Source organism: Pinus tabuliformis, chromosome 4_2 (assembly GCF_031772625.1).
Source record: "Pinus tabuliformis cultivar Carrire ecotype Pingquan chromosome 4_2, CPIR1, whole genome shotgun sequence".
Lineage (NCBI taxonomy): Eukaryota > Viridiplantae > Streptophyta > Pinopsida > Pinales > Pinaceae > Pinus > Pinus tabuliformis.
The window spans coordinates 1,082,007,519-1,082,079,607 of NC_142304.1; positions in this window are offsets into that span (position 1 = coordinate 1,082,007,519).

The window sequence follows — 72,089 nt, forward strand, 5'->3', positions numbered from 1 at the left end:
GTGAAACAACAATGACTAGGTTTAACGACGCCGGAGCACGTCTCCAGCCTAGACCTCTAAACAGTGAGCATTATGTTCCAATGCATTTTTAAGTTCATTCAGTTCATTTTACGGTTGATCTTTAATTAGGTTTCGATTTCCAGGTCCTACCGTATGTAATCTCTCACAATTCCCTAAATGCAAGCTATATGCCAAAAAGTATCATTTCGTTCGATGAACACTAACTACGAGAGAGTTGAGAACTTTTCAATCAAACAAAATGACCATAAACAATCAAGAACCACTCTAATGCAGTTAATGGCAATAAACGAAACTTTTCTTTGAAGTCACTAATCAATGAAAAGCTCTAATTTCCATTAACTAATTCAACGCAAAAGAGACTGTTTGTTTTCTTTTCAATGGCAAAGTGCACTAAACAAATTTTGAGAGATAATAACGACGAGTAAAAGAGACAAACTTCACTCAATGAGAACACAATCAAGTCCCCGAAATACCAAGGCAGTCCTTCAAAACGAAGAAAAACACCAAAGACTTCAATGAGCCATGTGATCTAGGCCTAAAACAAAGCCGAGCGGAATCCAAGTGAAAAAGAAGTAAATCACTTGAATAACGCAATAAACTACTTAACAACCACTGAACAAGTGCAAGAGAGTAACCAAAAAGTCGACTGGAATGATAGAAGACCAAAAATTCGACACGCAAAGCCACTAGATGTCCTAGGGCTAAAACGTGAAATTGATAGAAAATGGCAAACACCCAAAGTATGCAAATGTAATCTATGCACACTTTTCATTCATAACCTAAAAATGAGAATTCTAATTGTGCAAGTGTGATCTATGCAAGAGAATTCTCAAACATAAGATGATTGTAATCTAAGAAACCAGAGATTCTGGGTTCGATCCCCAGTGGAGTCGCCAAATTGTTGTGGAGGTAAATCCTCTCTGCGGACAGAGACGATCCCTACTAGCCCAGACCGGGTCTAGCAACAATCACACAATGCTATCACGCAAGTTCCTAATTGCAAATAAAAAGTAGATGGTGAGAACCTACTTGGATTCCAACGCTAGTGTTCGTCGAAGAGATGTCGCCCTCGTTCCTTTGCCTTGGCCGGTCACGATCCCCACGATCTCCGTGATTGGACACCTGCACATGCAAAGAACAACACGAAAACAAGCATAAAATCTAGTAGATGCAATTATATATCAGTCAGAAAAGATATAACTCAACATCAAACATAAGACAATGAGAGTGGAACCATAATGATAGTCATCTATTATTAATAAATAACAAAGAAGAATACAACCATTGTTCTGACGTCAAATCCTCCTTTGGCTGGGTAGTCAGCTACACAAGTCTTGCAAAGCTTGTTGGGATAGGAACAAGCCTCTCTCTCTTTGGGTGACAAGAATCTCCTTACTTAGATTTGGCCTTATGGGTGCAAAGAAGGCTCTTGTAGCTTCAAACTCTCTATCACTATACTAGAACTACTGTAACTCTAACTAGCTTGCTCAAGGCATAGAGGCAAGCTTTTATAGGTAGAGAAGAAAGAGATAGGATCAACCACATTATTCATGGGATTGGCTTTATCACTTTGAAACTTCCATGAAAGGTGGCAAACCACTTTCCCTTCTATGGAGATTCGAAGCCAAACCATCCTAGCTCAAAATAGATTCAGTTGGTGAATGGGTTGAAGAGAACCTTCGGAGCTTGTTGGTTAAAAACTTTACTCAATTCGGTTGGCGCGAGTGCGACTCTGAGACAGAGCGCCAATGGCGCACCCTCTTTAGAGGATTTCCCTCATTGGCACGGGCAGTGAACTGGGGACCCGTGCTAATGCAAAAAGCGTTGTTTTCATGGATATTTTGCAGGAGATGTCTTCAGGGCATATGAAGCTCATACTTAGAGGAATGTGATGCAAGTGGTTTCAGGTCATGTCACTTCTCACAGGTCCCGGAATGAGTCCTCCAGTGTGCGGGTGAGGGGTAACAGGGACGGTGACAAACGGTGACAAATTGTTGTGTAACATTCCCCTCCGCCTCCTATGCTGCCTTCCCCTCCACCTCCTCTGCTGCCTTCCCCTCCACCTCCTTTGTTGCCTTCCCCTCTGCCTCTTCTACTGGAGTTTGATCCCAAGATCACAAGAGTGTCTCGTTCACCTTGTCGGAAGACCGGAGGTTCCTCTCCGTCTTCAATAGCTTTAGCTAGACCTTCATGTGTGGCAAGGATTGCTTCTTCCACCGATGATACAACAACCCCTGTAGTAGTGGCTTTTGGCTTTCTTGATGCGTAAGGAAGATGTTGTATGCCTGGGATCAGTCTGAATGATTTCATGAACTGGGGAGTGATGGGATAGATGAAGCGAAGTTCATGATACAGAATCTCATGTTCAGTCTTGGGAGGTGAGGAGTAACCAACTGCAGAGTCGGGCGTAGGTCAGAAGGAGTGTGAGTTACTTCCTTGACTAGATGGTTGATGAATGAGTGTGAGAGAATGTTCAGCCATATACAATTGGTGGCCCTCCTTCTAGTGCCAGAAATGTTGATGGTGTTGGACCCGCCAACATTCAGGGGATCACCTTGGTATGAAGTCCAAACTATACCTCACAATGTTTGGTGTGGGAGTCCCATCCGGTATGATGGCCTGATTGACATTATCTTAAAGGTTTTCCTCAACTCTTGCTTGTCAGCATAAGAGAGTGGTCTTCTTTGTCTTCGATAAGTGAGGTTCGCGTGCTTGGTGATTGTAAGTGTTACTTGTGTGAATGGTTCTTTCACTGCAAAGGGAGAGGGTGGGAGTGAGTCGCAAGTCTGTTGGGAGGAAGCCCCAACTCTGCTAGGAACACATAACACAACAGGGCATGCACAACCTCCGAAGGAGCAGTCCACACGGATGCGACAATCAAAACACACAATAGAAGATAACACGTACAACACTCAATAGATGTGTTTGCATGAGTGCAACGGTTGTTATAGCAAGTTTCATGTGAAAGGTATGTCTCATGTCTAGGGGGATAGCCACCACAGGAAGAACGACGTTAACAACATATAAAACAAATTTTCATTAATAGATTATGTATTACCATATGTGAATTAGTTCAAGTGTGAAACAAATGTTAAAGCAACATGCATAAGAAGTGTTCAAGATTAGTCTTACAACAGTTACAATAAATGTGTGAAAACATGTTGGCCTATTGGCAGGATTATGAATTAAGCAAAAGTTCCAAGACACATCGTTACACCATACATCACTAATCCTGTGGGCGGCGTGTTGGAGCCACTACTTACTCCTCAAAAAAAAATTACAGACTCTCTTGGCTATGTGGGAAGAACTAAGGTGAAAATTCCTTTACATGTACAAATGAGGGGGTATTTATAGCCAAGGGTGAAACTGACCCTTGTGGCTATTCGAATACCCTCATGATTGTTTGACTTCCATGACTCTTCGACTTTACATGACTCTTTGTACAACAAGTGGGTCTCTTGGACTTCCACATTACATTACATTGATAGAAAGTATGGCCCACACTGGGGATGTGGAAGACATGACTTGACATGATAGTGCTGGTACATTCGTACTACTATTGGTGTGCATGTCAAGCTACAGTGTTGCTAGGTGATGGGTGTCCTCATCATGTGTCCCGGCTTCACCTCCGCATGGAAAAGTGCATGGAGTCTTCGATGGTCGTTGGTTCGCTTAATGTTTCTTTTGCACATTGCTCCTTGCTTGTATGTTGGAAGGCTTGACAAGTTCATCTCTTCGCGAAAGGTGCATGTTTGTTCGTTCTTCCGTCCATGAGGACATATTGCATGTTCGCTCATCCGTTCATCCGTGAACACATATTTTCATGATCATCTGTTCACGAGCACATCTCTTTGCATGCATCATTTGTTCGTCCGTTGGTGAACCTGTCCTTCTACATGTGCTCCCTTCGTTCATCCCATTCTTCGTCGTGCCATGTTTGTTTGTGTTCTTGTTCCTGTAATCACTCATGATGAGATCTACCATGACACATGATCATTTCAGATGCAGGTGGCTGGGAGAGAAAATAAGGTTGCGAGGCGGGATGGAGGTTCCAGGCACTTTTGATGAAAACTACACAAGAGTCACTGGGTGATGAAGACGGGAAATCTGGATCGACAATGACTATCTGCGAGGTCTAGCTCAACTGGAGGAAAAAAATGGGCATTTTTTAGGGGAACAGTCCGAGCTGCAGGAAGGTTTGGCATGAAAAAGCTGCGCAATTTCTAGAACGAGTGGACACCAGGGGCTTGGAAGCAAAAACTGCGCAATTTTTTGGAGGAACAAGTCAGGCTGCAGGGAGGCTGGGCAGACAAAAATTGTGCAATTTTTTGGGGGAATAGGCCGGAAGCTTGGAAGCCAAAACTATGCAATTTGTAGAGGGAACTGGCAATTGGTTGCTGGGTCACTAGCAGCAAAAACTGCGCAATTCCTGATGGGAACTAGCAGTCAGCTGCCAGGAGCTTGGCAGCAGAAACTGCGCAATTCTTGGAAGGAACTGGTAGTCTGCTGTTGGGAGCTACTGATGAGAAAAACTGCATTGATGCTAGGAGGCCAGCTTGCTAATCACCTCTGCGCAATTTCTTGGTTGAGAGGACTACTGGGCAGTAGAGGGCTTGCTCATGACAATTACATAATTTTCTGGGTGAGCACCTTGTCGACTGTCGGGAAGGTTGGTTGGAAAATTGTGCAATTTTCTAAGGGAGACAGGGACGGGCACCGGGTGTTTATCTGGATTGTCTCCACAGTTTTCTCATTCAACAGAGTGGGCAATGATCGTAGCCTCTATGCAATTTTTACGAGATCCAGTCATGAGGTGGCTGTCAAGTCAAACTATCAGGTTGACGAGCATGAAGACTGATTGATTTGCTTGTGAGAAGCATAGTTTGAAACGACTTTCTTGGTGCTTCTACGCTGTTCTGGGTGACAGTCAATCAAGTCGATGGCATGGTGATGGTCTGGTTGTTAGAGGGGAGTCAGGTTGTCATAACTTCAACAAAATTACTAAGTGTGTGAATAAGTGAAAGATTCATATGTGATCTTGCAAACATACACTTGCATGACTCGACGATGAGACGACTCAAACCATCAAGACATACATGTCCAACATGACTGACGGACGATACAATTGACAAGAGTGACACTTGTGATTGATCATTAGTCAACCGTGACGACGCTTGTGTGAGAGTGAATGTGACTCCGTGTGTGAGTGCGACAGTCAATGTGACTCCGTGTATGAGTGTGACAGATGTTTTCATAGCGAACACAGCAAGTACACATGAAGCGAAGACTTTGAGCATGACCAGAACATGGTCGCAAGCATGAATTTGACATCAACATGCAAAACTTGGATGAAATGAACAAGCATGGTGGATGCGAAGGCTCACACGAGCTCACGGAGTGAACCTGAGTGTGTGCACTCATCAAGCAAAACTCTCAAGGGAGGCTTTGAAATTGGATGCAGGGAGGCTTTGCCCTGATCTATGGGATCCCAAAGTGTACCCACTCTCGCTCAAAGAAGAGCTTAGCAGTGGTCTCTACTGTGATACTCTTCTTACAAGCCACCATGATGGCCCTCTTAGAGAATCTATCGATGACCATGAAAATGCAGTCATTACCATTCTTAGTAGAAGGAAGGTCCGACATGTAATCCATGGAGATAGATTACCAAGGTTGACTAGGAGTAGGTAGAGGAGTATATAGACCTTGCTTCTTGATGGTTAGTTTGGAAATGGTGCAAGCAGTGTAGGATCTAATGTACTTCCCTACATCCCGACGAAGTTTCGACCAATAAAAATACTTTTTCAATACCGCTACTATTTTCTCTACTCTGAAATGCCCAGCGACCCAACTGTAATGTGCCTCCCAAATCATCTTGGCATGCTTTCTTGAAGGAACACTGATGTGTCCCAGGTGGCATAATTATTGGGAATGGGTCCCTTGGGGGTCAATTTTGGGGTTAAACACCCATGATTTGGGACAGAAGGCCTAAATTTTGTGTAAAGAAATGTAAAGTCTCTGCATTTTGTTGTCGCGAAGCGCAAAGATGTCTAAAGTTAAAAAGGGTTTTCCGCCCTTAGTCTAGATAAGTTGTGTCATTTTTGGAGATCTACCCATGGTCTGCGGACCATGGGATTGTATAAAAAGGGAAGTCTTAGAAGATCTAAGTAGACAAGTATAGTAAGTAAGTTATAAGTCATGAGTCACTGGTAAAGCTTGGGTGAGCTAAAAGCAAGAGTCTTAGTGTAGGAAGAGGCTCTACAACTGAGTGCGTAGAGACCTAGGGTGGAAGTCCATAGCTGAGTGTGTGGACCGTTGCAACTGTGTGTGCAGGATAGATAGATTCTGTACAGGGAACTTGAATTATAAATAAAGAGAAGTTTATTGTGTTTTCTGTCTCTAATTATTGCATCTAATTATGATATTTAAGCTCTGGTTTTACATTATAATGTTAAATTGATGCGTGAATGTATCTATTTCTATCTATTATTTGAACTCAAGTAATAATGTATGTTTACGCGAGGGTAATTGTAATTGTATGATAAAGTTTGCTAACCACTAAGATAATTAGGGAAACGAGATAGTAACATAGTCGCAAAGGCGTGTAAGTGCCTGGATCATTGTTTATGGTTGCGCGAAGGACAACCAAATACCTTCGAGGAGGTTATGAAAGGCAGAAGAGGAAATACATCGGTAAGCCCTAAGGGCTTATCGATTTGCACGAAGGCATGGATTAAGGTAAAAAACCGACATCACAACCATCTTAGGGTGCAGGAACTTGGTTCCTGTATCCCCCAATACTGCTTTAGGTGAGACTTCGGTCCACGCTCCACGGACTAATGCCGAAAGGCCTAGTAGATTTTCTTGGCTGCCTAACGTTGAACCTGGGTCAGGGCCCATCAAGAAAAATTGGTTCCATTGTCGGGACCGAGATCTGCATAACGAGATGTGTGATGTCGTATCATTGGAATCCAACTAAGAAAGAGATGGAAAATTGGTTGGATAGAAAGATCCACGAATTCATGGCACAAGAAAACAAGAACCCGTGATTGACGAAAGATGAACGATTGGACAGATACCTGTACATAGAGATACATGAAAACTTCTTCTGTTCCGTCCCGGTTGAGTTATATGAGTGGATCGCGAAGTTGGAAAACAGCCAAGGAAGGTGGAGGCTTGAAAATTCTATTGTTTGCACACCAGAGTTAGTAAGAATATTGGAAGCTTCTAAAGATAAGATCGTGTGTGCTGTCGACCATTGGATCGACCGCATCATAGGAGGATTTGTGATAGAGTCCGCGGTCGATACCTCTGTCAGTTACAACGAAGCATAATGTTTCTTCTTTAAAGGATCGCGAGGTAAGTATTTAAACTCACTAAATATTTGGATTAAGATGCTCTTGTGTGAACAACAGGTTATGTGGTTACCTTGATGTTTGGACCTATGCGAAGCAAAAAGTCTTTTAGGGATCAAGAAAGAAAAGGCCCTGAGTATAGCCCATTGATCAGGACTCCTTTGAGTGACAACGAAGGAGAAACACTATCTTCTCCACTGATCATTGTGCAGTTGATAAGACAAGGGTTCCCGTGAATACCTACACCACCTCCATCCTCATCCCATCCATCCACACTACCTCCATCCTCACCTCTACCTTTCACACCATCTCCCATACGACCCCCACCTACATCGATGTTCAATATGGCGAACTTCGTAAAACTACCTGTAGTCAAGGGTGTAGGGAATGATTATTCAGACCAATTTTGGTTCATCGTGAAGGATATATGGGAATCACAGGGTATCAAGGATGACCAGATGAAGAAAGCCACACTGCTTAGTGCCTTGCAGGACTGCGCACTAATGTGGTACATTAAGTACAGTACTGATAACCCAACGTCTGCATTGGTAGATATCTAGGTGATAAGCCTCATAAATGGATAATTATATGGGCTCATTTTACCTCCTAACCTAGTCAAATCAATGATTCTCTTAGCTTATTGTATGATTTTCTGATTATATTTATGCTTATGGAGTGAGTTGAGTTAGTTATGATGCCAGGTGGTCTAACATGTGTTTAATGCAGAGTATTGATGAATTTTGAGGTCAAAGTCAAGGATCCAATGGAAAAATGGTAGCAATAACTCGAAATGGATAGAGGATAGGACTTATACGAGGGAATCGCCCTCATTTAGTTCTCCTCACTTCAAATTCCCCTTCATTTAGCTTGGAGTACAAGCAGCCGAATCACGCACTAGAAGGCAAGTGGACGATAATTGAGAGTTATCTCAAGTTTTGGGAGCCAATCCTCCCTGATTTTAAGGAAGCTATTGGTAGCTTCAAATGTATAATTAGAGAGGCCTAGGGCCTCACTAGGGTTGGATTTTTGTTGAATTTTTTCTTATGTAAACTCTGCTCCAACTTCGAGCTCATTATTTTTTAGATAGTATCATGTATTTTGCTATTGTTTTGATAATAAAGATGGAACCCTTTTTGAGCTAGCATTGGGTTACCTCAGAGGGATGAAGCTCTTGGGTTAGGGCCCAATCCAAGTATCCAAGCTCCTATTTACTTTTATTTGTATATTTTATTTCAGTTTGTAGATTAGGTCGTTGTTAGATGTATTTCTTTTATGGTTAAGAATAGGTTGCTTTTGATGATTCAGTGGTTTGCTTCCATTTGTGCTATCTATAGCAGGGTAAGCAGTGATAAAAAGAAGATTCAAAATGCTAGAAACAGTGCCTTGGCCTCTCTTCCTCCCTTTGGGACCACAATTTTAGGCAAAGACCCTCTTGCTACCCCAAAAACACAGATTTTCCTCACTCATAGGACTTCTAGTGTTTGCAGCTTTTTAGTCATTAATAGTCTAGTTTTTCTTTGCTTCAGAACTTCTTCATCATGCTCACTTCTTTAGTTACAATAGTATTCTTCCATGCTTTCCTTTCTTGTAGCAGTTATCAGCATTTCCTTCCATAGATCATAGTTTAGACTATTTTGATGCAAAACTCTGTTTTCCTAGATGCACTTATTTCATTGCTTGCTTGATCTTATTGGTTGATTGTCAGTTTTTTATGCAGAAAATTTCTTCTAGCAGTAGGCCAACCTATCAGCCATCCCATCCTCCATCTGATCCATTCCCTAAAGGTCGCCCAAGTATCCCCTTAATTCTACCTTAGTTTTCTACATTTTCCTAGAAATTCCTCCTCTCTCCTGATGATTCTTGGTGGACCCTAGGTGCCCTAACACCTCATTCCAACCTTCATATATCTTTCCCACCCACTCTCACACCTTCAAAATAGTGAAAACTGCTCTCGGCCTTCTCCTATAGGCCTCCTGTAGAATGTTGTTTTCCTCCTGTAGATTTCCTGTGTCCTCCTGTAGATTTTCCTATAGGCTTTCTTTTGAAGGCCGGGTGTGGGAAAAGCCTCTAGAAGGCCACCTAAGACCTCCTAGGACCCATCCACACCATCCTACATCCTCTCAAGTCCCAAAACCACTCTCCAACACCACCTATTCGCTGCCACATTCACAAACAATAAATTACATGCATGTCAAATCCACATAAAAATACATAAAAATCCAAAAAGATGTATTTTGCTCATTTACTTCTAGAAATAGCTTAGTTAGATGTTGTTTACTTCCTTGAGTAGGTAATAGCATTCTTTTCATGGTTTTCATAGTGCTTTCTGCAAAAGTTGGATTAGTTGGTTAATTTGTGTTTACTAGTTTTGCTTTACATTTTAGACTTTCTCCTTTCTGCAGTTAGAGTAGCATATGTAGAGTAGTCTTTCTCTCCTTTCATCACATATAGAGCTTTGTATGGAATCCATAGAAGTTGGCTTGAGCTCCTAGTGATCTTGCGCCCGCTGACCAAGTGACAACCTGCAGTAAGAACTAGTACTTGTGCATACATAACCGTTGCTTTCAAGTTTGTTACGAACTACTGGGTTGATAAGAGTAAAGAAGTCAGCCCAGGAGTTGCAACATTATTGTTGCAATACTGGTGCTCACCATGTTTTTGGTGCCATTGCTGGGAAAGCGTCAGAGTATTCTGTGATTACTGCTTTCTTCTATTTTCTATTGCAACATTCTGCTAATAGTTTATTTCAGCAAGAGTAGACTAGTCATTTCCTTTCCTTTCAAGTTCTGCATTTCCTTTCTTTCCTTTTCAATTCTGCAAATTTCATTTCAGCAAGTTCATTTTAGTTAGTTGCAATTTGTTTTGTTCAATCAATTTTAGTTTTGCAGGTACTATCAGTGTGGGGAAAAAGAAACAAAAACCAACCAAAAAGATTTATTTTCATGCCTCGTAGGAATAGAGATAACTCAGGAAAAATTTTGTCCAACGCCCCCACTGCTTCACACAGCCAACCTCCTCTCTTCTTCGGTGGCTATGATCAAGAAGAACCCTTAGGTGAATAGCCAGACATATTTGAAGAACCTATAGGGGAATAAGAAGAAGAAAACATTCATTTGGAGCCAATGGCTGAACACAGAAATGCTAGGGGGAATGGAGAGAGAATAGAAGGTACCTTTCCCATTCGGGAGACCAATGGGGACACAAAAATGAAGAATATAAGCCCTTCCGCCGTACCTCATTTCCATGGTCTGACTACAGAAGATATTGACACCTTTTTGTTTGAGTTTGTTGTTATATGTCGAACCTATGACTATGCAGAAGATGAGAAAAAGTTGAAACTGTTCCCTTCTACTCTTAAGGACGCAGCATTGCGCTGGTTCATGGGATTACCTGGTAATAGCATCACAACTTGGGCTCAGATGTAGCAAGCCTTTAACAACAAGTATTGAGACTATTGTAGGTCAAAAGATACTAAAGAATAAATTTTTCGAATGACTATAGGAAGTGATGAGTCCCTGGAAGACTACGAAGAGAGGTTCCAACTCAGTTACAAAAGGGTCGGGTGTACACTTGACCCTGAGTCTATGAAGTTAGTCCTACTTAGGGGAATTGGGGAAGATCTTTTAGACACCCTTCATCTACTGGCTAGGGAAGACATCTACCAACTGTCCTATGAGGACATAAAGACTGTTTTTAGGAACCATTCTAGAGTAGCTAGAAAGAAAGGTAGGGGGAGTCAAACCATAGCCAATACCTCTTCCTCTAACTCATCCATTAAAGGAGAAAGTGGAAACATGTTGGAAGACTTCAAGAGTGAGATGCTGCGGACTCTTGCCATGCAAATGGATACCTTACATATCAAAAGGAAACAAGAGGAAGCAGAGAGGGATTTGGCCATTTTTTTTCCCTAGATGCATGAGGAGGCTTCTTAGGAATGAATGCCCATTGAAATCTATAGAGGTTTGTTCAATCTGTGAAGAAAATCATTATACAGGCAAGTACCCTTCCTTACCCATACTTAAAGCTGTATATCAAGGGGCTGAGGGAGTCACTGAACAACTCTATTACAAAAACGAAAGGAGGTTCATGGACCTAGACCATATCAACAGGGGATGCAAGGGACATCTCAGGCATACTACAACCCCAACCAAGTCACTTCCATACCTTCTTGGGGGCCCCCTGCTCATCCTTCTTGGTCCACACCTCCTCCTTGGTCCTTCACATCTCCATATCATGCCCAACCAACCACCCATTCATTTCAATCCTATGCTCAGTCGTAGCCTCAGTGGAATGCATCTCATCGGGGGTGGAGGCCCCAATACAACTCTCCTCCTGCTTTTTTGCCTCCACCACCTGCACAACCAAAACTGTTACCTTCTACTCCACTAAAGCAACCCCAAATGCCTGCCCAGCCAAATCCAAACGAAAACAACAGATAGGCTCAACAAGTATATAGTGGGGAACCATCATGCCCAACTTATGCTGTGGAGATTTAGGAAATTAACTTGCGATCTGGGAAAGTTCTCCCAGATAGCCATCCTCCACCCAGGGAGGTTGAGGAAGATAAAGAGGAAAGAGAACCTAAAGAAAATCCAACCTTTCCCGAAAGACTATCCGTAATAGTCCAGCCTACCCTAGAAGAAACTGAACTCCTGGGAGAATTGAAACATTTATGTGTGAAGATACCACTTCTCCAAGCCATAAAAGATGTGCCTATCTACAATAGGTTGATCAAAGAGAAGTGCTTTAGGCATCTTGGAAGGCACAAGAGAGATGCCCCAACCATCAATGTCATAGGGCAACTGTCCAACCTGATGTTGGGGCAGGTAATCTATCCAAAATATCTGGACCCTGGAAGTCTAGTAGTTGATTTCCACATCAATGGCACCATTATCCCACACACCTTGATTGATCTGGGAGCTACCATTAATGTGATGACAAAGGACACAATTCTCAAACTCAACCTCCAGGGCTCCTTGAGGAAGACCACAACCGTGCTACAGCTTGCAGACCACACCGTCGTAACCCCTGAGGGGATTGTGGAAGATGGGATGGTCTCCATTGATTCTTGGGAGTACCCTACTGATTTCTTAGTTCTCCAGCCAAAGGCAAAGCTCACTGGGTATCCTCTTATTTTGGGAAGACCCTGGGTGGCTACCGCCGATGCCTACATCAGTTGTTGAGCTGGGAACATGACCATAAAGAATGGGCATATGTCCAAGCAATTAATCCTATATCCTCCTGCCCAACCCTTGCTAGAACATGATCTACCTCTCTGGTTGGAGGAGGAAAATGAGGATGAAGTCTATTATGCACCGCTTTGTGCATTAGAAATCGCCATGGGGGGAAACCGCAAGATGAGGATGATATGATTAAAAATCTAATTCAGAATCAACCTCCCAGTGTATCACCATTAGAGGACATAGTAAGAGAAACCAGAAACAACCCCTCAACTGATCTCTGTGTAGTCACCTCCACTCCTCACCGTGTTAAGAATATAGAGTTAGGCCCAGGAAGAACCTTGAAAATCAATCCATCCCTATCCACTTACCAGAAGAAGGAATTGTGTAGCCTGCTAAGAAAACACCTAGATGCCTTCGCTTGCAGTTATAAGGAGATGAAGGGAGTGCACCCTTCAGTATGCACTCATCATATATACATCAAGGAGGATTGCAAGCCATTCAGGAAGCCACAAAGGAGGATGAATCCAGCACTTAAAGATATTTTAAGGAATAAATGCAGAAATTTCTTGATGCATGATTCATCTATCCCATCTCTGATAGTGAATGGGTCTCTCCTTTGGTGCTAGTGCCTAAGAAAAATGGTAATTGGAGAATCTGTGTCGACTATCGGGAATTGAACAAAGCCACTAAAAAGGACCATTTTCCTTTACCTTTGATAGATCAAGTGTTAGATAGTCTGGCCAGGAAAAAGTTTTTCTCTTTCATAGATGGGTTTAACGGGTACAATTAGATTCATATCAGCCCAGAAGACCAAGATACGACCACTTTCACTTGTCCTTGGGGTACCTTCGCATACCGGGTCCTTCCTTTTGGTTTGTGTAATGCCCCAGCCACTTTCCAAAGAGCGGTATTGAGTATAATTTCTGAATTAGTTCATGATGAAGTAGAGATATACATGGATGAATTTACTCCTTATGGCTCTGACTTTACAAGAAGCTTTATCTAACCTAGGAAAAGTTCTAGACAAGTGTATTAAGATGAACCTATCCCTCAGTCTGGAAAAATGTGAATTCTTGATGACTAAAGGGACCATGCTAGGTCATGCAATATCTCAGCAAGGACTGCAGGTGGACCCCAAAAAAATTGCTATCATCCAAAGGGTCCCAGATTCTCAAAAAGTGAGAGATGTTAGAAGTTTCCTAGGCTTAGCCAGGTGTTACCGAAGATTCATTAAATATTTCAGCAAGCTAGCCTCTCCTTTGTTTGGCCTCTTAGGTAAAGATGTCAAGTTCATATGGTCGGAAAACTATCAAGAAGCCCTAGATACCTTGAAGAGTAAGCTCGTGATTGCCCCAATTCTGAGAGGTCCAAACTGGGCCCTACCTTTCCACATTCACACAGATGCCTCGAACAAAGCAATAGGAGAAGCCTTAGGACAAATTGATGAAAAGTTACCTTATGCCATATACTTCATAAGCAAAAACTTTTCAAAGGAAAAGTTAAACTATACAGTGACCGAGAAGGAACTCCTATCTGTCGTGCATTCCTTAAACAAATTCAGACATTATATCACAGGCTATCAAACTTTTGTGCACAATTATCATGCTGCAATTAGATATTTAATGAACAAACTGGATGTAAATGCTCGCATTATTAGATGGTTTTTTTTACTGCAGCAGTTTGATTTGACCATTATTGATAAGCCTGGTAAATAAAATGTTGTTGCTAACTTTTTGTCTAGAGTAAATTTTCCCGCAAGTGAAGAAGGAATGGTGGATGACCAAATGCCATATGAACATCTGTTTGCTATCTCAGAAATCTCTCCATGGTTTGCTGATATAGAAAACTACTTGGTTTCAGCACAGTTCCCACCACACCTGTCCTTAAAAGAGAAGAGCAAGATAGCAAGGAAAAGCGCCCCTTTCACCTGGATTGAGCGCAATCTCTTCAAACTTGGCCCAGATCAGATCTTGAGAAGATGTGTTAGGGAGCAGGAAGCCTTTGACATCCTCCTAACCTGTCATGACAGGCCTTGTGGAGGTCATTTTGTAGCAAAAAGAACCGCGTTCAAGATACAGCAAGCAGGCTACTACTGGCCCACTCTTCATCAGGATGTGAGGAGATATACCAGCCAGTGTGATCAGTGTTAGAGGATGGGGAAAACTACTCCAAAGGATGAGATGCCCATGCAACCTCAAGTGACCTTTGAGCCATTTGAGAAGTGGGGCATGGACTTTGTGGGGCATATCAGCCATCCTTCAAAGCAGAAACAATACATCATTGTGTGCACCAATTACCTGACAAAGTGGGCAGAGACAAAAGCAATCAAAGCAGTGACAGAGGAAAAAGTAGCTGAATTTTTGAGAGAGAACATATTCTACAAGTTTGGGTATCCAAGAGAGTTGGTCACAGATCAAGGTAGTTAGTTTACTTCCAATTTGATTGAAGACCTGCTCACACATCATAGAATCAAGCACAAGACTTCGACCCCTTACCATCCACAAGCCAATGGGCAGGTGGAGGTCACTAACAAAGCATTGGAAGGGATCCTGACAAAGGTAGTGAGCAGCAGCAGAAAAGACTGGGCGGATAGATTAGTTGAGGCCACTTGGGCCTACAACACAACATGGAAGACCACCACAGGGTTCACACCCTATGAGCTGGTCTATGGGAAGAAGGCTTTGTTGTCAATAGAATTTGAATTCAATACCCTAAGGATGGCAGCTCAGCTAGACCTAGACCTCAGCCATGCACAGAAAGAAAGATTACTTCAGCTCAATGGATTGGATGAACACAGAGGTAGTTTAGCTTCAGAGAAAGATATGGCATGACAAAATATTAAGGAGAAGCAATTCCAAGAGGTAGATTGGGCACTACTCTATTATGCAAGATACAAATATTTCAAGGGCAAGTAAGGACAAGATGGCTAGGACCCTACACTGTGGATAAATGAAATGACAATGGTTCAGTTCTGATCAAAACCATTGATGATGAATCCATCCCCATGCTTGTCAATGTACACTGGTTGAAAGTCTACAAGAAACCCCTCTCCAAGTGAGAGTTCATTGAAGATTTGAATAAGACAGTGATGGTAGTGGAGCATGTCTTAGCCTCCATTTCACCCACTCACTAAAGAAAAAGAAAAAAATAAAAAAATAAGGACTCAAGTGAAAACCTCCATGAGGCACTTGAGTCCCATCATTAGGTTGAAAACCTCTTTTGAGGTGGCCCAGTGATGTCAAAAGAAAAAGAGAGAAAAATAAGATCCCTGGGTGAAAACCTCCCTTGGAGGTGCCCAGGGTAGGCAATTAGGGTGAAAACCTCCCTGAGGTGCCCTAGTTGTTTTCAAAAAAAAAAAAAAAAAGCAAAAGAAGAAAAAAGAAAAAGAAAAATGAATTTTCATTTGCATTGCAGGTTTGCAGGAGGACTACAGGAAGCAGCAAAAGGTGCTAAGGGAGCCCTGAAACCAACACCAGCACCTATCCTACCTTCCCATACCTTTCTCCATCATTCTTGGCATTTCTTTCACCTCACTGTGCTTCTTTTTCAAAAACTGTGTTTTCTACAGGAGGCTCTGTGTTTTCTACAGGAGGCTCCTGTAGGAATTACAGAGAGCCAGAAATGGGTATAAAAGGCAGTTTGAGGGACAGGGAAGCTTCATGAATAAACTATAAACCCTCCTGTAGTCTTCAACCCTCCTTTCCACCATTTCCAAGCTTGCATCACAACCCCAAGAATCATTCTTCCTCCTGTCCAAGAAAAGCACAGAAAAATACAGTTTTTCAAGAGAAAAAAAAAATAAATAAGGAAATAACACAATCCACCTCACCTGAAGCCTAACTATTACCTCTCCATCTCTATTTACATCTTTGGCATCATCCTCATAGCTCCAAGCATAGAAAGAAGTTGAAGTTTCAAGGGGAGAAGCAGCTACAGGAGCTCCTGTAGGAATTCCTGTAGCAGCTGATCCCATTAAAATCCAACATCAGCAGCAAGAGAGTGCAAACATGAAGGTTGAAGAAGACACTTGAAGTTGAGATCTAGCCAGAGAAGAACCTACACAAGACACAACCACACATTAGCAAGCAGACAACATGCATCAAAAGAAACAAAGGCATGCAACAGAGAGAGAGAGAGCCACAACACCTCACAAGCAAATACATTCGGATCTCAGGTAAGTAACTAACTCGCTCCTCTGTTTGGATTTGTGTAATTAGAAGGCATGCAAAAGTAACTAAATGGTTGAGGTTGAACGAGGGAAAGGTGGCTAGTTAACTTGGCCACCTTCATCTAGTTGACTCCACTCATCCGAAGATGTCACGCACACATGCCCACAATCAACTCAAGAAAGATGTCAAGGAAAGGTAGTAGATGAAGTGTGAACTCCGATGCAATCATGAGGGATGATTACGAGGAGGAGCCATGATGAAAAGGAAGGTGGGGACCAATGGTCCAAACATATCCAACGTATACGTTTCCAGCTCACCCTCCATCACCAGAAATATCCATAAAGGGCAATAAGTACTCCTCTCTGAGCACTATCATCGCCTTTTCGTTCATTCTCTCCTTGAAACTCAACTACAACAGTTTCTTTGTGCCCCCACAATGTCTTAACCATCGTTCTCCATTGATCTCTCCCATATTCCTGCTCTCAGCATTTTCTACAGGAGCACTTATAGGTTGTACAGGAGCACCTACAGGAATTCTCCAGGAGGGACAGTGAGTTGTTTGAAGGGAGAAAACATGGGTTTTAGCACGATTTTCGATCTAAGGAGGTAGGTTCCATGCATGTCTCCATTGAATATCAAAATATGCAAGCAGTGGTTTAAATTTGAGGAGGAGATAAAGTATTTAGGAGGAGGAAATACATAAAAAAATTCTGCTTATTTTAAAAAAAAAACACAGTCTCCTCTGTTTCTCTATTTTTCTTCAAAAATTGTTGTCTCCATCTCCACATTTGGTTTCCCAAAAGAATATAAACAAAATAATAGGAGGATTTATGAGGAAGGAGCCCACCAACTCCTCCAGGCTACGTGCACATCCACAAGTGGTGGACATCTTCACAAGGGCAAATTGGATGAACTTTTTTGAGAAATTCTGAGGGTTTGATGAGGAGATTTCCCAAGAATTTAAGAACTCTTTGGTCCCTCACTCAAGAACACATGCCACTGTCACCTTTAAAGGTATTTCCATGGAGATAACCCCTGAATTTATTAGTAGAGTCACTACCCTTCCTCTTGGGCTGCCTTGGAGTAAGGATGAGAAACCAATTGGACAGGCTGCTAAGAAAAACTTCTTCCAAAACAATGAAACCACCGTAGAGGATAAAAATGGCATTATAAGGGCTAGCATACCATATCCTTGGGGTGAGGTTAGCTACCAAATAGGGGAGGTATAGCATTGTCTATGGTTATCACTTTAGAATCCTCCATGAATTAAGGTATGTGATGGACACTCCAGCACCTCAGAAACTTAGCATCCCCTGCTTCCTCCTGCAGTCCCTCATTGACTCCAGCACTAAGGTTCAAGCAGGAAATTTAGAGCAGCTGGCTCACCATGGGTTAATTAAAATTTTAGTGGAAGAAGCCCTCCATACATTTACACTCCCTATAGCATGGGAAATCTTCCGAAACATGACAGCTGAGGATGACATAAAGACCCTAACCTATGATATCAGTCCTACTGGCAGTGAGGAGGAAGAGCAGCAAGGGGGAGAAGGTGAAGCAACTAGTGACTTAGCAGAACAAGAAAGGAAGGAGGAAGAAACTAAGATAGAGGAGGAGAAAGCTGAAGAAACAGAGACAGAAAAAGAGACAGAAGGAGGAGAGAAAGAGGTAGAAAAGACAGAACAAGGAGAAGTGTCCCCTGAGACTCTAGAAAGAGAGGCAGTAGCTGCTCTCACTACCCTCAGTACACCAATCAAGCCAAAACAAAAGAGGAAAAGGCAGGCCTCCATGTATTTCAGGGCTAGGAAGAGCACAAGAATCAAAATAGGGAAACCTCAGCCCGCTTCAAAAGTTCCAATTAAATTTCAAGCTTCACCCTCTGCCCAAGGGAAAGAATCCCCTTCCAAGGCACCTATCACATATGAAAGGGGGACTCCTAGATCTCCCACATGGAAAGAAAAGGTAGAACTGCAGGACCCAAAAACAATCCTACAGGAGGCTTAGACAGTTCTACAGGAGACACTGTCAAAACTACAGGAGACCCAAAAGCTTGAGAAAGAAATGGAAGGATAGCCATAGGTAAAGGAGGAAGAAACAGAGCTACAAGAACCTAATCCCCTGCCCAGCCTTGCCTCCTACTACAACCTTCTGGAGGGAGGAAGGATAATTACACAAAAGTTTGCAATTCCACTATTCTTTGAATTAGAGAAAGAGAGAATAAGAACACATAGGTGGAGGCAAATATCCAAATCCAAAGGAGTTGAGAATATTGGCCATATGGAGAACAAACTCAGAGAAATGGGCAGAGAGTTGAGTGCTATCAGACACAGGGAAGAAATTACAAGAAGCCACCTTGAAATTGAAAATGAATTGCTAAGGAGGCAGCTTCAAGAGAAAGAGACCCAGTTGGCATGCATGGCCAACTTATCCATGGAGGCATTGCAATGTAGAACACCAGAAAAATCCTATTGCCTATATCTCAAGGACCAATGGTTGCAATTTCAAATAAATACTTTGGCACAAAGAGGCACAATTCCTTTCCAAGATTACAAGCAGTTTATGGACTTGTGTGACCAAAGAACATCAGAAGATAAGGCAAATATGGAAGAATTCTACCTACGTAACATGGCCCTCATAGACATAAATGTGTGGGACCCTAATGCCAGGCTTGGGGACCTGCAACTAATGGCCATGGCCTTATGGATGAACCATGAAAAGTTGAGGGTAGCAGAAATAAGAAGGTTGATGATAAAAGAGCAGAAAGAGCCATTAATAATCAGATCTGATCCATCAGATCCCATGGCACTCATCAGCACACATAACCTGCTTGCCAATAATCCTTATATTTCCCCTAGATATATAAGTGATCAGGCACAAGCCATTGCACACTTTGAGGATATGCAAAGGCTACTTGGGGATGACTGTGTGCATGCATGCATGAGGAGATGGAACACCTTACCACACAGTCTGCAGATTAGGGAATATCATTCCCCCATGAGGATGAAGGAGGCATTAAGAAGAGTGCCAATGTACAAGCGCTCCATGCAGAGGCTAAAGGTCAAATGGATTGGCCTCTAAATGAGTCCCCCGCTGCTGTTAGGCATGTTGGAAGGCATAAGAGAAGAAGAAGAGGACGAGTAGTGGGAAGAGATAGAAAGGAAGGTAGGATTCTATGACAAGGAAGAGGAAACCACATCAGAAGCTTGGGATGTTAGGGAGGCCACCAGGGCCATAAAATATGAGGAGATGGACTAAGTTGCTCAGAGGATGAGCAACACTTTCAATAGGGGGGTGATGATGAGCCTCATAAATGGGTAATTATATGGGCTCATTTTACCTCCTAACATAGTCAAATCAACCATTCTCTTAGCTTATTGTATGCTTTTCTGATTATATTTATGCTTATGGAGTGAGTTGAGTTAATTATGATGCCATGTGGTCTAACATGTGTTTAATGCAAATTATTGATGAATTTTGAGGTCAAAGTCAAGGATCCAGTGCACAAATGGTAGCAATAACTCGAAGTGGATAGAGGAGAGGACTTATAGGAGGGAATCTCCCTCATTTATTGCTCCTCACTTCGAATTCCCCTTCATCCAAATTGGAGTACAAGCAGCTGAATCATGCACTAGAAGGCAACCGAGCAAGTGGAAGATGATTGAGAGTTATATCGAGTTTTGGGAGCCAAGCCTCCCTGATTTTAAGGAAGTTGTTGGTAGATTCAAATGTATAAGTAGGGAGGCCTAGGGCCTCACTAGGGTCATATTTTTGTTGTATTTTTATTGAAATTTTGCTTATGTAATCTGTGCTCCAACTTCGAGCTCATTATTTCTGAGACAGTTTCATGTAATCTTGTTATTATTTTGATAATAAAGATGGAATCCTTTTAGAGCTAGCACTGAGTTACCTTAGAGGGATGAAGCTCTGGGTTAGGGCCCAATCCAAGCAGCCAAGCTCCTCTTTACTTTTATTTGTATGTTTTATTTCAGTTTGTAGATTAGGTTGTTGTTAGATGTATTTCTTTTATGGTTAAGAATAGGTTGCTTTTGATGATTCAGTAGTTTGCTTCCATTTGTGCTCTCTATAGAAGGTGAAGTAGTGATAAAAATAAGATTCAAAAGGCTAGCAATAGTGGCTTGGCCTCTCTTCCTCCCTTTGGGACCATGATTTGGGGCAAAGACCTTCTTGCTGCCCCAAAAACATAGATTTTCCTCATTCATAGGACTTCTAGTGTTTGCAGCTTTTTAGTGGTTAATAGTCTAGTTTTTCTTTGATTTAGAACTTATTCATCATGCTCACTTATTTAGTTACAATAGTCTTCTTCCATGCTTTCCTTTCTTGCAGCATTTATCAGCATTTCCTTCCATAGATCATAGTTTATACTATTAGATTTTAGACTTCTGTGGGAGTTTTTTGATTCATGATCCGGATTGACCACAGTTCTTAGTTCATTCTGCCAACGTTTCAAACCCCAAAGGGGGTCCATCATCAGGACAATTATGAAAGAATAAGAATGAGAGATAATTGAGAGAGAAAAGAGAATGCGACCTGGAAATAAATACAAGAACCCTAAACTCATAAATAGAGGCCGACATATAATTTATTATTTTCCAATTTATTAGAACAATTTTTATTAATTAGATTAGGGACACAAATTAAATTAAAATTTTATTATAATTAATATACCAATATAAATTGTATTTAATTTGTATAATTTTCTTAATTCATATTAATTTATACAATCCTTGTGATTTTATATTAAAAGATATACTATAATTCATCTATATAAATTATATTTATTATCATATATAATATAATATAATTAATATAAACACATTATAATTAATTTATATAATTAATAAAATTAAAATAATTTAATTAAAATATTAATATAGTTTGATTATAAATTAATATCATTATAAGATTTTTATAAAATGATATAATTACTGTAAATTAATTAATAAGATTTATATGATTAATATAATTAATTAATATGAATTAATTTATATTAATATTAATAATATTAATATAATAAATATAATTATAAACTTATGAAATAATATAATTTAATAAAGATTAATTAATAAATTAATATAATTTAATAAAGTTAATTAATATAGTAATATAATTTAAAAATTTTCAATTAATTAATATAATTTATAGGATTTAATAAGATTTTAATATAATTCATAATATAATTAATAAGATTATTTAAAATTAATTAGAATGATTAATAGAATTAATTAATATAAATTAATTTTTACTTAATTAATATTAATATAATTATTATATACCTATATAAATTTTTTATTTTTTTATTTTTTATTTTTATTTTTATTTTTTTTCGCTTACCAGTTTTAAGTGAACTCCCGGTACGTAAAGTCCTTTATTTCCGATCCTGAGCTTCCAAGGTTTCGGGGGGGGTTTTTATTTGCTTTATCAAGGGAAGCCAATTTCCACTGATTTCATTCCCATTGTCCCTGTTGAGGTTCCGAGGGTGTTTCATAATTTCAATGGCCTCCCTGATTTTTCTTTTATGATAGTTGTCTTCTCTTGCAATAACCCTGGCGTTTTCCAAGCACACCTGATGTTTGGTTTTGGATGAGTGTTCAGCAAGGGCTGATGTGCGGGATCTTTCCTTCTTTATGTCAGCGGCATGTTCTTTAAGCCTTATTTTCAGAGATCGCCCTGTTTCCCCGATATAACTCTTGCCACAGGAGCAATCGATCTTGTACACACCCTTGAGCTGTTGACGATCAATGTTATCCTTAACCGACCTCATTATTTGCCTTATTGTTCCACATGTTGTAAATTGAGTGTGAATGTTCCTCCTCCTTAAAATTTTTGCAATCTTGTCTGTAATCCCTTGGATGTATGGGAGGTAAACCTTCCCTTGATTATCTTCTTTGTCTCCAGGGGGATGCTCAGAGAGGGCCCTATCCCGTGCCTTTCTTATAGCTTTCGTGATACTCCCCTCTTTGTATCCAATGTTTTTGAAGACAGAGATCAAGTGATGAATCTCATCCTTTATGTGATCAGGGTCAGAGATCCTAAAAGCCCTCACAGCAAGGGTGTTTAAGACGCCGGACTTTTGGGAGGGATGATGATAAGAGTCAGCGTGAAGATAGCTATCAGTATGAGTTTTCTTCCTGTAGACCTGGTGTCCCAAAGTACCATCCTCCTTTCTACTGATCAGGACGTCCAGAAAGGGGATCTTACCATTCTCCTCAAGCTCCATCGTAAATTTGATTTCAGAAGAGATAGAGTTAAGATGATTGAAGAACTTCTCAAGCTCTGCCCTACCATGAGTCCAATTGAGGTTGGTGTCATCAACGAATCTTTTCCACCATGCTGGCTTCAAGTGGAAGGAGTCAAGGGCTTTTCTTTCAAAGTACTCCATGTATAGGTTGGCGACAATAGGTGAGAGCGGGGAACCCATGGCAACTCCAGAAATTTGCTCATAATAGTGATCTTGAAAACTGAAGAATGTGGACCGTAAACAGATCTCTGCAAGCTTTGCTGTTTGAGGATCGGTGGCCATCTTTATGACATGAACAGCTTCATCAAGAGGAATCTTTGTAAACAATGATACGACATCGAAGCTTACAAGAATATCATCCTTATGCACCCTTTTATTCTTAATAAGCTTTACAAAATCACTTGAGTCTTTTATAAAAGAGTCTGTGTTACCAACCAGAGGCTTTAGGATTTTAGCCACATATTTCGCTAATTCATAGGTAGGGGAACCAATGGTGTTAACAATTGGTCTGAGGGGAACCCCTTCCTTATGGATTTTTGGTAACCCATAGATTCTAGGAACAACCTCACATGAGGGAATCAGCTTCTTCTTAATTTTATCTTCCAGGTTGGTTTCCAAGATGGCTTTCTTGACCTGCTTTATCACATTGGGAATAGGGTTGGAGTTAACTTTCTTATAACTCCCGCAGTTCAAATGCTCATTCATTTTTTGAATGTAATCCTCTTTGTTTAACACAACGGTGGCGCCACCCTTATCAGCTTTTAGAACAACTATCTTATCATTATTCCGGATAGATCTGAGAGCTTCTCTTTCTTCCTTATTCAAGTTACTTTTTGGCCGCTTGGACTTCAGCATAGCTAGGGAACATTCTTGTCTTATAATTTCTCTGTCGTTTGATGAAAGATTTTGAGTCCCATTCTCAATGTTGCAGATAATGCTCTCAAAGGGAATGTTCTTAGGTGAGACCGCAAATCCCAACCCCTTGCTCAGGATTTTAATTTCTTCAGGGCTGAGAATTGTGGATGAGAGATTCACTATTTTATTATCATGATTATTGGTAGCAATGGGGTTTACTGTAACAAACGTGTCATTGTTACAATTAGAATTATTGTTTCTAATAATCGAATTCACTTCCGCCTCCCTATCTATTCGTTTTCCATCAACGCTTCCTATATTCTTATGAATATTACTTTCGTTCTCATAATTGTCCTGATGATGGACCCCCTTTGGGGTTTGAAACGTTGGCAGAATGAACTAAGTTTATACTATTTTGATTCAAAACTCTGTTTTCCTAGATGCACTTATTTCATTTTTTGCTTGATCTTATTGGTTGATTGTAAGTTGTTTATGCAGAAGATCTCTTCTAGCAGCAGGCTAGCATATCATCCATCCCATCCTCCATCTAATCCATGCCCTACAGGTCACCCAAGTCTCCCCACAATTCTGCCTTAGTTTCCTGCATTTTCCAAGAACATCCTCTTCTCTCCTTGAGCAAATCCGATCATCTTTCTCTCTCCTGATGATTCTTGGTGGACCCTAGGTGCCCTAACACCTCATTCCAACCTTAAACTAAATTTTCCACTCACTCGTACACCTTCAAAATAGTGAAAACTGCTCTCGGCCTCTTCCTGTAGGCCTCTTGTAGATTTTCCTGTAGGATTTCTTTTGAAGACCGAGTGTGGGAAAAGCCTCCAGAAGGTCACCTGAGACCTCCTAGGACCCATCCACACCATCCTACATTCTCTCAAGTCCCAAAACCACTCTCCAACGCCACCTATTCACTACCACATTCACAAACAATAAATTACATGCATGTCAAATCCACATAAAAATACATAAAAATCCAAAAAGATGTCTTTTGCTCATTTACTTCCAGAAATAGCTTAGTTAGATGTTGTTTACTTCCTTGAGTAGGTAATGGCATTATTTTCATGGTTTTCATAGTGCTTTCTGCAAAATTTGGATTAGTTGGTTAATTTGGGTTCACTAGTTTTGCTTTACATTTCAGACTTTCTCCTTTCTGCAGTTAGAGTAGTATCTGTAGAGTAGTTTTTCTCTCCTTTCATCACATATAGAGCTTCTTCTAGAATCCATAGAAGTTGGCTTGAGCTCCTAGTGATCTTGCATTGGCTAACCAAGTGACAACCTGCAGTAAGAACTAGTACTTGTGCATACAACACCATCGCTTCCAATTTTGTTACGAACCACTCGGTTGATAAGAGTAAAGAAGGCAGCCTAGGAGTTGCATCGTTATTGTTGCAATACTAGTACTCACCACCAGGTTGCACTGAATAGAGAATTCACTAGACCTAAGTCTCAAGTGCAGTCGATTGTGGGATTCAAGGAGATCATGATGAAGCTAGGGGAGATGCCCTGGGATTTGGATCAAATACTAAAGTGTATGATTCGTGAAGCCAACATGAACATAACTGATGGGCAGCATCGCAAATGGTTTGTGGCATCGCTCCTGCCCCACCTAAGGGTTGCACTATCACAACAGAATATTGGAACCCAGGCAGAAGCTCTGGAAATTGTGATGAGGCTACATGAGACACCAATGCAGGATGCTAATCTGGGGGTTCAGTAGATTCATGCGTAGTTGCAAAACCTTTGTCTCGAAATGAAAAGTCTGAAGTAGGACAGAACTGCTTGGTGAAAGGCACGTGAAGAAGTTTGGTGCCCAATCTTCGTGAATTATGTTGCAGCAGGGAGGACCAATGCCTCTACAATCAGAGGTTGCGGCATGTCCAAGCGCAGGGTCCGCGCTATGGTGTGCTATATGCCAAGTGGCTGGGAAACATGCGACTGACAATTTCCATTTGCTGCAGAAATTCGTGCAGACACCACAACATCTCTTTTGCAATTTTTGTCAATCAGTAGGTCATGATGAGCGCAATTGTCGAAGTTACGAATTGATGATGGACAGGACACCTGCATACAGGGTGCAGGCAAAAACGCGGCCTCTAGACCAAGGCATTGGGGGAATGTGAGTTGAGTATCAGGGGCACGATCGAGGCTGAGGTGGAGGAGGGCATGGTAGAGGCTGAGGACAGTTGATTTCGTACAATTGTGGAGGCACAGGACACTATGTGAGGGACTTTCCGAATCTGATGTGATTGTCATGTTGATATTGTACTCAGTTTGACCATGCGACTGAGGATTGCCAAATATTATTGGCTAAGATTCGCGAAAAGGGGGCGTAGCCTCCGTATCTGACACAGAACCTCTAGATGATGAGTGTTGAGCCCCACGAGGAAGACCCTGAGGTAAACATCATGCTGCAAAGTGGAACTATGATGGGGGAGGATAACGGCAAGCAGCCTATGGAAGGCGAATGGGTCTGCAAAGCACCAAAAAAAAGAGACTAGGTTTGAACTGGAGCACGGAAAAGAAACATTTATGGAATAAAAGAAAAGCTTTGTTGAGGCCTCTACCTCAGGAAGTCAGGAGAAACCAGCTGAATAAATGGACCCATCCACGATTACCACATTCTTGGAGACCTGCATGAAATTGCTCCATGACAGTAAGGTTGTGAAGGGCCTACAGGAACTGATCAATCGATGCGCTGGTAAGGATGGCGCTACTGGTGAACCATGCGTGGTCAAGAAGCTTGGCAAGCACAAGGCAAGGACCGAGCGTGAAATGAGACTCACCTAGGGGAATACGAGATGGACCATGTTATCCTGGATCTAGGGTCTGACTTGAATGTTTTTCCAAAACAGACTTGGGAAAGAATGGGGAGACCTGTGCTCTAGTGATCTCCGATCTAGTTAAGAATGGCGAATCAACAAAAAATTATCCAAATGGGGAGGTTGCAAGGGGTAACGATTGACATCGAGGGCGTGAGCACATTAGCAGATTTTGAAGTAATAGAGATTGTGGATGATAAAAATCCCTACCCTACACTCCTTGGAATCGATTGGGCCACTGACATGAATGGGGTAATCAACTTGAAGAACTGAAATATGATATTTGAGAAGAATTTGTTCAATGTAGTGATGCCGCTAGATCTCGCGGAGGGACCGTGCTATACAGAACCAGTCCGAGATTATGAAAGTGATGACGATCTGGACCAGATTTAAAAGATAGCGACGCGAGACCAAGATTGGGTAAATCCGACAGCGGACGAACATATTACATGGGACTATGAGAGCTCCTGCACATCAGCTTCAGATGAATAATTAGAGCACTGGAAGAACTAACTACATGAATCATCTATGTGGTGTTAAAATATGATGACTAAGTCATTGCGTGCGTGTCAGCAGAAGTTAGGGATCTGCCTCACTATGATGGGCTAATTGATGTTGATTTCTCTTTGAATGCATTTGAGAGAGAAGTTTCAGAGAAACATCGCTTCCAGGCCTTGGACTGGGTACTGTGCGCTACACTTGCAAGATGGTGGGGTACGAACAATGATAATTTCGGCGATTGGCACGATTATAGGAGGATGATGAGAATACGTTTTGGGCAGCCAAAAGTGCGGATGACAAATAAGAATGATGGAAGGGATGATCCGTGTGATCACCTAGCCAAATTGATTAAGGCCTATGGAGTGGAGCCCCAGCCTGAATGGGTGCATATGTTTTGTCATACCTTGGATGTCATACAAATGAATTGGTACTTGGAAACAGAGCTTCGCCATGGCACTGAAGATTGGAACATCTTGCACCAGGGATTTATAATGACATTCATCTTTGAGGATGGGTTTGACTGTATTGACGCAATGCTACAGGAGGTTAAAGCAATGATCTTTAGGATACCGCAAGATCCCTTGGACCTGGTCCAACCTGATTTGACCACCCAGCTGAGACAAGCGCTAGAATGCTATAGCGTGACCGCTGAAGAAGAAGATGAGGATCCCAAAAATGTTAATATTCTGAAAACTAAAGGTCACTGCGAGGTTGAAGGTCCACAGATAGAGGATCTAGACATAACCACACCACTGAAAACTAGGTAGGTTAACATTGGCATAGAGGCGGAACCGAAATTTGCAAATATTGGGGACTATTGGGATGATGTGACAGTAGACAAAGTCGCTGATCTCCTTTGCGAATATCAGGATTTGTTCCCCACCAAGTTTTATGATTTAAAAGGGATACTAGGAGACTTGGGTGTCATGAAGATCACCCTGAAACCAGACGCGAAACCTGTAAAACAAAGACCTTACCACCTTAATCCTAATTATAAGGAAAGGGTTCGTGCTAAGTTAGATAAGATTCTTGCAGCAGGAATTATTGAACCAATGGAGGAATATGATTAGGTTAGCTCGATAGTGGTTCAGGAAAAGAAACAGAAGGAAGAAATGAGGATATTTGTGGATCTCCGGAAGCTGAATGATGTTTGTGTGCATGATCCCTTCCCGACCTCGTTCATTGATGAGGCCCTGGATAATGTAGGTGGCCAAGAAGCATAGTCTTTCACTCATAGGTTATCTAGGTACCATAAGATCAAAATTGCTCCCGAGGATAGAAGCAAGATGACCTTTGTGAGTGAATGGGGATGTTTTCAGTACATCGTAATGCCTTTTGGGTTGAAAAATGCACCAGCAATATTTTCACGCATAGTCATTGTGCCATTCAAAGACTTCATTCATAAGTTTTTGGAGGTATACTTTGACGATTAGACAGTGTTTGGATTGGTCAAACATCATGTGGAAAGTCTGCGCTTAATCTTAGATACATATCAGAGATATCAGATCGCGCTCAATCTAAAGAAGTGTCTGTTTTGTGTCCCTTTCAAGATCTTGTTGGATCATGTGGTATGCAGACAAGGATTGATGGTAGACCCCATGAATATCTCGATGATAATCAACTTGGAGGCACCAAGGAATGTGAAATAGTTGTGCGCAACTCTAGGGCATACCGGATATTATAGGAAGTTGATCAAGAGCTATGCCTAGATCACCGCGCCCATGGAAAAATTGTTGAAAAATAATGCTACATTCTGTTGGAGTGAGGAATGCTAAAAGAGCTTGGATGTGATGAAAGAGAAAATGGTCACTGTGCCAATCCTAGTCTTCTCGGACTGGAAGAAGGAATTTCATGTGCACGTGAACGCCTCATGTATTGCGTTGGGGGTCGTGCTAACACAGCTGGGCGAGGGGGAATTGGACCACCCTATAGCATTCGCGAGCAGCAAGTTGTCTAAGGTTGAGAAGAACTATTCCACTATAGAGTGCAAAGGACTAGCCATGGTATACACGCTCCAAAAATTCAAGCACTATTTGCTGGGTGGACATTTTAAGATGTATATGGATCATTCTGCATTGAAATACCTAGTCAATAAGCCTGTGTTGGGGGGGGAGATAATTTTTGTTGTTCCAGGAGTATGACTTTGAAGTTGTTGTGAAGCAAAGATGACTGAATGCGGGACCTGATCATTCGTCGTGCATTGAAATGGGAGAGGAACCTACTGATTTGAAGGAAGGGTTGCCTGAAGCACAACTCCTTGCAGTGCGCGTCACGGACAGTCACTTTGAAGATATCATACATTTCCTGATGACGGGAACTACTCCAGAAGGGTATACAAGCCATCAGAAGGAGTTAATAGTGCACATGACAGACTTCTCTATCATTGTCAGGAACTTGTACAAAATGGGGTAAGATGAAATATTGCGACATTATGTACCCCACTTTAAATGATGCAGGATTCTCTTGGAGGCTCATGGAGGAGCTGCAGGAGGACAATATGAAGGAAAAGAAACAACACAAAGGGTTCTGTGTGCTGGTTTGTGGTGGCCAACTCTGCATAAGGATGCGAAAGCATATTGTAGGCCCTGTGACGCATGTCAAAGGACTTGCAGGCCATTGCAGGGGGATGAACTACCTTTGATGCCGCATGTGACATTACAACCATTCAAGAAATGGGCAATTGACTTTATGGGTCCAATTCAGCCTCTAGGAAAGAAGACAGGTGCACGGTACATCATCACTGCGACTGAGTACTTGACCTGGTGGGAAAAAGCGTAGCCTGTGAAGGACTATACAAGCGTGATGGTAGCAACGTTTATTTTTTAATACGTATTGACAAGATTTGGTTGTCCAAAGATCTTGATGAGCGATCGCGGTACACACTTTCTTAACGAAATAATCAATGCGTTGACAGAAGAAGTTCAGGTGTATCACCAGAAGAGTACGCCTTATCAGCCGTAGCCTAATGGGATGGTGGAAGCATTCAATAAGATATTGGAAAATGCACTGACGAAGGTTTGCGATGCGAGTGACTAGGATGTATGCATGCCAGCAGTGCTATGGGCCTATAGAAGGATTTGCAAGAAGTTGATTGGGCAAACGCCTTTCAGACTCGTGTATGATGTAGAAGTTGTGATGCCAATGGAATACATTGTACCTAGTCTTTACATAGCAGCACTCATAGGAATGGCAAACTGTGGAGCCTTGGAAGAGAGGCTTTCACAATTAGAAGAGCTTGAGGAGGACCGATTTCTAGCTGGATTTCATCAACAAGTTCAAAAAGAGTGCGAAAAGGCATGGCACGATCAGCACATCAAACTGCGCACATTCAAGGTAAATGATCTTGTCTTGTTATCTGATAGTAAATGTGATAAATTTCGAAGGAAATTTAGGATGCGATGGCTAGGACCATATGTCATCAAGGAGATTACCGATGGTGGAGCAGTTCAGTTGGTCAAATTGAATGGAGAACCCTTCCCAGGGAAGGTGAATGGCAGCCGATTGAAGCCATACACCAGTGATCTAGCTAGGTGACTATATGAAGGAAGCACAATCTTAGCGCTCCAGGTAGCTGAAAGGAAGTGCGAGACTATAAACTAAACTGCCCGGGTCGAAGAGCTGCGTGATCGGGGAACTGTGTGAAATGAATATATGTCACAATGCCCACGGAAGTGCGTGGTGCCCACGAGTGTGCCCATTGGAAACTTAGAAGCCGTGAAGATGTTGCATGCTAGGGACCCCCGAGCCATACTGCTGCCAGATGGAGCATTGACGATGATAACTGATGCTGACATACCCGTTGTCAATGCCCTTAAGGGCGTGGGACTTATACTGGCAGCGCCTCCTAGCGAAGTTCTTTACCTTTTGTAGGATGGTGTGATCGCTGAACTTCGAGCCCACGCATCACCACCCTTTGTAGGTGATCAGCGAGCGAAAGGTCGACAATTCTCATATGGCTATACAGCGCAACTCCACCATCAACCTTGTGTCCGACCTCACAGATAAGAATCAACGCCTCACTAAGGTTGTGGATGAAGCATGCCAGACTATCCCGGAGCTAGACATCCTTGAGGCTGAGCCAGTTGATGTGCAGGTTCAAAAACTCACTGCGGGAGTGCGTGATGCACGCATAGAGTTGGCCAAGGTTCAGCTAGATCTGAATTTCAAGATTGTGGAGTTGCAATTGAAGGCTCAGCCTTCGACTCTACTAGAAGTCAGGGAGAAGTGTGCGGCTACTGTGGCAGATGCGGTAGCAAGTGCAATGACGGACTGCACGACACTTTTTGAGCAGTCACCTGAGGTCCTCACTAGCCTACAAGAGGACCCCAATGTACAGAGGCTGGAGATAGAAGCACAAGAACTACAATAGCACTACGACAAGGTTAAGGCAACAACGTGTACTGTTGTCATCACGCAAAGGCTCGCGAAGCTGCAGGAGGCCAAGGCACTGAAGGAATAGGTAGACACAACGCAACACAAGGAAGTTGTGTTGAAGGCTCACTTGAAGCCTTGGTTAGATGAGGCCTATGAGATCACGACTACCATTGAAGGCAAGTTGGCCAGTCTACAGGAGACTCAACAGAAGCTACAGACTGCTAGCATAGGGCTAGTGATAGAACAATTGGTTGAGGAGCTGAAGCAGGCGGCAACGCAGTGTGCTGCTGAGGTAGCAGTTGTCCAGGTCGAGCTGGGAGGTCTTCACAATAAGATCTTCGCACCAGCTAAGTGACTTGAGGGCGAGTCACCATGTTTGTGTTGGGGGCCTATTGGGAACAGGTCCCCTGGGGGTCAATTTTAGGGTTAAACACCAAAGTTTTGGAGCAGAAGGCCCGAATTTTTCATAGAGAAATGTAAAGTCTTCGCATTTTGTAGTTGAAGAGCATGAAGATGTCTAAAGTTAAAAGGGCTTTCTGCCCTTAATCTAGATAAGTTGTGTCAGTTTTGGAGATCTACCCATGGTCTGCGGACCATGGGATTGTATAAAAAGGGAAGTCTTAGAAGATCGAAGTAGACAAGTACAGTAATTAAATTAGAGGTAATGAGTCATTGATAAGCTTGGGTGAGCTAAGACTGAGAGTCTTAGAGTAGGAAGAGGCTCTGTAGCTGAGTGTGCAGAGGCCTAGGGTGGAAGTCCGCAGTTGAGTGCGCAGATCCCTGCAACTGTGTGTGTAGGGTGGATAGAGTTTGTACTGGGAACTTGAATTATAAATAAAGAGAAGTATTCTGGAATTACTCTGCTTTCTGTCTCTTATTATTGCATCTGATTATGATATGTTAAGCTTTCGGTTTACATTGTAATGTTAAATTTATGCGCGGATGTATCTATTTCTATCTATTATTTGAACGCAAGTAATAATGTATGTTTACGTGAGGGTAATCTTAATTATATGATAAAGTTGGCTAACCACTAAAATAATTAGGGAAACGAGACAGTAACATAGTCGCAAAGGCGTGTAAGTGCCTGGATCATTGTTTAAGGTTGCGCGAAGGACAGCTAGATACCTTCGTAGAGTTTCTGAAAGGCACAAGAGGAAATACATCGATAAGCCCTAAGGGCTTATCGATCTACACGAAGATAGGGATTAAGGTAGAAAAACAACATCAAAACCATCTCAGGGTACAAAAACTTGGTTCCTGCATCCCCCAATACTGCTTCGGGTGAGACTTCAGTCCGCGCTCCACGGACTGATGCTGAAAGGGCCAGTAGTGTAGGGATTTTCTTAGCTGCCTAATGCTGAACCTGGGTCAGGGACCATCAAGCCAACAATAACAATGAATCCTGATGGTGAAATTTTGGAACTTGCTTCCCTTCCAAGAGTGTCTAGTATGTTCTGCCGAATTTTGGATCACTCTAGTAAAGTTACGGCCACTCTGAAGTCTCTTGCCCACAGGAGTCGAGAACATTGATCAACACCATGACTGGTGGTTGGTTGAGGCAGTTTGCAACATTGTTAGTGCTTCCATTTTTGTACTTAATGTTCAGATGGAACTGTTGCAAGTAGGTGGACTATTTCTGATTGTAATCATTCTTCCACTTCCCTTATGTCTGTATGAACTGTAGGGGTCAGTGGTCTATGTGGATGACCATTTCCTTCCCCAGAATGTAATGCTTCCATTGATGGAATTCCTACACAATGTAATACATTTATCTTTCATAAGTGGGATACTTTCGGACTATGTCTAAAAGTGACTCACTGTGGTAAACCACTAGATGCCCCTATTAAGTAAGAAATGCACCAATAGCATAGTCATAGGCATCCATTTCAATCTCAAATGGTTGTTGCAGGTCTAGTAATGTGAGCACTGGTGTAGAGCAGAGGCGATGCTTCAACTCGGAAAACGCCAGTTGTTGGGTTTCAGACCAAAAAAACTTTGCTTTCACTCTGCCCTTGGTGAATTGACTTAAAGGCCAAGTGATATGAGCGAACCCCAACATGAACTTGCAATTGAAATTGGCAAGACCTAGAAAGTTACGGAGCTCTGTTAGGGTGGTTGGGGCTGGCCAATCCCAAATGACTTGTATCTTCGCTGGATCCACATGCACCCCTTTCTCATCAATGATGTACCCCAGATATTGAACCTGAGTCATGCCAAAAATGCATTTCTCCAAGTTAGCACACAACTTGTGTTGTCATAGGGTTTGAAGAACCTATCAAATATGGTGGAGGTGCTCTTCCCAAATCTAGCTAAAGATCAAGATGTCATCTAAATACACCACCATGAATGCATTGGTGAAGGGTCACAAGATGTCTTCCATCAATCTCATGAAGGTTTCAGGGGCATTCGTCAACCCAAAAGGCATGACCAACCATTCTAAAAGGCCCTCCTTGGATTTGAAGGCAGTATTCCACGCATCAGAGGGTTTGATAGACACATAGTGATAACCCAACTTCAAGTCAATCTTGCTGAAATATTTGGCCCCTTTGAGGTTGTCTAGAAGGTCATCAATCTGTGTGATTGGGCACCTATTTCAGACAATGATTTTGTTCATCTCCCGATAGTCAATACAGATTCTTCAGGTCCCATCCTTCTTTTGTACCAATACAATTGGGCTCCCATAGGGTGATGAGCTTGACCTGATGTTCCCTTTCGGCAACACTTCCTGAATCTACCTCTTGATCTCATCGTTCTCCATAACAGAGCATTGATATATAGGTCCATTGGGTAGCGCCTTGCCAAATGTCAGATTGATGGAGTGCTTGACCTAACAGTGAAGAGTTACCCTTGTACGTGAGGCAAAAATTTCCTTGTACCCCTCCATGACCTTGTCCATTTAATGCTATTGTGTGGAGGAGCCCTATTTGGAAGCTGTGGCCACAACCTTCTTCTTTCCCTGAGGGCAAATCATAAGGAAAACAAATTTCCTGGTCTGGGAAATGATCTTACTGCGTTTCTTTGTAGTGATCAAAGAGATGGTGGTAGGCGAGGCTACCTCTGGTATCTTGTACAACTTATTAGCCAAAGTAATAATCACAGAGCGTGGTGTAAACTCATATACAACATGTCGCTTCCACAAATATGGTTGTCCTAATAATACATCACAAACTTCAAGAGGAGCAACATCACACAGTACCTCATCTGTGAAGGGCTTGATGTTCTTGGGAAGGCAACAATGTTAGTTGATGCGGAGATATCGTCCTTGGTGAAGCCACCCGATGGTGTATGAATGTGTATGTGTTGTAGTCTTTAGGCCCAAATAATTCATGACCTCTGTTGAAATGAGGTTCTTTTGGCTCCCACTGTTGAAAATGAATTGCAACAATGAACCCTTCACCCACATCTGTGAGTGGAAGAGGAGTTCCCCCCTCCTCTGGATCTTTAGGCTCATTCTTTTGGATCTTATTGGTAGTCATGGTGGCATTGGGCTCTACATCAATGATCTGCTACCCTTTTTAATTCCCCTTATCAAGTTCTGACTCAGAGTTAGAACATGCGTCTGATTCAAAGGTATTCAACTCGGTCACCAATGACTGCTTGGCCTGAAACTCACTTGTGTTGCGAGTGGAGCTCTTATGGAACTCACACCATTTCCCATGTCCTTGTTTGTCTTTGTGGTGTTGTTCTTTTCTTGCGGCTTCGGTGGGATGTCCTGGGTAGCCCCACCTTGGCTTTGTCCTTTGCTCTATGGTTTGGGGTGCCTTTCCTTTGCTTCGGATTCATAGATCCAAACTCTTGCTTCTTTTGTTTAAACTTCTGCTCAATCTTGATAGCGTATCAGTACATCGTGCCAAGCGAGGAAATGTCTAGGAAATCTATCTCCACTTGGACGTACTTGTGTAGACAATCATGGTACTTGAGTACCAAATGCCACTTAGAATATTTGATACCCAACTTTGTGTGAAGGGTATGGAAAAAATTGTGAACTCTGGCAGATCTTGGTCCCTTCCTTGTCATATCATGGTCCACTTTATGTATTTATCTTCATAGCTCCTCTTGGGAACGAGTTCCCCTAAAAAGCCCAAAATTTGTATGAAAGAGTGTAAAGTCTCTGAATTTTGTGGTCGTAGACTACGAAGATGTAAAAAGTCACCAAGGGTTTTCTGCCCTTCTTTTGTATAAGTCATGTCGGCTTTAGAGATCTACCCATCATCTATAGACCATGGGATTGTATAAAAGGAAGTGTTAGAGGAGTCCCTTAGTAGTCATAATAGCTAAGTAAGTTTGAGTCATTGATGTAATGGGTTTGTGAAGAGCTAAGAGCGAGTAGGAAAGAGGCTTTGTAGCTGAGTGCACAGAAGCCTAGGGTAGAAGTCCGCATCTAAGTGTGTGAACCCCTGCAGCTATGTGCGTAGGGTAGTTAGAGTCTATATTGGAGATTTGGATCATTAATAAAGAGAAGTATTCTGAAATTCCTGTGTATTTTACTTCTCTTAAATGCATGAGATTATGTTATGTTAAGCACTGGGTTTATATTTAATTGCTATTCTGATGCATGAATCTATATGTTTCCCTTTGTTATATGAACATAAGAAAAGATATATGTTTATGCGAAGATAATCATAAATGCATGTTAAAGTTGTTCAATACTTAAGAAAATTCAGGTAATTATACAGTAGAGTAGTTACAGAGGTGCGTAAGTGCCTGATTCACCTATTAGGGTTGCGCAAAGAACGATCGTATACCTTCGTGGAGGATCAGGGGATGAATAAGAGAAGTATACCGATAGGCCCTAAGAGGCTTATCGATCTGCGTGAGGACAGAGTTGAAGGTATAAAACTGACATCACAACCATCTTAGGGTGCAAAAACTTGGTTCTTGCATCTCCCCATACTGCTTCGGGTGAGAATTCAGTCCATGATCTCAGATTGATGCCGAAACAACAAGTAGTGTAGGGATTTGCTTGGCTGATTAACGTTGAACTTGGGTCAGGGTCCATTAAGCCAAAAAATGGTTCTATTACAGGGATCGGGATCTGCATGAGAGATGTGTGATGTCGCATCACTAGAATCCAACTAAGAAAGAGATTGAAGACTAGTTGGATAGAAAGATCCACGAATTTGTAGTGCAGGAGAATAGGAATCTGCGATTAACGAAAAAATAGTGGTTGGAAAAATATTTGTACGTAGAGATACACGAAATCTTCTTTTGTTCCTTCCCTATGGAATTATATGAGTGGATCGTGAAGTTAGAAGACAACCAAGGGAGGTGGAGGCTTGACGGTCTGATTGTTTGGACCTTGAAGTTAGTGTGGATATTGGAAGCCTCTAAAGATAAGATCACACGCTCTATCGATAATTGGCTCGATTGTGTCATAGGAGGGTTTGTAACAGAGTTTGTGGTCAATACTTCGGTTAGTTATAACGAAGCAGAGTGACACTTCTTCAAAGGGCTGCGAGGTAAGAATTTAAGGCCTTTAAATACTTGGATTAAGATACTATTGTGTGAAAAGCAGGTTATGCAGTTACCTTGATGTTTAGGGCTACGCGAAGTGGAAGGACTTATAGGAATGGAGGGAGAAGAGGCCCTGAATATAGCCCGTTGATTGAACCTCCTCTGAGTGACGACGAGGGAGCAGTGTCGACCTCTTCACATAGCGTTGTTCAGTTGATAAGACAGGGGTTCCCACGAATACCACATCCACCCACACCACCTCAATCTTCACCTCCACCACTGATACCCACTCCCACACCACCACCACCCCCACCACATTTCAATATGGAAAATTCAGTCAATATGTTGTTGTTCAAGGGCTTGGAAATGAGGATCCAAACCAAGTTTGATTTGTCATAAAGGATGTATGGGAAGCTCAGTATATCACAGATGATCAAATGAAGAAGGAAACCTTGGTTAGTGATTTGCAATAACATGCGCTAACCTGGTACATTAAGTATTGTACTGATAACCCAACAGCTATGTTGGCAGATATCCAAACCGTGCTAAATAAGGAATTTAGTAGACCTAAGTCATATTGCAGTCAATTGTGGGATTCAAAGAAATCACGATGAAGTTGGGCGAGACACCCTGGGAGCTGGATCAGAGGTTGAAGTGTAAGATACGTGAAGCTAATATGAATTTGACAGATGGGCAGCACCGTGAATGGTTTGTGGCTTCGCTCCTGCCCCACTTAAGGGTTGTGTTATCGCAACAGAAGATTGGGACCCAGGCAAAAACCTTGGAGATTGCAATGAGATTACATGAAATATCGATGCAAGACCTGAATCTATGGGTTCAATAGATCCATGCGTAGTTGGAGAAGATTTTCTTAGAATTACAGAGTTTGAAGAACAATAGAATAGTTCGGCTAGAGGTGCGCGAAGAGATTTGGTGCCTGAAATGCAAAGGTCAGGGGCATGACAAAGATCACTGCCTAGTCTTTGTGAATTATGTTGCGGGAGGACCAATGCCTCTAAGGCTGGAAGCTCAAGAAGGACCAAGCATAGGGCCTGCGCTATGGTGTGTTATCTATCAGGTAGTAGGAAAACACGTGACTGAAAATTGCCATTTGCTGCAAAAAATTGTACGAACAATGCAACAACTCTTCTGCAACTTTTGTCAATCGGTGGGTCATGATGAGCGCAATTTCCATAGCTACAAGTTGATGATGGAAAGAACACCCGCATATAGATTTTAGGCAAAAACGTAACCTCCTAATCAGGGACTGGGGTAGTGGGAACAGGCTTTCAGGGGCACAGACAAAGTCGAGGTGGAGGAGGACCTGGCAGAGATCGGGAGAAGGTAATATGCTAAAATTGTGGAGGACCAGGACACTACGCATGAGAATTCATGAACCAAACACGTCTGTCATGCCGACATTGTACTCAGTTTAACCACCAAATTGAAGATTTCCCCTTACTACTAGCAAGAATACGTGAGAAGGGGGCGCAGCCTCCGCAACCAACCCAAAACCTGTAGATGATGAGGGTTGAGCCCTGCAAAGAGGATCCAAACATAAATATAGTGTTGCAAAGTGGAGTTACAATGGGTAAAGATAAGGGGAAGCAGCTTGAAAAAAGTACGTGGGTCTGCAAAGCCCCAGAAAAGGAGGTTGAATTTGATCCGGAGTGCGCATGTGAAACATTTATGGAAGCGAACTAAAGCTTCACTGAGGCCTCTAACTCAGGAAGCCGGGATAAACCTGTGGAAGAAATGGATCCTTCTATGCTTACTACTTTCTTAGAGACCTGCATGAAGCTGTTACACAATAGAAAGGTTGTAAATGGATTACAAGAGCTGATAAATAGGTGTGTCGGAAAAGAAAATTCTCCTGGTGAACTGCGTGTAGTCAAAAAGATTGGTAAGAATAAGGCAAGGATGGGGCGTGAGATGAGACTCACCACGCAGATAGGAGAATATGAAATGGATCAAGTCATTTTGGATCTAGGGTTAGACGCTAATGTTTTTCCTAAACAAACGTGGGAACGAATGGGGAGACCTGTGATGCAGTGGTCTCCGATTCAGTTGAGGATGGAAAATTAGCAGAAGATCATCCCCATGGGACAATTGTAGGGAGTAACAGTAGATATTGAAGGTGCAAGCATGTTGGCTGATTTCGAAGTAATAGAGATTGTGGATGACAACAACCCCTACCTTGTGCTCCTTGGGATTGATTGGGCTACTGACATGAATGGGGTGATTAACCTGAAGAAGTGAAAGATGACATTTGAAAAGAAGTCGCTTCACGTCGTAGTACCCCTGGATCCTGCAGAAGGTCTGCGTTATACTGAACCAGTTTGTGATTATGAAAGTGATGATGATTTGGACCATATATATAAGATAACAGCGCGAGATCAAGATTAGGTGAACCTGACCGCAAATGGACGTATTGCATGGGACCGCGAAAGTTCCTGCACATCAGATTCGGACGAAGAATTGGAGCACTGGCAGAATTGATTACATGAAGTGTCTACACTGTGTTGTAATATGATGACTAAATTATTGCATTGTGTATTGTAGGAGGTAAGGAATCTTCCCTCTTATGATGGTTTGACTGATGTGGATACCTTTTTGAATGCATTTGAAATGGAAGTGCCAGAGAAGCATCGCTTCTAGGCATTGGATTGGGCATTGCGTGCTACGCCTGCAAGATGGTGGGGTACGCACAAGGATAGTTTTGATGATTGGCGTGAATATAGGAAGATGATGAGAATATGCTTTGGACAGCCGAAAGTGCGATTAGCAGAAAAATATGATGGGAGGGACGATCTGCGTGATCACTTGGCCAAATGGACTAAAGTTTATGGAGCGGAGCCTCAACATAAATGGGTGCATTTGTTCTGCCATACTTTAGATGTGATACCAATGAATTGGTACTCAGACATGGAGCTCTGCCATGGTACTAAAGAATGGGATATTTTTCGCCAAGGGTTAGTAATGACGTTCATCTTTCAGGACAAATTTTACTGTATTGATGAAGCACTACAAGAAGTCAAAGCAGTGATCTTCAGGATACCGCAGGATCCTTTAGATCTAATTCAAACTAACTGGGCTACTCTGTTAAACCACGTGCTGGAGTGTTATAACGTGATCATTATTGAAGAAGAAGATGAAGATCCAAGAAGGATTAATATTCTGGAGACTGAAGGTCACCTCGAAGTTGAAGGACATCAAATAGAGAATCTTGGCATAACCACACCACTCAAAACTAGAAAAGTAAACATTGGCACGAAAGTAGAGCCAAAATTTGAAAATTTTGGAGACTACTGGGATGGCGCAATGGTAAATAACGTCACTGAATTGCTCTGCAAATACCAAGACTTGCTCCCTACGAAGTTTTCAGATATAAAAGGGATAATAGGGGACCTGGGCATTATGAAGATTACTTTAAAACCAGACGCGAAGCCAGTCAAGCAAAGGCCTTACCGCCTCAATCCGAAGTATAAAGAGAAGGTCCGCTTGGAGTTGGATAAGATGCTCGCGGTAGGCATTATTGAACCAATAGAAGAATCTGATTAGGTAAGCCCGATGGTAGTCCAGGAAAAGAAGCAGAAGGATGAAATAATGATATTTGTAGATCTGAGGAAGCTGAATGACGCTTGCGTGCATGATCCTTTCTTGACTTTGTTTACTGATGAGGTATTGGATAATGTGGGTGGTCAAGAAGCATATTCATTCACTGATGGGTTCTCTAGGTACCATCAGATCAAAATCGTGCCTGATGATAGAAGCAAGACAACCTTCGCGACTTAATGGGGATGCATTTAGTACACTATAATGCCTTTTGGGCTGAATAATGTGTCAGTGATCTTTTCATGCATAGTCATCACGACGTTCAAGGAATTCATTCATAAATTTTTGGAGGTATACTTTGATGATTGGACAATGTTTGGATTAGTAAAGCGCCATGTGGCAAGTCTACGCTTGAATGCAGGACCTGATCATCCGTCGCGCATTGAAATCGGAGAAGAACCTACTAATTTAGAGGAAGGACTGCCTAACGTGCAACTCTTTGCAGTACACGTCAAGGATAGTCACTTTGAAGATATAATACACTTCCAGATGACGAGAATAGCTCCAAAAGGATATGCAAGCCAGTAGAAGAAGGAATTGGTGGTGCGCGCAACATACTTTTCTGTCATTGCAAGGAACTTGTAGAAAATGGGATCGGATGAAATACTACGACGTTATGTACCAGAGTTTGAATGAAGCATCATTCTCACTGAGGCTCATGGGGGAGACGTGGGAGGAATTTATGTGGGAAAAGAAACAGTACAGAAGATTCTACGCACTGGGTTGTGGTGGCCAACCCTACATAAGGATTTGAAAGCATATTGTCAGGCAGGCGATGCATGTCAAAGGACTGGAAGGCCATCGCTAAGGGATGAGCTACCTATGAATCTAAAATTGATGTTACAACCATTCGAGAAATGGGCGATTGACTTTGTAGGACCAATTCAACCTCCAGGAAAGAAGACAAGTTCATGGCACATCATCACCACGACTGAGTATTTAACTAGATGGGCGGAGGCACAGCCTGTGAAGGACTGTACAGACACAACAACAGCAAAGTTAATTTTTAAGTATGTTCTGATGAGGTTTGGGTGTCTGAAGGTTTTGATGAGCGATCATAGTACGCATATTCTTAATGAGACGATCAACACGTTGACAGAGGAATTTTAGGTGTACCATCAGAAGAGTACGCCATATCATCCGCAGGCCAATGGGACGGTGGAAGCATTTAATAAAATATTGGAGAGTGCGCTAGAAAAGGTTTGCAATGCTCAAAGAAATGACTGGGGTGTGCGTGTACCCGCAATGCTATGAGCTTATAGAATGACTTGCAAGAAGTTGACGGGGAAAACGCATTTCAGGTTGGTTTATGGCGTAGAAGCTGTGATTCCAATGGAGTACATTTTACCTAGTCTACGCATAGCGGCACTGACAGGAATGGCAGATCACATAGCCCTGGAAGAGAGGCTCATGCAGCTAACAGAGCTTGAAGAGGATATATTTCTGACTGGATTCCATCAACAAGTTCAAAAGGAGAGAGAAAAGGCAAGGCACGATCGACACATTGTGCACCTTCAAGGTAAATGATTTTGTTTTATTATATGACAACAAGTTTGATAAATTCCTAGGGAAATTTAGGATGCGTTGATTGGGGCCATATGTCATTAAGGAAATTACCGATGGTGGAGCAGTTCAGTTGGTAAAGTTGAATGGAGAGCCCTTCCCAGGGAAGGTGAATGGTAGCTGATTGAAGCCATGCATCGGTGATCTGGCTAGATGACTACACGATGGAAGCATAGTCTTAGTGCCCCAAGCAGCTGAAAGGAGGAACATGACTATAAACTACACTACCCAGGCTAGGGAGTTGCATGATTGGGTAATTGCGCGGCACAAAGGAATGTCACAGGGTCAGCAGAAGTGCGCAGGGAGCTACGCTATCAAGGAAGAAACCACATAGGGTAGTCAGAAAGTGATCGTTATGGTCATTGTTCATGAATTGACGGTGAAAAAATGGCTAAATGGAGCGGGGGGTGGCATTTAGGTCAGAATTTAAGGGCAAGATATTTGAAAATATGCCGTCGATATAGCATTTATGATCATATTTTGGGGGGAACTGTCATATTTGAATTTGAAAATGCATGTAAATTACAAATGGCTGCCCAGCGGGAAAGACTTTGCATTTTGAGAATTTTTTAGTTGTGCAGTCTGTTATGCATGAACCACATTTTCTTCAAAGAATTTCTTGACTGCCTAGTGTTCGATCAATTTCCAGAGTCTGACTGCAAGATCATCCATGAACTTATGCTAGGACCAGGCCTTGTAAAGACCGTGATCGCTGGAGAAACAATGGTAGCTGAGGGAACTTCCCTAGAGGTAGCAATGACAACTGAGGGAGCTGCCCTGGAGGTTGCGAGTGTTGAAGTACCAGCAGAAGTGCCTAAATTGCCAACGTCACCCAGGCAAAGGCCTACGCTGACCAAGGAGGGTCCGAAAATAAAGAAAGGTAAGCAAAAAACAACGCCACAGCTGGTGCACGCATCACCCAGGAAGCACCCACAGAAGGAAAATCCCACCACACAGGAGAAGGGCAAGGTCGTTGACCTGGAGCCTAAAGAAGATGTTGAAGATATCCATATGGGTGAGGAAGATATTGATATGGGGGCGGAGGACGTTAACGTGGAGGGGTCTGACCCTATCTCTAAAATTCCCGAGTAAATTCCTCTGCGTAGAGGCAAGACAAAGGTTCTGAAGGACATTGATGAAAGTAAGGTCACGCTACATACACCCTTACTGCTGGAAAAAATCGTCTTTGAAGGACCGCGCTTGGGGCGTGTCCCCCATTTAAAATTGGAGGATTGGGATTTGGCTGATATGGAGCACTTCCCCCACTTAGCGACAGTTCAACTTATGCTCCACATCTTCTACAAAAACTATGGTGTGACCGCCTTGGAGCCAAGGAAGTGGCTAAAAGGCATGGACAAGGCAGGACTGCTCAACCTGCTATGGGTGCCGCATTACAACCGTGCACCCATCACCATGATAGTGATCAAGTAGCTGTTGTGCTTGGTGCACGATGGGTGCCTGTGTCTAGAAGAGTCGATACCCATCACTGACATGCTGATCCATAGGATCACTCGGCTGCCGCACTCAGGGGAAAATCCGGCCATGGAATTTTGCGAAAAGACAGGTGAGTGTGACCTCACTGTAGCAATGAAGGATAAATTTAAGCTTGCAAAGAAATCGCGCAGCTACGCCATCACTAGCATAACCGACCCCACAGTCAAAATCGCCACTCAGATCTTGGCAGGAAAGATCATGAGGAAGTGTCACACATACGAAGTGTCGGAACTAGTGGTATCATTAACAACCCAGTGCACGAAGGGCGTACAATTTAAATAGGTGCGCTACCTCTGCAGTGAGTTCCTTGCGAACTACAAAGAGGTGCAGGATCAGAGAAAAACTTTTCACTATGCATGGTTGTTGTTGTCCATAGTTCTAGTTGCGTGGGAGTTTTCGGAGGACTGTCAGTTTCCTCTAGTCGTGCAGGACCTACTGGAAGCAATGAAGTTTGCTTCGCTCTGGGCTACGAAGGACCCCCAAAGGGTCAAGGATAGCAAGATCTTTTTGATCTTGATGGAGATGAGTATCCAGATGGCCATCAATCGCAAGCCGCGTTATCGCCGATAGTTTTTTATCAGCTGATAGAGTATGTGGAGTTCAAGGCGAACTTCCACCATGTCTCCATGCCCATGTGGAAGGACCCTAAACAAAAATGGCATGACCTTCCATGCCTAGCCACAGACGATGCGATTGCAGCAATCCTCGACCACTGGTCGGTAGATTGGTGCACCGCTTCGGGCTTGACAACTAGGTCTAGCAAGTCTACAACACAACGAAAGAAGGAAGAGGCCAGGCTAAAGATGGAACAATTGGCTGCGAAGAGGAAGAATGAAGCTAAAGACAAAGCCAAGGTAGAGCACATTTCCACGAAGGAGATAGGGGGACAGGAAGAAGAGGAGGAGTGCAACTCTGATAAGAGTCAGAAGTTGCCTTCCCTAGAGATAGAGGAGAAGGAACAACAGTTAGAGCAGGGAGGAGCGGACCTGTAGACTACTCCATTTCGAGTTAAGTGCAACAGAGAATAGGAGAATGTAGGGCCACAGAAGAAGTCCAAGGCCAAAAAAACCTCCCTCGATCCGATCACCTTGATAGAAGGTGATTTGAATGACATTGATGACGTAGTGAGGGATGTGACAACAGAACTACTACAACAGTTCGAGCAGCAGCAGAAGCAGGCCTTTGGCACCATTCAGACGGGTCTCTATGAGCTATAGATCCAAATGTCGTAGGTATAGACTAGCGTGGGACGAAGCATCACAGTGTCAACTAGTTTGGTGCATGGCACCTTAAAAGCAGCAGGTATGGTGTGCACACTAGATCCCCGGGAAATGACACTGCCAGATGGAGCGCTGACTACATAAATAGAAGCTGACAGGCACGCTGTCAGTGCCCTCAAGGGGGTTGGACTCAATTTGGTTGCACTTCCAAGTGAATCCCTTCACACTTTGCAATATGGTGTGATCGTGGAACTTCGGGCTCGCGAACAACACATGCTTCACGTTATCATTGAGCAGAAGGTAAAAAACGCTCAGATGACTGCACAATTTTTTTTTTGTTATTGATCTCGTTAAGGTCATCATGGACAATAATGAGCACATGACCAAGGTAGTGGCTAAGGCTTGCAGGCCTGTCCTAGAGCTTGACATTCCCGAGGATGAGTCAGTGGATGTGCGGATTTGAAAGCTCACTACCAGAGTGCACGAAGCAAGAACAGAGTTGGTGAAGGTTCAATTTGAACTGAACCTTAAGATTGCAGAACTGCAGTTGAAGGCCCAACTTTTAACTCTTCCAGAATTCGAAGAGTAGTGCGAGGAAATAGTTAAGGATGTCGTTGCAATAGCATATAATGATGCAAAGGATTTCACTTCACTCTTCGAGTAGTCGGTTGAAGTAGTCACCACCCTAAAGGAGGATCCCAATGTGTAGAGGCTAGAAATAGAGGCACAAGAGCTGCAACAATGATACGAAGAAGTTAAAGCGATGGTGTGCACCGTCGCCATTACCAAAAGGCTAGTGAAGTTGCAGGAAACAAAGGCACTAAAAGAGTAGGTGTACACATCACAGCACAAGGAAGTAGTATTGAAGGCTCACTTGAAGCCTTGGTTAGACAAAGCATATGTGCTCAAGGCCACCATTGAAGGAAAGTTGGCTGCTCTGCAGGGAACACAATAGTAGGTACAGGTGGATAGCGTAGGGCCAGTGATGGAGCAGCTGGTCGAATAGATGAAGCAGGGGGAAACACAGTGCACGACCAAAGTAGCAGTAGTCCAAGTGGAGCTAGGAGGTCTTCGTGACAAGATCTCTGTTCTAGTAGAGTGACTTGAGGGTGAGTCACCATATTTGTGTTCGAGGCCTGTTCGGAACGGGTTCCCCTAGAAAACCCAAAATTGTATAAAAGAGTGTAATCCGCATTTTGTGGTCACGGAGCTCGAAGATGTAAAAAGTCACCAAGGGTTTTCCACCCTTATTTTGTATACGTCACGTTGGAATTAGAGTTCTACCCATGGTCCGTGGACCCTGGGATTGTATAAAAAGAAGTGTTAGTAGAGTCTCTTAGTAGTCATAATAGCTAAGTAAGTTTGAGTCATTTATGTAATGGGTCCGTGAAGAGCTAAGAGCGAGAATCTTATTATAGGAAAGAGGTTCTACAATTGAGTGTGCAGAGGCCTAGGGTAGAAGTCTGCAGCTGAGTGCATGGACCCCTGCAGTTGTGTGCGCATGGTAGTTAGAGTATATACTAGAGATTTGGATCATGAATAAAGAGAAGTATTTTGAAATTCCTGTGTATTTTACTTATCTTAAATGCATGTGTTTATGTTATGTTGAGCACCGGGTTTATATTTAATTGTTCTTCTGATGCGTGAATCTATATGTTTCCCTTTGTTATATGAATGCAATAAAAGATATATGTTTATGAAAGATAATCATAAATGCATGTTAAAGTTGTTCAGTACTTAAGATAATTCGGGTAATTATATAGTAGAGTACTCATAGAGGCACGTAAGTGCCTGACTCACCTATTAGGGTTGCACAAAGAATGATCGTATACCTTCGCGGAGGATCAAGGGACGAATAAGAGAAGTATATTGATAAGCCCTAAACGGCTTATCGATCTGAGAGAGGACAGAGTTGAAGGTACAAAACCGATATCACAACCATCTTACGGTGTGGTAACTTGGTTCCTGCATCCCCCCATACTACTTCGGGTGAGACTTTAGTGCGCGCTTTGCGGATTGATGCCAAAAGGGCTAGTGGTGTAGGGATTTTCTTGGCTGACTAACGGTGAACCTGGGCCAGGGCCCATCAAACCAATAGCTCCTGACAGGGTAATATTGTCCCTTGATGGTGTCTCAAAAAGAATCCCAAGTGGGTGCAACTAAAAACAGTGAGGGTTCACTCTCGTCCTTTTGTTCACAATAGGTTTGTCACCAGTCCTTGAGTTGTGGGGCGACTTTGAGAAGTGAAAAAGTAATTTTCTCCTGATTGGAAAAGTAATCAACTGAAAGATATCCTTCCAATAGATTCAACCATTTATCTACGACATCTACATCTATCTAGCCCTCAAATATGGGAATATCGAAGTTAACTTGTACCTTAAAAGGACTGGTGCCTCCAAAGTGGTTGCTGGATGAACATGCCTCACCTGTGGGTAGCCATCAAAGGATCTGGTTAAATTTATCCATCATCATGTTCTTTTGTCACTTGAGGCTTCCTCGAGAAACATTTTGAAAAGATCTCCTGCCCCCTCATCTTTATTCTCTTCCACCATGGGAGGTCATCGAGGTTTGTGAGGCTGGTTCTACAAAGGTTCAACCAGATCAAGCCCTAACTCCTTATACCTTGACCTCGTTGGGGACATGCAAAGAAAAATAGAGAAAGAGTAGACCACTCTGATACCACTTGTTCGAACTTAAACAAGAAGGCAACAAATTACAAATATGTAGCAGAAATAACACTTCATTTCATTAATAGAAAACTATTGAACTATGCTTACAAACATAATGGAAATAAACTAGCTCGGGCGATGGTAGCTTATCTTTGAGAAGAGATGTGGCAGTTACATGCCTCTGAACTATGTTATAATGAGGCTCAAGGGCCTATTTATTATTGAATAACAAGAGAAAACCTTAAACAACCAAAACCTTAACCCCAGAAGATGTAACGTCAAGCGTTTCTGGGCCATGTTTGGGTTAGTTGGGAAACCAACTTCCTGGGGTCGTAACTTGATCATATTATATTTGTTTGGCACATACGATACCATGTTGGAAAGGTATCTCTGAGTACTACAAGATTTTCTGCTCGAAGGCGATGGGCCTGTAGCGAACCTCAAAAAACGTCGTTTAGGGGGTCAAAACTGCTCTAAAAGTTCAAGACCCGAAAAACTGCTGAAAATAGTAAACGCTGAAATAAACAAGGAAACAAATGAAATCGACTAGAGGTCTAGGTAGAATACGTGGTGGCCACCAATATCCACCTGGATCATTATAACTAATATTTATGTGTTATATATTTTAATGTGATATATATATATATATATGATTTACTTAAAAATTTGTTATTTTATTAATAAAAATAAAACTATTTATATGCTATAATTTTATTTATAATTTTTATAGTTATAATTTTAGTAATAAAAATAAAATTATAATATAAAAAAATTGAATTTAAAAAATATTTACATCTAACGTCTACAGATATATTTTATATTGGATTGTAAAGTGCTTCTAAATTATATAAAATTCAAGACTATAAAAATAATAAGAAGAAATAAAATTAAAACATATGTAATACATCATAATATCATAACAATAAAAAATAAAAATTCTATAATGTAATAAAGAATATAAGTATAAATAATTTGAATATAAATAAGATATTAATAAAAATAATAATATTCAAACTATATAAGTATTAAATTATATAAAATGAAGGTAATAAAATTAATACAATATATATTAAAAATAAAAGTCATTAAATAAATATAAACCAAATCATTAAATAAATACATTAAGTCAAAAAAAAATTTAAGGGTAATAGTTTAAATAAGGGAGAAATCAAAATTAAGAGATAAATAAGTAAATAAATAAAAATTAAGTCAAATAAAATATAGAAATTAATAATAATATTTTTATAAATAAATTATTATTATTAACAATATACAAATTAATATTAATATTAGTGAAAGGTTATATATATATATATATATATATATATATATTTATATTGGTCAAGTAGGAATGGAGCCTTCTATTAACCATACAAGTACATTACATATGTTACAAGAACCAGCTTGTTGTGGGAATGCCATCAACAGGAAAAACAAAAGCCAAGATCAAACCAATTCTCATAGATTTCCAAAAACTTTTAAACAGGAAGGAGTGTTAAACTCCCAAGGGCTCTCTGTCATCCACTGACAACTTTAGAGCTTCCGCTAAGCTAACAGACCCCTCCAAAAGTCGCATAGTTCCACTAAACTACTACTAACACAAACCATAGTTTGAAAAGCTTGAAATACGCCCCTCTAAAGAAAAGTCGACACTTCTTCACTGTTGATCTATCTAATATCCAACGGTCACAACACTTCCCGACTTCAAAACATGCACCTTGTATGTCAATCATCGATCTCGCTCCACCAGATCTAATGGCTCACACGTATTTCATTTGGTTAACTTTCACACTTCAAATCCACCCGAAAAGCGGTATCCCTCTCTCACTTTGTTGATACGTGTCACTGAGTGAGTGGAATCAGATCCAACTAGGGAATACCATTTACAGCTTTTCCTAGGCCCGAAATCCACTTGTGGGTTTCTCAACCCGTTTCTACTAAACCGGACCCGACTGTAACTCAAACCAAAGTTTAAAAAAGTTTGAAATCCACCCTTCCGAAGAAACATCAGCGCTTCTACACTATTGCTCTATACAAGATCCAATGGTCACAACACTTCCCAACTTCGAAACTTTCGCCTTGCCTATCAACTGTCGATCTCGCTCCACCAGATCTAACAACTCACACCTATTTCGGCCGGTTAACTTGCGCACTCCAAATCCGCCCGAAAAGCGGTTTCCCTCTCTCATCTCACTGCTGCGTGTCACTGTGTGTATGGAATAGGAGCCAACGAGGAATTACCGCTTATGGCCCTTCCTTCGCCCGGAATCGACTTGTGGGTTTCTCCAACCCACTTCTACTCATTAACCGTCAGGTAACTGCCTCACCCAAACACCATAGGTCTAACTCCACTGAGATCTATCGGTCCAAAGTCAATCTCCACACCATCGCGTCCTTGGTCTTCCTCCACTGATCTCAACCATCCGCTCAAATCTATTGGAATACTGATGCCAATACAATCTGCGGACTGCTGCCAATCAACAAGCAAACAGTTTAAGCATCCATGTACTCCCGCCTGTCTCCTAAGCCTCATCGATCCAGCCTATCAATCCATCTATCCCTATCTTTGGTAGCTTGATAGAGATAATCCTCTAATAGTTTGCCTGGGGGTATCAACTCCCAAACGTGCTGAGTGTCCCTTTCCTTACTAATCACTCCTTCATTTGCCAAACGATCAGCTAACATATTAGCTTTTCTTTTCACATGGACAAAGTTTACAGTTTTTAAGGTTTGCAAGTGGGTATAAATACAAAGAAAGACCTATGATAGCCTCCAATGTTTCGACACTTTATTCGGTGTCGTGCCATTGCATATTTTCTTGGCCGCTCTAATAATTAATTATGAATCTGCTTCAATGATGACATTGTGTGAATTTGAGTCCACCAATATTTCCAGGAATTTCTCTAAGGCTGTGAGTTCCGCCATGTTATTAGTGGCCTTCCCCAAGTGGCCATAAAATATCTCCTTTATTCATCCTTGTTCATCTCTTATGACACCCCCAAAACCAGCTAACCCTGGGTTGCCCTTAGATGCTCCGTCTATATTGAATTTTCAGAAACCATGTGGAGGAGGCTTCCAAATATTTATATCTGCATTTATTTAGCTCACACCCTTAATTATGCCCTGTGGGCTTATAGAATGGAGACCTAAATGCAGTAGTATACACGCATCTTGGGGCAGAGGAGGGTCCTTAGGAAGTTTCCACAATAAGCTTCTGACTGTGTCTTTGAGCTGCCTTAAATTTTGATTAATTATGTGATGGGGCTTGCTTGCTTTATTCCTGAAGATCCTACTATTACGTTCTTTCCAAACATCTCAGATAACAAATCCTGGAACCAAAGTCCAAGCCTTATTGATGATTTCATTCCTTGAGAAATTTTTCCTCCAATTCTTCAAAGTGTTCGAGATGCTAAGTCTATCCCTATCAGTGTGCCTAAAGATTGAATCCACCCATTCCCACATGATAGAGGTCAAAGGGCAGAGGTTGAGAAGGTGATCTATCATATCCTCTTGTAAGCCACATAGTTAACATTTGGATGGGCCAGTGAAGCCTTTTTTCAAGAGATACTCCCAAGTTAAAATTTTCCTTTGATGAACTATCCAAATGAATAAATTTATTTTCATCCAGTGGGGGCTCTACCAAAGATTCTTCCACACTTGATGAGAGTTTTGGTAGTAGAACTCGGTTACTACCTGTTTAGATTCTTTGAGGTTGAATTTTTCTTCGGTGTTCCTTCCCCATATTAGTTGGTCAAGCAAGGAGGATACCAAAATCCTCCTATGTTCTAGATCCTGAGCAAGAGAGTCTACCTGGGCCTTCAGAGGGCTCTCTTCACTGTGGCCTAGATCCTTCCAAATTCTCCATTTTCCATTGTTCCTTACCTGGTCCCAGAAGTCATTTACCATGAGTAGACCTTTGTTATCAGTATCATGCTTGAGAGCTGCTAATTCATCCTTATACACGTTGGGTTCTTGTTGCCAGTTATCCTCCCAAAACCGAGCCAAGTTCCCATCTCGGATCTCCCAGAAATGACGCTGTTGAACAATTCCTTTATTTTCCCAAGCAAGGTTCCAAATGTGGGAGCCCTTAATATGCCCTGACATTTGAATGTGATCCTTCTCCTACCAATTCTTGGCATATTTTTGTTTCCAAAGCCTGGCCCATGAGGTTGTCGAATCCTTTATCCACCTCCACCAGAGTTTAGCTCTCGAGCTGAGGGTTTCAGGGTCATGAAGCCCCAAACCACAATGGCTCCTGGGTTTGCATATCTTATCCCAGGCCACTAGAGCCCATTTATTTTTCTCTTCCCCTCTGCCCCGTAGAAAATCCCTTTGTATGCTCCTGATCTGTTGTTGAACTCCTTTAGGAGCAAGAAGAGCTGAGAACATGAAAATGGGAATTGCCTGCAAGACAGCCTGTGTGAGCACAAGGCGCCCCACCAAATTTAAAGACCTGCATGTCCATTTTCTGATCTTGTCATGAAGTTTATTTATTATTGGCTCCCATACTCCCTTGCTTAGAGGCTTATCTGTAAGAGGTATGCCTAAATACTTGGAAGGTAACCAGTCCCTTTGAAACCCAAGAATCCTGGTGATGTTTCTCTGAATAGCAATGTCAGTGTTAAAGAAAAAAACTTTTGATTTTTTGAGGCTTACCTCTGTGCCAGCTACCATAGCAAAGTCATTTAGGATTTGTTTGATCGCTCTGGCTTCCCTGACTGTGGGTATGCCCTGCAACATTGTGTCATCCACAAATTGTTGATGAGTATTTGCCGCTCCATCCATTGTGAGTTTAATACCTTGGATTCTTCCTTTAACATTTTCCATTTTAATCGGTCTGCCTAGCCCTTCCATCATGAGAACAAAGAGGAAGGGTGAGAGTACATCCCCTTGTCTAAGACCTCTAGAGGGTGTGAAGGTTCTTGAAGGAGCGCCATTGAGCAGGATGGAAAAACTGGTCGTGGTAACTAGTGCCATAACCCATCTTATCCATTTTTAGTCGAAGCCATATTCTAGTAAAACTTCCCTTATATAAGACCAACTTAGCTTGTCGTAAGCTTTTGCTAGGTCCAGCTGAATGATCATACCATCTTGTATGTTTCTTTTGAGAGAGTGTACCACCTTGTGAGATTGGATGATGTTATTGAGGATTTGTCTTCCTTCCACATATCCCGTTTGCTCCTCTAAGATGAGAGCTAGTAAAAGGGGCTTGAGTCTATTGGCGATCACCTTGGAAATAATTTTGTACACCACATTACATAAAGCTATGGGTCTGAAGCCCTCTGGAGTCTTGGATTTTTCCTATTTTTGGATCAAAGCTATGAAGGAAGCATTAAGAGCCTTCAGAACCTTTTTGGATCTTCTTGAGTCTTCCACCACCTCAAGGATATCCTGTTTGACTATTTTCGAGTAGGCTTTGAAGAAGTCAACGTTGAACCCATCCGGGCCTGGATCTTTTCCATTTTTCATTTCATTAATCACTTCATTGACCTCCTCTTCCGACACTGGCCTATTAAGATTGTGGTTGTCCTCTCTGGTAACCAGCTGAGGGATGTACTAAGTGAAATTGTTGATGAACCTGGATCTATCCACCAGAGGCTCCTCTGCTATACTGAGGAAGTGTTGAACAAGGACAGATTCCATATCTTTGTGAGAGACGAGTTCTATCCCTTGAGAATCTTTGAGCTTTGTGATTTTGTTGTGTGCCCTGTGATCCATGGTGGATTTATGAAAGAACTTCATGTTTCTTTCTCCCTCTCTAATCCATTGCACCCTTGATTTCTGTCTCCAGAAAATTTCCTCTTGCATGCACCGATCTTCCCATTCTTCCTGCAGAGAGTTAGCTAGCTTTTTTTGCTCCTCGGTAAAGCCATCTATGATGTTGATCTGATTGATCTCCTGGAGTTTCTGCTCAACTTCTCTTTTGGCTTTGAAGATATTGCCAAATTCCTTTTTGTTCCAATCTTTAAGCCTGGATTTGATATGTTTAAGTTTCTGTTGGAGCAGGAACATTCTAGTGCCTTGAATGTTTAGATCCTCTCTCCACCATTTGTCAATATTTCTGGTGAATTTAGGGTGAGAGAGCCAGGCATTTTCGAATCTGAAGGATTTGTTTCTTGGTGTACCCATGAAAGTGGCTTCCATTTGTATAGGCCAATGGTTCGAACCTCCAAATGGAAGAATAGAAGCTGACATGGCAGGGCCTGAAAGAAAGAGGTCCTCTGAAATAATAAATCTATCGAGTTTAGAGGCAACTTGTGAAGCCCCTCCCCTCTTGTTTCTCCAGGTGAAGGTCCCATTAATTGTTTCAGTGTCCACTAATCCCCTGTTCCTTATGAAGTTCTGGAAGGCCATGGAGTCTCTACCTAGCTGTCCGATACTACCTTTTTTTTTCTGTAAGATATCTTATCATATTGAAATCTCTTGCAACGATCGAGGGAATATTGGCGTGTCTTGCTCTTAGTTCCTCAAGGGAGGTGAGAAGCCTGAGTTTATCTTCTTTCTTTTGAGGTCCATAGACATTTGTGATCATGTATATCTTTTGATCCCCTAAAGGTTGACATACCAAAGAAAGATAGTTCCTGGACGCTTTAACATCTAGGATTCCAAATTTCTGGGGATCCTAGAGCGTGAGAATCCCCCCTGCCGAGTTATTTTCTTTAACCTCTAGATACTCATACTTGATTAGACATTTATTATGAATTTCTCTAATCTTATCCATCAAACATTTTTTCTCCTGAATAAAAACTATATCTGGTTTTTATTCTTTTATTCTATTACTGAGATTTCTTTGTTTCCTTCTATTTCCTATGCCTCTAATATTCCAAGTTGTGAGCTTCATTAAGAAAGGTTTGTAAAGGAATAACTGGTGTGATCATTCATCTTACTTGAGTTGATCAAGAGTTTCCCACATTCGTTCAACAACTCATTCTGTCCTTTTCTTCCTTTTTCCTGCTTGGAGATTGTGCCTATATCTCCTCCATCATTTTGACCCCTCTATGCTCCTGGCATTCATGCTTTATTTTGACTTCAGAGCCCTTCAATTGTGATCTCCATAGGAGGAGTTGTTGAACTCTATCATATTCCTCTTTTGGCAGGGAGTCCACTCCTTTGGTTGTCCCTTGTTCCAGAAATTTCTCTAGATCTAGATTTTCCACTTCTAGAATCTCCTGCAGTTCATGGTCCTTCGTTCCTGCCTCACTTGGAATCATCTCATGGTCCCTACTTATCTCCATAATGCTTGGAAGATCCTCCTTTTTCTGGATATTTTCTATGATATCTTCCATGCTAGCATCACTTTCCTTCTCAGTGATAATGTTCTCCGTTTCCTGGTTGTTTCCTTATTTCCATCTTCTTCTTCTAGGATCTTAAAGCTATTGTGGCTCGGTTGTCTTTCCTCATTGATCTTTTTTTGTGACCACTTCCCGCCTTTCCATTTGCCCCCAACCTTTGTGAAACCCTCGGGATTTTTATTCGCTATGGTTTTCACATTCCATATTGTTTGTTGGGCAATGTCTGTGTAAATGCCCATGCTCATGGCATTTGTGACACCTAAATGGGATGTGCTCATAGTCCATCACCTGCACCCATTCTTCATCATATACTTCTAAAATTATTGCGTCCGAAAGTGCTCTAGATAAGTCCATTTCCACACATATCCGAGCGAAGGAAGTGTATTTTCCTTTCAGAGTCACATTTGAGATATTTAAAAAATTCCCGAGTTTGTTGCCTACTATTTTCAGAGATTCCAGTAGCCAGTAATCCAGAGGAAGGGAGTATATTCTAATCCATACCAATACCAATGTGAATGTTTCGCGTTCTGGGACGAAGTTTATCATCCATGGCCGAATGTAGAGGCCTGCAACCGCATAGAAATATGGTCCTCCTTCGAACACTCTATCTTTATCCTCTAGGCTTGTGAACACTACTGTGAAGAAGCCCTTAGAGCCCAGATGAAGGTTTATTTCCCTATTTGGTTTCTAGTGGCTCCTTATCCATATGTGCAGCGCTCTCTCCGTCGGCCATATCCCCATAAATTTTCATAGAACCGCGTATTCCGCAATATGATCCCTATGCGCCTGTAGCGTTGGGTCGCTTAAGATGACCCAGGGAATGATGTTTGACTTGGGTTTGCATACCCTATTTTTCCTTATAGAAGTAGTTTTTTTTACTGTTATCCCCTTTCTCCTTCTCCTTACTAGCTTCCTGCTGATCCCCTTCCTGTTCATGAGGTCTATTTCTTCCCAATATTTCTGTGTTACTTGCCTCTGTTGTCTTCTCCAGAGGTTTCTTGAAACATTGCTTTCCAGCGTCCTTGCTTCTATTTGTGACTGCTTGACTGTAGGAGGGAGCAACACTCCCCCCTGCACCTCCTGCCATGGTACCCAACTTCAAACCCTAACGCCAACCCTAAATCAAGTTGCAGAGCCTCCGTCGTCCAAAAGTTATGACCGTGAAAAGTAATGGGTCCCTATAATACTAGTGATTACCCCATTACTATTGTAGTTGTACCCATTATTAATATTTTTGTGCCCCTATTGTCCCCATATTTTTATTATTGTGCCCCATAGAATCCCTCTATTGTTATTTTTGTGGCTTTATATTATTATTGTTAGGTCGGCTGGGTTACTCCTTAGACTCCCATATATAGAAAGGAGGTTTTGTCATTTGAATCATCCAAGAATTGTTCATTTATGTAATGTAAAGGAGGTTTCCCCCTCGAAGAGGCTGAGTTTTAAGGCGTTGATCTATCTTTTCTATCTTTTTCTTGAGCTGGTTTCATAACATTTGGTATCAGAGCTTTGGATTATAGGGTTTCGCTGCTCCAAACAGGTCATCGTGGAATTTTCGCTATAACTTGTTTTCTACGATGTTTCAGAAGCTAAAAAAAAACCCATTTGAGAATAAATCGCACTGAATATCGGAACCGAATTTCATAGCTTTTTGCACTATATTTGCGGAGATATGATCTGAGGAAGTTGGCCTTTTTGCAGACTCCTGAATTACATTCCAAATAGGTGACCTAGGGAAAATCGTCATAACTTTCTATTTGAGCATCAAATTGAAATTTAATAAGAAGGTACAGAAAGACAACAGACTGTAGTTTCTTCCATATATTTTTCAGAGCAAAAGGGTAAAACAGTGACTCGTGGCACGTCATACAAGTTCGCTCTACTGAACTAGTCTATAATCAGGTCACTGTGGGAGATTTCGCATAACTCTTCCTTGGAGAATCCAATTTGGATCACACTGGTGGCATTGGAAAGAGGACACAGAGGGCTACCACAGATCTCAATTTTAGAACTAGATGATCCGAAATTACAGAGATACATCAGACGCAATATTGAGCTCCTACAAAGTGAAAAAAGGTGTGTATATTTTTTAAAGTTTTGCTTAAGCTTGGTTTGAAAAATTATTTTGAAGGAATTCAAATGGCATAGTAGAGCATTAGTATCGGTAACTGATGCCCTAATGAAAGAAAATGCAAACACCTAGTAAGCAATCTGAAAGCTCTAGCATGACTCATGAAGAAGAGGAAGAAATGCTACATGATATATCAAAATTACAAGACCAAGTGCAACAAATTTCACACTCAAAAAAGCTAACAGACGCTACGATAAATGGCGTGGAATCTAAGATAAAGGGCGTGGAAGCCAAGATTGACGATTTGAAGATAGATTTGAAGGCAGATTTGAAAAATTTTCTACAAGAAATACTTACTAATGGTGAAAGGGGAGTAAATGAAACTCATGATGCGAACAAAGGAAATTTTAATCATGATTTCATATACTCTAATGTTGGATCGAAGACGCACCATATTCCAAAAATCGATATGAGGAAGTTTGATGGCAAGGATCCCACAACATGGATATTACAGATGGAGCAATTTTTCGATCTCAATAATGTGCAAAACACACAAAAGGTACGTATGGCAACTTTATATTTGGAACCAAATCAGTTTGTATGGTATCAATGGCTTTGATCTTGTAAAAAATTTATCACTTGGGCAATTTTTATAGAAGAATTGATAGCACATTATAAGGATACAAAAAGCAACACTTTTTTTAGCCAATTGATAAGTCTCAAACAAAAGGGTTTAATAATGCAGCACAATGAGGAGTTCCAAAAATTGAACATAAGGGTAAAAGATATTCCAGAGGAGCATAGGATTGATGTGTTCATAGGGTCTTTAAAGGATAATATCCAACATGATGTTCACCTTTGGGAACCTGATTCATTAGAGAAGGCATTCAGGTTAGCAAGAAAAATGGAAAACAAAATTATGGCAACCAAGAAGCATACCACTCACAACTATAAAGACGGAAGTGTTGTTGCCGCTAGTCTTCTACAACCTATAAGGTTGACACCACAACAATTGGAAGAAAAAAGAGCAAAAGGGCTTTGTTACAGTTGTGATAGAAAATACACTAAAGGTCATAAGTGTGCTGAGAAGAAATTATTCTACATAGATTGTGAAGAGGAAGAAGAAAAGGAGCAAGAAAGGTCAAAAGAAGAGGATATACTCCAGGAACAAAGCCTAGATGAAGAACAAATGAATCCGACCATATCTTGTAATGCATTGGCGGGAATTACCACTCCTCAAACCATCAAGATAGAAGGACAAATCAAGAAGAAAAAGGTAATAGTGTTGATTGATTCAGGAAGTACCCACAATTTTATTCATTGTAAGGTAGCAAAAGAATTGAATTGCTTCTTATATCCAGCACTAGAGTGTCAAGTGATGGTTGCAAATGGAGGAACAATAAATTGCTCTGGAAAGTGCCATAATATCAAGCTATCCATGGGAGAATATGTATTGACTAGCCCAATGCTTTCCATTCCAATGGGAGGTGCTGATGTTGTACTAGGAGTCCAATGGCTACAATCCTTGGGTACAATAGCTTTTAATTTTCAAGAACTTTTCATGAAATTTTCTGTGGAAGGAAAGGAAGTTGAATTAAGGGGTATTGCAGGGAAACCGAGAAAGATAATCAGCTCTAACGGTATGAAAAGCTTCTAAAAAAGGAACAAAAAGGTGTAATTGCACAATTATGTTCGCTAGATGTTTCCACATTGGAATCATCTATTTCTCCAGATCTCCAAAAAGCCTTGGACAATCATTCCAAGGTATTTGAGACTCCCAAAGGTCTCCCACCTATTCGTGATCATGATCATGCTATTCATCTGATTCCAGGAAGTGTTCCTCCAAACATCAGGCCGTACAGATATCCCTATGCCCAAAAGAGTGAAATTGAAAGTATGGTTGCAGAAATGCTAGAGGCTGGTATAATTCAACTGAGTCAAAGTTCTTTCTCTGCTCTAGTAGTATTGGTGCACAAGAAGGATGGATCATGGCGCATGTGTCCGGATTATAGGGAGCTCAACAAGCTCACTATTAAAGATAAGTTTCCCATTCCTGTCATTGATGAATTACTGGATGAATTGCATGGATCAATTTACTTCACCAAGTTGGATCTTCGTTCAGGATATCATCAAATCAGAATGAAGACTGAAGACATTCTGAAAACAACATTTAGAACTCATGAGGGTCATTATGAATTTTTGGTCATGCCTTTTGGCCTTACCAATGCACCTTCAACATTTCAAGGTTTGATGAATTCAATTTTCAAACCATTCCTTAGAAAATTTGTGTTAGTATTTTTTGATGATATACTAATCTACAACAAGTCTTGGAAGGATCATGTTGAACATGTTGACAGGGTGCTACAACTATTGGAGGAGAAACAATTATATGCAAAAGGATCCAAATGTTTCTTTGGAGTACAAGAGGTGGAATACCTGGGTCATATTGTATCTCATGAAGGAGTTAAGGTAGACCCTAGAAAAATTAAAGCCATTAAGGAATGGAAAATCCCCACATCCATAAAGCATCTGCGAGGATTTATCGGGTTGACAGGGTATTATCACAAGTTTGTTAAGAATTATGGGAGAATAGCAGCACCTCTAACAACATTATTGAAGAAAGATGCATTTTCATGGACTTCAGAAGCAACAAAGGCCTTCGAACATCTTAAAGAGGCAATGTGCCAAGCACCTGTCTTAGCTACATCAGACTTCACAAAAACCTTTATTGTGGAATGTGATGCTTCAGGAAATGGAATTGGTGTTGTTTTAATGCAAGATGAAAGACCCATTGCTTTTGAAAGTCGTCCAATCAAGGGAAATTTTTTACACAAAGCTATTTATGAGAAGGAAATGTTGGCAATACTCCATGCACTTAAGAAATGGCGACCCTACCTAATGGGAAGACACTTCAAGGTAAAAACGGATCATGATAGCCTTAAATACTTTTTAGAACAAAGATTATCCTCTGAAGAGCAACAAAAGTGGGTCACAAAGATGTTGGGTTATGACTTTGAAATCATCTACAAAAAAGGGAAGCAAAATGTGGTGGCAGATGCACTCTCAAGAAAGGATGAGGATGTGGAAGCATTGTTGTGCGCCATTTTTATTATCCAACCAGATTGGATAAACGAAGCAAGGGAGGAATGGAAGAATGACGAAGAAGTGTGGGCACTTATTCGAAAGTTACAACAAGATTCCAGTACGTTGTATACATTTAGCTGGAAAAATGATTCATTATGGTACAAAGATCGCTTATACCTCTGTAAGAATTCCCAGCTAAAACAAAATATTCTTATGGAATTGCACACTTCTCCCTTAGGAGGGCACTCAGGATTTTTAAAAACTTACCACAGGGTTAAGAAGGAATTTTTTTGGGATGGCCTTAAATCAGATATTCAAAAGTTTGTGGCGGAATTTTTGGTTTTCCAACAAAATAAAGTTGAAACAATTAAGACACCGGGTCTATTACAACCTTTATCCATTCCAAGCCAATGTTGGGAGGAGGTTTCAATGGATTTTATCACAGGTTTACCCAAGTCTGAGGGAAAGAGTGTCATCATGGTGGTAGTTGACAGACTTACCAAGTATGCACACTTTTTTGCATTATCACATCCATTTAAAGCCAGTACAGTTTCTACTGCATTTATGGAAACAATTCAAAAGCTACATGGAAACCCAAAGATTATTGTAAGTGACAGAGATCCCATTTTCACTGGAAATTTTTGGACGAATTATTTTCTTGTCTTGGTACTCAGTTAGCTCATAGCTCATCTTATCATCCTCAATCTGATGGGAAAACTGAGATAGTAAACAAATGTTTGGAAGGATATCTTCGTTGCTTTGTATCTGATAAACAGACACAATGGGTCAAATGGTTGCCTCTGGCTGAATGGTGGTATAACACTTCCTTCCATACAGCAACAAAAATGACCCATTTATGGCACTTTATGGGTATCAGCCACCATCCATCACATCATATTTAAGAGAAAATTCTAAGGTTCAAGCAGTGGAACATCACATCGAACATCAACAACAAGTCCTCCAACTCTTAAAGGATAACCTCGTGTTGGCACAGAATAGAATGAAACAACAGGCAGATCAACATCGCAGCGAAAGAAGTTTTGATGTAGGTGATTGGGTATTCCTACGGCTACAACCATATAATCAAATGTCCCTCAAGCAAGCTAAGAAGGATAATAAATTATCACCAAAGTATTATGGTCCATACAAGGTGTTGCAAAAGATTGGTACTATGGCATACAAATTGGAGCTTCCTGCAGCTTCTCGATTGCACCCAGTTTTCCATGTTTCATGTTTAAAGAAGGTTATAGGCGACAAGCTCCCAGTTCAAACAATATTTCTAGAACTTGACAAGGAAGGAAAAATTATATTGGAACCAGAAGCAGTCATAGAAACAAGAACTTGACAGCTACGAAATCGATCAATTTCAGAGTATCTTATCAAGTGGAAGAACTTATCTGCTGAAGATTCCACATGGGAGGATGAGAATTTTATACAGAAGCATCCAAAACTACTCAAGCGTTGAGGACAACACTTTTTTGAAAGAGAGGGGCATGTTGGGTCCCTATAATTCTAGTGATTACCCCATTACTATTGTAGTTGTACCCCTTATTAATATTGTTGTGCCCCTATTGTCCCCATATTGTTATTACTGTGCCCCATAGAATCCCTCTATTGTTATTTTTGTGGCTTTATATTATTATTGTTAGGTCGGCTGGGTTATATTGTGACTCCTTAGACTCCTATATATAGAAAGGAGGTTTTGTCATTTGAATCATCCAAGAATTGTTCATTTATGTAATGTAAAGGAGGTTGCCCCCTCGAAGAGGCTGAATTTTAAGGCGTTGATCTATCTTTTCTATCTTTTTCTTGAGCTAGTTTCATAACAGTTTGCATACCCTAGTTGTCCTTATAGAAGTAGTTTTTTGACTGTTATCCCCTTTCTCCTTCTCCTTATTAGCTTCATGCTGATCTACTTCCTGTTCATGAGGTCTATTTCTTCCCAATATTTCTGTGTTACTTGCCTTTGCTGTCTTCTCCAGAGGTTTCTTGAAACGTTGCTTTCCAGCGTCCTTGCTTCTATCCGTGACTGCTTGACTGTAGGAGGGAGCAGCACTCCCCCCTGCGCTTCCCGCCATGGTACCCAACTTCAAACCCTAACGCCAACCCTAAATCAAGTTGCAGAGCCTCCGTCGTCCAAAAGTTATGACCGTGAAAAGTAATATAATTAACTAAAGGTAAAAAAATAAATTAGAATGGAATAAAAAATAAGTAAGTACAAATTAAAGATAAAAATAAAAAGAGAGATTAAAATCGAGAAGAAGAATGACTCGAGGAGAGAGTGGGGATCCAATTTCTATTGATTCTCCAACCATCATCCCTATTAAGGTTGTTGGTGACCCACTTCTTTATCTCAATGACTTCCCACAACTTACTATAATGATAATGAGGGATCTTGCCAAGGACATGATCATCCTCAACACAAATGTGATGCTTAGTCTTTGTAGAATGCTCAACAAGCGCCGAAGAGCGAGAGTGATTATGCTTAATGTCTGCAACGTGCTCCTGAATTCTACGCTTGAAGACCCATGTCACTTATGTAAGGCTTCCCATAAAAACAAAGGATCATCCTCAAATTTTTAAATCAATCTAAAAATAAAATAAAATAAATAAATAAATATAATTATTAATTATTAATAATTAAACTGACCTACATCTATCTTAATTCAGGATCTATCAAGCGATTAGAGAGATCAAATATCTTAGTGTGAAAACCTATTTTTAGTGTAAACTTGAAGAAAAGTTTGCATCTTGAGATATTTTGTCCCTCTCAGCCTTTGATAGATCCAAAATTAATATGGATCTAGGCTAGTTTAACTATTAATAATTAATAAATTTATTTATTTATTTAATTTTATTTTTTTATTGTCATGTGATTAGTCAAAATGTTTTACTTGATGATGATGATTAACATCCACTAAGACCTATATGGCCTACTTGACTTTAAGAAAGTAAGAGTTTAATTAAGATTCTTTAACATTTTATTTCTATGATAAAAAAGAAGGGATATTTTGAAAATTAGAATGGATGTGAGTAAGAGTTGGACAATCCAAGAGAAAATTCTTTTCTTTGTCAAGCCTCTTAGTATTGCAAAGGTGGAAGACTCTTTCATCCCAAGGTGTTTTGGAGATTGACCAACATTCGATTTCATTTTCAAGATCATATGGAAGTTCGTTATTATCTTGGCAATGTTCATTTTCTTCTTAGCACTGGTCATGATAGAAAGATAATTTTAGTTTTCAAGAGTGAGCTTGATCACCTCCTCATAGTATCTTAGCTTCTTTTATCCCTCTAACTCCTCATTGTCCCACATGTTATCCTTAAATTTTAAATTAATAATACTTTTAATATTATCCCTATTCTTCAAGATTATCTCCTCCTTTACTCCTCAATAGTCTACCCAGGACTAGGCATATTTATGCTAACCTCGCTTGAGCTAGATGTTGGACTCCTAATCCGCTAAGGGTTAGTGTGGAATGTGAAAAGTCACTGGAGTCCAAGAGACGACTTGGTATATGAAGACCAAGGGTCACAAGAATTTATTATAAATGTATATTTTTGTTAATAGAAATGTAATTCATGTTTATCCTATTTGGTTGTCCATTATTGTTGTATGTTTAACATGGTATTCAAGTGAGTGTTCTCCAGCCCTGGTCCAATTTGAGCCACTTGTTTTGTGGCCTTTATGGATCTAACCACTCATATAAAGTTTCACCTTTGTTTTCTCAACGTTCACTAGTCTCTTAACTCTTACATCTAAAAAAAGAAAAACCCCTAATGCTCCCTACCAACTATGTCCGTCAGTTGATTGTTCTCCTGCCAGTGGGTGCACCAAACATTTTAGAAATGTCTCCTACTTACTTATGTTTTTTCAATTATATTCTTTGCTAATTTTCAAGCATCCACATTTCACTGACATATTTTGGACCGTGTACCTGCTAGCAGAGGTCATTCAAAATACTGGCTTGAAAAGCTAGGGCACAACCCCGATGGTGATGACATGAGTTCATAAGGATTTGAACCATTAGTATGCCATTAGCTGCATAACACCCACTACATATTGGTCAAATTTTGAATGTTTGGAATGCCCCGGTGAGCAGTCTCCATGCATAATCCTAACGATTCACACACATTGTTGAATCCAACATTTTCAAGAAGAGATTGTTGAGAGGTGTACGTCATACGGGTTAATCAAAATCATGGTATGTGCATTTAATATCAACTATTTCTAAGCATTAAATGATGACTTATATGCATTGAACAGTGCGTTGTGGTGGTTGGTCATTAAATATGTCTTGGACTGTGTTTCCAGGAAAACTAGTGTCTTTTCGATCGACTAGCCCTCTAGGTTTGGCAGCTACCCTAGAAACAACAGTTTAAAGCATTCGTGATTTTTTCTATGTATAATAGATAAGAGAAAGACAAAGGAACCAACTTGGATCTTCTGCTTAACTCCTTGCTTGATCTCTCTCCCCCTTGATAGAGCTTGCAACTCCTCTCCGTACTTATCCCGCTTGGAGAGTACCTGTAGAAACATAGTAACAAAGAACCGTCAAAGCATCTTGATATATTATATCATAATCATTACGGAATCAGAAATATAATGAACATACAATGGCATTCATAATTGCACACTTATATGGAAGAAAACTCAAAGAACTTTATTATATAGAAGGGAGAATTACAACCCAGTTGTCTGATCCAGCATCATCCTCCCAGCATGAAGCCCTCTTCACCTCATGAAATAGCAAGATCACACCAACAATACAATGCTCTTTCTCAAATACAAACTATTAGCACTTCCTTGCAAATTACAATATTCCAGCCTCTAGATCTCTCAGATGAAGGATCCATTTATAGATGTGTGCAAGGGTGTGAGTCATCTCTATGGTTTTGATTAGTGTCATTCCAATTGTTGCATTTGGTTCCACTTGGAGATTTCTTGGATCTCTTACTCATCCCTGGGCGAATTCAAAGAGGCAAGTGTCATAGGAGAAGTTTCTAGAAGATCCCATGAGCATCCACTTAGCAAACAGTCTCGGATATTTGTCCATCCTCACCCATCGCACCCTACAGAAGGCCAAATCAGTATGCATAATACCTAAGCAGTGTACCACTCAGTATGCATCACATCTGGCCAATGTAGCAGTCAGTATGGTCCAGTCTAGGCCATTTCTGGATGGTTTTTCAGGTGGAACTTTTGGGGAATGATGTAATCAGTTGACCATGTTCTTTTAGGGTATGAAACAACACTTTTAGGGATTGAAGAGCCCTAGTTTATCGACATATAAGATTGGGGTTGAAGTGCCCAAATATGTCTATAACAGTTGCCCCCTAAAGCATGAAGTTGTAAATATTTGATGTCGGGTGAAATGTTTTATCATGAGGATCCGAGCTTTCGAACTGGAAGGTGACCTGTATAAGATACAATACAATACATCATCATAATATAATTTTCATGATCTAGCTAAGGCGGGCATTCCCATGCTTAGCTTTATAAATTCATTTCATGTACATGGAACAGATGATCGTCTGCAGTTGCAGACTAGAGAGTCATCATATGTAGAGTCATCATCCCTGGCTTGGATGATTATCTGTGCGACTTCTGTGTACATTTGATGTCTTTATATCCCTGAATATATCGTAGCCCGGATGGATGAAACTAGATCCGACGTCCTCAAACTTGTTCAATCTTCACCCGATGTACAAGTCGATCCATGTGAAGAGATTTTCTGAAGTCGAACATGGAAAGACATCGCCTGATTACCAGCCAATAATGTGAGTTGTTAACAAATGCGAGAGGAATCACCGATAATGATAATGACCCTAAAGGTACTACAGTACAATTCATGTGGTGTGAATATATGATCCGATGTTGAACACCATGCAAAATCTTTCAGTCGAAGGACTTTGATGTCAACCTATTGCCAGAAGTGAGAAGCTTGCCATTGAGGCATGCAAGCTTCAAAGTACTGAAAGGGGTGTTTCTAGGTCAACTTCTTGGATAATGAGCTGATGTCGACAAGAAGTGACCTGTCGTAGGAGGGCCTTAATGTATCCCACATCTACGACATGAAATGAAGCAAATGATTTTCTGGAAGTGAAAGCAATCTGACGACACAAGGTTCAGGAATGGCGGTCATGAGAAATGGAGGGTGATGGTATTATAGTGGATGAGGCATTAACTGGATTGCGGTTTCTCAACTAAATGACTTCTCTTGAACATATCGGTGACACTAAGATGGATTGGTAGCGTTAACCCCAATAGATGGACGGTGTGGAAGACCAATGGTGAAATGACCGGTGAATGGAATAACCCAACCCGACTCAATCATGGTGATGGAGTGAAAGTGTCATGTTCAAGAGTGACTTGCTACCATAAAATTATTCAAGTTTTCTTCCCTTTTTCCCCAGTCATTGTTGACCAGTACCTCTTTATTTTTGTCAAGCTTGAGGAGTATAACATATGCTTGTTCTATAATTTTCCCTTCGGGCAAACCTGTCGCTATGTTTTAGTGAGTCTAGCGACAGTGAAACTTGTTCTTGTCTAGGTGGACAAGCTTGTCGCTATTGTTTTAACGATTTTAAAAACAAAGATAACTCGGTCTTTTTCATGTTTAGAGAGTTTGAGAAAGGACAAAAATGAAACTCCAGAAGTTCTTTTTCGTAGCATAATCCCTTAAGTTTGAAAAAGGATAAAATAATACAAAAGGGATGACTTTTCGATCACTTTAACAAGCCGAAAAGACAAGCGCTCAAACTTTTTCGTGAGATAATCCCTCAGGTCTGAAAAATATTAAAATATACAGGAGGGATGGCACTTCCGATCACTTTAACGAGCTGTAAAGGCCAATTGCTTGATAATATTTTCATATTTAACGAGTCTGAAAATAGTTTAAAGGAGACTCGTTTTTGAGGAACAAGTGGCGTTTAGGGTAGCAACTAATTCCGGGTAAGCTTGGAACTTCTCAAAACATGGTGATGCGAAGAGGTTGGCTAACAGGACCACTCATCATAGCTATTCCTAAAAAAGGGTAAACAATCAAGTGGAAGTGTATGATCGGCCAAAAGAATGGAGGTGATGGGGGCAACATGACCAAGGCTCAAAAGGCTGATAGCATGGCAATCACAAAGGTTATTTACCAAAGGTGGGTTCATTTTTTAATGAGCTTGAACTGTGGGGCAACTATGTTTAGTGGTAGGTTTATTTTTTAACGAGCTTGAACCATGCGATAACATATGCTCGGAATCCACTGTATTTACAGTATTTGATAGAAAATAAAAAACTAAAGGATGATTAAGGTCGCTTGAATAATCTTCATTGTTATCTTGAAGGTGGGAACGATGGTAGCAATCTTCCCACGACGTCTCTCCTATCATCATTGACTCGATGATTCCTTTGTCTTTGGAATGTATACAAGACCAAGGATCGGAAGAGGTACCATACTCTAGAGACCTATCTATCCAAACACTCGTCGAGTGCTGATTTGGGTTTGCCGCCCAGGCCTAGAAAATTGATTGCTACAAAGATTCTATGGGGCTTGGGGACAACACCTCACAGTGATCCACACTATCAAAATGGTTAGAGTTCTTCTTAATATTAGATGATGTAGAAGAGATCATATGACAGGTTTCCACTGTGGCCACATCTGCAAGTCCAGTTGGAGGCAGGAGGGCAAAAGTACCCATTAAGGAAGGGTCTTTTAGGAGACCTACTCCGACATTTTGGAGCGTTTGAGAACTTCCATGGATCAATGGAATGCTTCTAGTAGCTTGTGAATTGTTAGGAAAAAAGGCTAGTTGGTCAATGATTGTAATTCCACCTTGGAAGGGAAATGCAATCTTTCTAAAGTATGTAGACACAACGACAACCATAGCATAAATCTAGGGCCTTCCCAGTAAGATATTGTAATCAAGGTTTCCATCAATGACCTCGACTTCAATCTCTACTGTCTTGCCCCCCAGTTCAACTTGCAAGTTACTTAAAATCCCATACGGTGTGTATGTTCTTCCATCGAATGCTTTTAATGTCGTTGATGATCGTGACAAGGGTGGTGAACCTAAAGTTTTCCAGCAACTCATTGACATAATACAGGTAGATGCCCCCTCATCAATGATTGTTCAATGAACAATTTTATTGAGGGCTTTTACCTATATAAGGAAAGCGAGTTGGGCTGGTAATTGAGGTGTATATCCTTTATGGTTAAAGGCCACAAGATTGGAATCCACTGGATCAATCCCACCTATTGCTGATAACAAAGCCTGCTTTTGGGAGGGGCAATTCTGCAGTACCTCAAGTGTCGACATAGCAGATGGCGATTGAGCCAGATCCTCCACTATATTATAATTCTATGCAGCTCGAGCACAAGGATTAAATGTCGATTTATGTACGACTCCCTTTGGTGGCTTTATAGTTAATTCAGGAATAATGGGTGGAACAACTTTTGGCAAAGTTGTTGTTGAACTACTAGGTTGATATGTAGCCTGGTTTTTTAACGAAGTTGGATTCCTGTAATCTTTGTTCCTTGTCGATATCAAAGCATCATTTTGTTGTTTTGAGATGGACAGAATAAGCACTTGGGATGTGGAAACATGATCGATAGCAACGAGATTAGTTTTTGGGTTCGGAAATGGATCAGTCAACACCGCTGAGGTATTTGAAGTCTTTAAAATTTTTGTAATCTCAGTTCGTTGTGGACAATCTCTCGTCCAATTCTCCTCATTACACATGTAACATGGATCACGAGGTTTCTTTCACCCAGTAGGGTTTTGAGAAGAATTTTCAGGAGTTGAATCTTCCTGTTTCTTCTTATTATTTTTCCCCTTTCTTCTTGCCCCCTGGTTGCTTTGGATTTTTTCCCTTGTCAAACGACACGACATTAATTTTCGAGGCAAGAGATTTGTCATTTGCTTTTTGACTAGAAATTGCAAGGGCTTTACTAGATGGAGCCTTTGCGGTTTGCGTGCTCGAGGCACCGATCATGCCATCATCGGCGTGAGAGTCCCTGTTTGATTTAGGAGGGGATGGAATGGAAAAGTCTGGTCTAGGAGCATCAGGAATTTTGTTGTAGAGTGTGCCAGATTGAGTATAGATCAAGTCTAAATATTGGGCACGAGCAATGACTTTCTCTTCAGTGACAAATCCTCCTTTTGCCACGTCCTCAGTTATAGATGGAAATAAGGACTTAATAAACCACTTAGCTAAAAGCTGATCAAGAACATACGTCTTTACCATTCGACGACGACGTCGCCACTCATGAATATGATCAGATATGTGAGTGGCTGTGGTCTGTTTAAAGTTGGTAAGGAGTTTTTTTCCCGTTTCATGCCTTATGGGTAACTGAAAGTGGGTTATAAAAGTAGTGGCAAGGGCACTGAAATTATCAAATGAAGCTCTAGGCAATTCAATATACCATTTTGCTGCCAGACCAGTGAGCGTTCTCTGAAAAAGGCGAAGCCTAATCGAATCATCATTTAGGGTGTTAGATGAGCACCACAAATGAAAAGTCATTACGTGATTTGAAGATCTTCTCCTAGATTTCCATTGAATTTAGGAATATCAAAGGGAAGTTTATGAGGAATCACTGGCCACCAAGGGGTGTATGCAATTGGATCATTCGTCAGCCGGTTCAAATCTGGTAATTCCAGAGTTGCTACAAAAGACAACTGCTAATTCAGGTTAGGTGCAGCATACCCAGGATAAGATGGAATCGCCTAAGCAGTAGGTCTTTGCATACCAGCATAATGTATCTGATGCTGGTAACTTTGATAAGGTTGTTGGACATAACTAGTATAGTATGGTTGTTGATAACTGTTTTGAAAATGCGGTTGTCCATTACCTACAAAGCCTTGTTGCTCAGGTCCTCGGTAGGTTTGTTGGAATTGCGGTTGTTGGTATTGTACCAGCCATGGTTGTTGGACCATTTGTTGTTGCCCAATACTAGAATATTGACCAAGATGTGGAGTGATAATACCTGTTTGAGCCTGAGTCATTCCAGGTAAGGAAGCACTAACCTAAGGTTGTGATTGAGCCGTAGAGACAAGAGGTTGTTGTATTGCAACCTGAGAGACTTGAGGTTGACACACAACAGGCAGTGCTTGTACTTGTGACACAGTCACAATAGCAGGTGTAGTGGGAATATTCAACATAGGTTGGATCGTTTGCATTGAATATACAACTCTTGGTTGTTGGGGCTGTATTGGTACCCAACCACTAGATGTAATTCCAATTTGACCTGAATTTTGTTGTAAACTCTCACATGGTTGTTCCCCAAGAGGGAACAATGAAAAAGCATACTGCCCTCCATATGGTGGAAATCCAGTGTTCAGAGGATATATCGGTCTTTGAAGACTCGTCTGCCCAAATTAATAGTGGCATACAAGATCAATTTGTTGAGTTTCAACATAAGAAATACCAGATGGGACTCTGGATGAATAAATAGGAGCAGACCATGTTGCCAAAGTAGCCTCTAAGTGGACTCCCGCTAGTGTTTGATAACTAGTTAGAACAGATGGTATACCAGCAAACATTGTAGGAATGGTAGCAGGAAGTTCCGTTGTAGCTGTATTAGATGACACAGTCCTAGATGTTGATGGTTGCTCAGACATGTTTAGTCTATCCAAAATATTTCCTAGCGATTTGACAGGAACTTGCAATGAAGGATGATTAAAAGAACTAACTTCAGGAGTAGAAGGATATAAATGAATCCTAGTTCCAAAATGTAATGGGGTACTGGATGTAGGATCCTCTACTATCTCCTCTATAGCAATCAGACTAGGTGGAAGAGGTAGACCGTCAGGTCCGTAAAAGATTTCTGGAGCCGAAGAAGGTATAGCTTCTGCAGTGACAGATACTAGAGGGGTGACACCTTCTGAATTCTAGAACTCAACTTCCAGATGTTTAGGTAAGTGAAATTTAGTCTCTGGATCAACTCTAGATGGAGCTGTTTCAGGTATAGAAGTGTCTATCGTTACACTAGGTTCAGTTCTAATGTCCTCTTGTAACTGCGAACTTCTTCTCTAAAGGCAGATGTACCAAAAATGATTGGAGCAACTATAGTCTCTGACGATGTTGAAACAAAGGTTTCAAACAAACCAGGTGAATTGGACTCAGTTAAACGAGACCGTTTTGCCTAGAATGGCTTCGTTTCCAGAGTCAAAGAGGGTTGAATCTCTAGTCTCTGCGAATGACAGGGTTTTGATTGACTTTCTTCCATGATTGCGGATTACTTGATCAAATCAAAATTAAGGGGGAAATGATGTTATTCCGAATTAAATAAATTTTAATGATGCTTTGACTTTTCTTTTTCAATTTTTAGAAGTCGAGAAAAAGCTAAAGATGACTCTAGTCCCCTTCGATTTTTAATGAGGCTAAAGTGACAAGTGCTCAGATGGACCTTTTCTTTTAAAGAGTTGAAAAGGAACGAAAGCGACTACTCTGGAAATCTAGACCTTCGTGATAAATTAAAGAGAAATTACCAAGGACTTATGTATGGCAGTCAATCTTTCCAAATGTTGTGTTCAGTGCATTGCGATCGATAGGGCAGTAGACATGGATTCCTATGGATAAAGGATATAAGCCTATTGTAGTCTCCCAATATATACTCGACGGTATGGGGAGCACAAGTCCGTGCTAGCACTTGTCATATCAAAGAGGAGGAATCACCCAACCTTCGATGAAAATGATAATTACTGGATTTTACGACGCCGGAACACGTCTCTAGCCTAGACCTCTAGATGTGTTGCGTTAGGTTCCAAAGCGTTGTTAGATTCATTGAGATTTATTTTAGAGTTGATCTTGTTTAAAGTTTGCTTTTTAAAGGTTCACCGTGTGATGTAGATTTGAAATTCCTAAAAATGCAAGCTACAATGATAAACAATCGTTGTTTATTTTGATCAATGAAAATCCTAGCTACTAGGAAAAGAAAATTACAATTCTTTCAAACAAAGAGCAAAGAGCACACACTAATGCATTTCCCTATATCATTTTTCACACACAAACTAAATGCAAATGCAAATGCATGTATTTATTTTTCGTTCCCCTTAATGTGAAAAATGCCAAAAAGGAAAAGTAAGTGTA